This window comes from Castanea sativa, chromosome 11 (assembly GCF_040712315.1).
Source record: "Castanea sativa cultivar Marrone di Chiusa Pesio chromosome 11, ASM4071231v1".
Lineage (NCBI taxonomy): Eukaryota > Viridiplantae > Streptophyta > Magnoliopsida > Fagales > Fagaceae > Castanea > Castanea sativa.
Genome location: NC_134023.1, coordinates 59,982,965 through 60,052,421, shown reverse-complemented (window position 1 = coordinate 60,052,421; position 69,457 = coordinate 59,982,965). Strand labels below are relative to the sequence as shown.

Below are 69,457 nucleotides of genomic sequence, written 5' to 3'. Positions count from 1 at the left end.
TCATAAGGATAATAAAGTGTTTGTTAGCACAAATGTCAAATTCTTGGAAAATGACAATATGAATAATTTTACTCCTAGAAGTAGAGTTGTCTTGGCTGAAATGAAAGAACCTGTAATTGAACAACCAATGGAATGAAACTAGGGATGATGTGGTTGTGTTAGATACACCATAAGATACTACTCATGAGATGTCTAGTACTCAGGTGCCTCGTCATAGTGGGAGAATTGTTCGGCCTCCTATAAGATTTATAGGTTTGGAAGAAACTTGTGAAACTATCTCAGAAGAGGCTGAATCGGATCCTTACACTTATGAGGAGGCAATAAATGATATAGATGCACACCATTGGGTCCAAGCTATAAATCTAAATTAGATTCAATGTATTCCAATCAAGTTTAGGATCTTGTAAAGGCGCCTACCGACATTAAACCAGTTGATTGCAAATGGGTTTACAAGAGAAAGAGAGGGATAGATGAAAAGGTTGAAATCTTTAAAGTAAGACTAGTGGCAAAATGGTATACACAAAAAGAAGGCATTGATTATGATGAAACTTTTTTGCCAGTAGCCATGCTTAAATCTATTAGAATTCTCTTATCCATTGCTGCTCATTATGATTATGAGATTTGACAAATGGATGTCAAGACTGCATTTCTTAATGGCAATCTTGAAGAGGAAATCTATATGATGCAACCGGAAGGTTTCATAGCAAAGAACCAAGAGCATATGGTATGCAAGTTGAAAATGTCCATTTATGGATTTAAGCAGCATCTAGGTCATGGAACATCAGATTTGATCAAGCAATCAAGTTATTTGGTTTTGAACAAAATCATGATGAACCATGTGTGTACAAAAGACATAGAGACAAAGTAGTAATGTTCCTAGTGCTTTATGTTGATGATATTCTACTCATTGGAAATGAGATAGGAGTAATATCATCGGTTAAAGTTTGGTTGTCAAGCCAATTTGATATGAAGGACTTGGGTGAAGCTAACTATATTCTAGGGATCAAGCTTTAGCAAGATCGAAAGAATAAGATGTTAGGCCTGTCACAAGCTGGATATATAGATAAGGTTCTAGAACGGTTTAGGATGCAAAACTCCAAGAAATGATTACTTTCTTTTAGACATGGAGTTCCTCTGTCTGATGACCAAAGGCCTAAGACTCAAGAAAAAGAAAAATATGATGAGACAAGTTCCTTATACTTCTGCGGTAGGAAGTTTCATGTATGCCATGCTTTGTATTAGACTGGATATTTGTTATTCAGTTGGCATGGTTAGCTGATATCAATCAAATCCAGGACCTAAACATTGGCAAGCTGTAAAGCATATTCTCAAGTATCTAAGGAGAACGAGGGATTATATGCTTGTTTACCGGTGTGATGATTTGATTCCCATTGGTTATACAGATTCAGATTTTCAGTCGGATCTAGATTTCAGAAAATCCACGTCGGGTTGTGTATTCACCTTGAGAGGTGGAGTCATAAGTTAGAGGAATGTTAAGCAATCTTGTATTGCCTACTCTACCGTGGAAGTTGAATATGTTGCTGCTTGTGAAGCAGCAAAAGAGGCTGTTTGGCTCAAGAAATTCCTTTCTGATCTTGGTATTGTGAGAATTGAGCAAGTTCCTATTACATTGTTCTAAGAAAATAGTGGAGCAGTTGCACAATCTAAGGATCCAAGAAATCACAAGAAAGGAAAGCACATAGAAAGAAAGTACCACATCATTCGAGACATTGTTGCTCGAGGAGATGTGGTTGTAGCAATGATTGATGGTGCAAAGAATCTAGCGGATCCCTTTACCAAAGCCTTGCCTCAAAGGACTTTTGAGTCACATTTGGAGGAGATGAGAGTTAAATTAGTGCACAATAGTCTTTAGGGCAAGTAGGAGATTGTTAGAATGTGTGCCCTTAAATCCTATTGTATGATGCTATGTATGTTATTATGTATGCCATTATGCATGGCTTAATGTTGTGTTTAATAAAGTTGTTTTATTATTATCTAAAATAATGGTAACATGAATATTGAGACATTGTCATATAGTTCATGAGATGCATATTATGTGATTTAGTCGCAAAAGATATAAACCACAAGTTCTTTGTAAACTCAGAATTTAGTTCGTAGTCGGTGATGAAATTGGGCATTTCATCTGCGAAGACTATAACATATCAACTAAGATGATTTGTCTTGATCATGAAAATGGAGATTTCTAGTTGGTATGTTGATATGTTTTAAGATTTAAGACATATTAAACTGGACCACTGTGAAATTTATTATTTTTCTAACAACTGTCAAATGAATAATAAACTCACGACTTCTATTTGCATGAACTCTTAATCCTGAGAAAATAATGGACCTGATCATGAGGTGTAGGTTACTTTGATATATCAGGAGTGAGATCTAAAGTAACGGTCAAAACTTCAGTATTTTGGGCAATCACATTTAGTGTTGATGGAACATATATTCTCAAGATGGAATTTATAGTCTCTTAACGAAGATACAAGATATTCCCTTGAGATAAGTTTAATGGGTTTGGTTATTCAGAGAGTTAGGCCTAACTGCTTTAGTAAGGAGTTACTAAAGTATATATATTTATGGAATTAGATTTCATAAATAAATGATGAATAATTTTAAAGGATTAAACTAGGTACTCAAGAAATTAAGATGTAGTAATCTACAAAGTGGCAGTCTACATTCATGATTTTGTGTTACTACGAATATTTTATGAAGGGATTGCATGTACAATAAAGTCTTGGAATATAATTTATTAATGAGGCCTAGAGTGCAATTATATTTATATAGTGGTATTAAATATAATTAATGGTAACTTTGGACTTGTCAAGAGTTGACAGAAAAGCCCAAGGCCCATTGGAGCTAGTGTCTTATTGGTTCATTTTGGTTCCACTCCAAGCCACACACTTAAGTCCAATTAGAAAGGCCCAAAAGGCCAACCCAATTAGATAATCAGTTAAATACAGAGGGAGAAACATACAGAATTTTCTAGGTGTGAAAAATAACAACACTATTGTGAAGTAGTGTGTAAGAAGTGTTAGACACTTTGATATTCTCCCTTTGAAAACTGATTGAGAGACCACACAACTTGGGCGTTAGTGGAATTGGAGTGAAGATTGAAAGTGTTCCCAAGTGCTTCTGGTCTTCGGTTTTGAAATTCACCGCTCTAAGGTACACTCTTTTGTTCTTATATTCTGAAACTTACATAGTGCATGTTAACATTTATGAATGAAGTAGATCCGTTGTTTTTTCGCTGAGTATGTTTTGTATGCAATACAAACATGTTATTAATCCATCAGGGTGCAGTGGCCATGGCCCTCTCAAGAATTTTTAAAAATCTTTTATAATAGATAGTATTTAAAAATAGTAGTTGTCCTCAACAAAAATTCCTAATTTCGCCCTTATTTGCGGATAATAATCAATTTTAGCATTGGTATTTTTCCTGCTATGTTGGAAATTTCTTTCATGAATTGGAATATCGATGGATTGGAATATTGTAGGCAATGAAAATGTAGAACAATCAATGTGGGACTTGCGAGACCCTTCAATCCATTATGCACAGAACACGACCCCTTGTACAAAGGTCAGCTGTGGACCTTGCCTCATTCATTCTCATAGGTAGTAAGGTGATCTATGTAATCTGACAATGGCAGGTCAGATTACTCTTGCACATAAAAGCCAAATAAATATATATGTCCCTTACTATTTCTATAAATCTAAGACATGTCCATTTTATACACAATTTCACAATCTGGTGAAGTTGTACACTATGAGTGATGGATACTTTTATTTTTTTAATTTTTTATTTACGATTTACAATCAACTATTTCAACAAATTCTAAAAATTGGTGTTAACATGACATTTGGTATATTTAACTTTTAAAATTGACCAGGGTTACAAGCTTTAGAAAATATTGAATGAGGTAGATAGGAAGGTTCCTCCACTTTGTTCCATTATCAAATGCCCCTTTTCAAGCAGAGGAAAAAAAATGAAAAGAAAGAAATCTCTGTAATCCCTCTTGTCCTCCTAATCTTTTGGATTTAGGTATGATTTGTACCACATGGCTCAACCCTTTGTTATGAAAAAAAAAAAAAAAAAAAAAAACAGAACCCAATAGATTAGGGATGAAATTAAGTCTAAAATATTATGATTAGTTTCTTATTTTGTGAACATCACGTAGATTTGGGTCACCATGCCATGAAAATAAAATTCACCTCTTATTTGAATTATTTGTTATTTTTAATAAAGATATTCAGAATTCAAATCTCTCATTTCATGTTATAACTATAAAAAAAAATTATAAAAAAAAAATTAAAAACCTTAACGACAATGCAAGTAATTAAGGATTCAATGTGGGTTCTAATTAGCTCAATTAGTAAAGTCGTTGATGGTTGAATAAGATATTTGAGGTTAATCTCTGCTTACACCAAAAACTAATTAATGTTTTAATTTGAAGAAAAAGAACACAATTATCAGAAATGGACACCATAAGTTGAAACTCTATAAATAAAATAAATAAAAAATTAAGGATTCGATCAAATTCATTATACGAAGCATGCTAAAATGTCCTAAGCCATTAGTGTTTTTTAAGGGGGAAAAATAATAAATGTGTTTAGTTAGAGTTTGTTTTGGAAGAGGTGATGGTTTATGTTTTCAAAAAATTGGGCATCTCTTAGAAAAGTTAATGGGTGTTTTATTCGAAACCTAGCCTAAGTTCCTCTTCAACCAAACTCTACTGAAATAGATTAGCCAATGATAATTGCTCTATAATTTGAAAGTCCTGAAGGGCCCATCTAGTTCACGTTAAGTAAACCCAAATATGAAAATCTATTCTTATTAAAAAAATCAAAATGATAATTGCTTTATAATTGAAGCAATGTTTTTTTTTTTTTCCTGTTTTATATGTTAGAAATTTCTTCATTAGAATTAAGATAATGAATTGGAATATCGTTGGCTGTGAAAATTTAGAAAAATGAATGTGGCCATGTGGAGACTGGAGACTCATCAATCCGTCATGCACAACCCCCAGTACGTGGGTCTATGCATGTAATATCACCTCCAGCTATGGACCTTGACTTATTCATTCTCATAGATGACACACGAAATTTGACAAGGGCGGGTCAGAAGTCCATCAATCTTGCGATTGAACCGTAAATTCTTTACACGAGAACTGACATGTTTCCAAGATTTCACATATTTTTCATTAGACCCTAGGAAGAGAGAGTAGCGGTCAAGCTTCTCGTCTACTTCATCTTAATATTTGGGTTCTAGTCGTGCGGGACACATTAGTACCAGGGTTGACAGGGTTATCTTATTGCGAGTATTACTTTGATACTCTAGTTCTATCTATGTCTTTTGGTATTTTATTGTATGACTGTGTTTAGGTCATGTACTTTTACGATGATTTGGATTTTATTTTGTTATATCTATTTGGTATTTGGTGTTTGAAGCCTGTGAAGAGGTGCTTGGTCGACCAACATCCTTTGGTATCACAACCTGGGCTGGTTCTTTAAGGAATGAAGTAAAATAGTGGCCGAACACCTTTCAATGCAAGCATTTGTTGGGCTTCCATGGTTCTCAATAATAACCTTAAAAGCACATGAACCAGGCAGCTCAACTAATAAGGAATCACGAAAATCATCATCAAACCCCCAAATCCTCAAAATTCTAGCAAAAACCAAGCCTATGTAGGATCAACATACATTTGGCAAAGTAAGTAAATGACTTTATATAAAACGACTACACAGTAAATCCCCCTACCCCCAATATCTATGTATCCCAAAAAAATTCGAAAAAAATTATTATGCAGGTTAGTATCCAAATTTATTACATCAACTCAAAAAACTGGTGAATTTTAATTGTTTTTTTTTATTTTTATTTTTTATAATGAAAAGTGGGTTCCATGATTACTATCATGCTGTTTTTATTATTTTCTTATTTTGTGAACATCATGTAGTTTTGGATCACCATGTTATGAAAATAAAATTTATAATTTATTGACATTTTTTGTTGTTTCTAATGAAGATATTTAAAATTCAAATCACTTATCCATTGTAACTAAAAATACCAAACCCTACAGTGCAAATAATTAAGCGAGATCAAATTTATTATTCAAAGCCATTAATTTTTAGGAGGAAAAAATAGTAAATGTGTTTATAATAGTAAATATATATATATATATAATAAAATAAAATAAAAGTAACGGTGTTTTCTAGATATTGGGCCTCTCTTAGAAAATTAAGTTAATGGGTTTCTTTTTGGAAACCTATAGCCTAAGTCTTGAAGGGCCTCCACTTCTACTTAGGGTCTGTTTGGGATCCGCTTATTTTGCTAAAACTGAAAACTTTTTGTTGAAAGTACTGTAGATAAATGTAAAAGTTAGCTAAAATAATATAGTAAGACTCATGAATAGTACCAAAAAGTGCAGTTGTGCCCATGAATAGTAGCAAAAATAAGTTGAATAGTAAAATAAACTGGCTTTCTAATTTGGAGCAAAACACACACTTAATATATAGTTGATTGCCCATCTAGCCCAGGTTGAGGCATCTCAGATATCAAAATCTTTCTTGTTTCTTGATTTTTTGTTTTTTTTTTCACCAAAATACATCCAACAAACAGCATTCAGCAGTTCAAAGTTTCAAATCTTATCAAACCAATATTCTTAAACAACCTCGTGGTGGGTTTGGATAAAGCGGATGAGAACTATGAATTATTAGTCTAAAATAAGTTTGTCCGGCTATGTTAGAAATTTCTTGGAATAAGATGGATTGGAATATCGTAGGCAATGAAAATGTAGAACAATTAATATGGGACTTGCCAAGAGTTTTGTGTCTTAATTGGCACTTCTCTATGTACAAAGTATTTGGAGTTTAAGGAAGAAAAAGTTCGAGTTACGAGGTTAGTAGCATATTACAACTATCTAAAAAAAAGGGGGACTTGCGAGAACCTGTTAATCCATCATGCATGTCTAGTAGAAGTAGAACACTAAAAGGTAGGAAAGGATAAGAATGCTTTTGAAAAGGAAACAAATTTTTTGTAAATTTAGGATCGGGGTTCCTCTCCAATTTTTTGTTTTCTCTCTATTTACTTACTAGCTGTTAGATGTTTCTTTTGTTGGACTTTGTAGAGCCTATTTGTGTTTGATATGAATTATGACCCAAAAAGTGCTACGGTTTTTAACGGGATTTTTCATGAGCCTTAGTTTATGGACGTAGGCAAATTGCAGAATCATATAAATATTGTCTTGTGGAATTATTTTCTTTGATGCATATTTTTCTCTACTTTTTCATCTCATAGATTTGGGAATTTGATGTATATTCCTTCATCACAAGAGTTTTGAGATTCTTTCCAAAGATTTTCCATGCATTGCACAAATTCCAAGTCCTACTATTGGACGATTGAAGTTCAAAAACGCAACTTTAATAAGGGAAATAGTAAGCTCTATGGAAGCATGCCTATATTTGAGATTCTTGTATGCATATATTGCAATAAATCCACGAAGGGGCAATTGACTCTTTCCTTGAAGTTAATAACTTTAGTGATGCCACTTTTACAATTCTACTCAAAAAGTAAAAAAAAGTATCAAGGAAATTTAATTGTGTGGATTAATTTTGGATTTACGTATAGAGAAATTCTTGATCAAGAGAGACATAAAGTTGCCGTCAAGGTGCTCAACCTTTTGACCCATAAAGCTTCCTGTTAACGTACAGTATTGTGGGCTTGGCCCAACTAGGTTACTTACTTGTATAGCACACATTGTACTACTTGTACTGCACTCATATTTACTTGTACAGCACTCATATGCCTCCTATATAAAGGCACTCATGTATATTATTTCAGTGAGAAATACAATACAATCATTCAGTATTTCTAACATGGTATTAGAGCCACTGCTCTGACCTTTTCTTAGCAGTCTTGTCTTTATTGGTGTAACTACATTCTTAATATTGCTTCCACTGTCACAACAATTGCCACAGCCTTTCGCCATTGAATCTTCAAGTCTTCCAGACATCGTCCTCAGGTTCTAGACCTGTAGCAGTCGCCGTTGAGGAGTTCGAACACTGCAAAGACCACTGCCTTTTCTGGCACCGCCGTGAATATTGCTCCGATAAATTTTCCGAAGGTACCACGAAGATCGTCTTGCTCCGATCTACCTGTTCGTGAAAACCTCATAGTCATCGGAGCCTCCACGCGCCCTCACGCGCCGCCCAAAGCTTCTGCACTGAAGATCACGCGCCCATGCGCCGAAACACTTCCTCACGCGCCGCCACGCACCTCCACGCGCCTCCACGCGTTGCCACGCGCTAGACCTGCTCTTGTTGACGTCAGCCCTAGGTGACGTCATCATTGCCACATCATCGCTGACGTCATCCTCCAGCGCGCTGCTGACGTCACCAGCCACGTCACCGTTGACAGACCGTTGACCATTGACGTTTTCCCAGAGTTGACTTTTTGCGGTCCAGGTTCTCCTTACTCAGTTTTTCGCGTAGGTTTCATTTTTGCAATCTGTTTTTGCATATTGTGTCTCTAAATGGATAAAAAAATGTTTTTCTTCCTCGCCCCATCAATACTGTATTGGAGGGGACTAGGAATTACTTATCTTGGTCTCAAGCTACGCGCAGTTTTCTTAAGGGCCGCATGCTCTGGCATTATTGTACTGGTGCAATCACTATTCCTGTGAAGGGGGCAAGTGAAGAAGATGCTACCTTCCTCAGTTGCATGATTGAATGGGATAGTCACAATCACATGATCCTCACATGGATTCGAAACACTTCCATTCCTTCCATCTCCAATTTGCTGGGCAGCTTTGATGATGCGAAATCAACATGGGATATGTTGGCCAAAAGATACTCTACTACTCACGGATCCATGAAATATCAGTTAGTGGTTGAATTGCATCAACTCAGGTAAGAACCGGGGCAGTCCATCAATGACTACTATGATCAGCTTCGCTTCATTTGGGACCAAATTGACCTTTCTGATCCAACTTGGGCATGCTCAAAAGATGCTCAACAATATGCTGTTATTAGAGATGAATTTCGTCTCTATGAGTTCCTGATGTCACTCCACAAGGACTATGAGCCCATTCAAGGTCAGCTTCTTAGTCGTTGTCCTTCTCCCTCTCTTGATACTGCTGTGAACGAGTTTGTAAAAGAAGAAGCTCACCTTGCAACTCTTCGAGCCCAGGATAAGTTTAATGTTCTGGTCCTTACTCCTTCTGCTCCACCCATAGAGCAACCTCAGCACTCAGATGATCCTTCTGGCTCCAACAATCGTCGCAGACAGACCAATAAAAAGTTCTGCAACTATTGCAAGCGCCCTGGCCACACTATTGAGACTTGTTATCGTCGCAACAAATCTACTGCTGCAGTTGCTAACACTGAGTCTACTCTGCCAATGCCTCCCATTTTAGCTGAGTCCTAGTCTTCTGGATCCACTATCAACCTTTCACCCACTGAACTACAGGAGATCATAGCTCAAGCTGTTCGTATGGCTGGTAATGCATCTCTTTCCACTGTTCTCTCAGTTTTACCCGGTAAGTCTCACACTTGGCTTTTTGATTCTGCCTGTTGCAATCACATGACACCTCACTCGTCCTTATTCTCCAAACTTGACCCTGCTCCACATCCTCTAAATATTCACATAGCTGATGGTTCCACCATGCATGGGAATAGTCTAGGTTTTGTTTCAACCTCCAACCTCTTTGTTCTTGGGGTCTACCATGTTCCTGACCTATCCTATAATTTGTGTTCTGTGGGACAATTAGCTGAACTAGGTTATCGCCTTATTTTTTACTATTCTGGGTGTATTGTGCAGGATTCGAGGATGGGGTAAGAGCTTGGGACTGGCCCTAGAGTTGGGCGTATGTTTCCAGTGGACAATCTTCATCTTCCACTTGTTGCTCCGGTGTCTGTTGCTGCTGCTGCCGCTGCGGTGTCTTCCTTACCCTCTCTCTCACTTTGGCACTCTCGTCTTGGTCATGCACCCTCTTCTCGGGTACAACAGTTAGCTTCTAAGGGTCTGTTAGGTTCTGTGTCCAAAGACAATTTTGATTGAACTTCATGCCAGTTAGGAAAATAGCCAGCTTTACCTTTTAATTATAGTGACTCTATTTCTACTAGTATTTTTGAGTTAATTCATTCTGATGTTTGGGGATCCTCTCCTGTTGCTAGTATTGGTGGATCTCGATATTTTGTTGTTTTTATCGATGATTATTCTCGTTACAGTTGGATATTTCCTATGAAATCTCGTTCTGAAATTTTGCCAATATACAGTAACTTTGCAAAAATGGTTGAAACCCAATTCTCCAAAAGAATCAAAATTTTTCGTTCTGATAATGCTCTTGAATACACTCAATATGCTTTTCAAGCTCTGTTACACTCCTATGGCACTGTACATCATCTAACTTGTCCAGGTACCTCTCAGCAAATTGGTCGAGCTGAACGAAAACTTCGTCATATTCTTGACACTGTTCGTACTCTTCTTCTTTCTGCCAAGGTTCCTCCCCCATTCTGGGGTGAAGCTGCTCTTCATGCTGTTCACACCATCAACCGCATTCCAAGCACTGTCATCCATAATCAAACTCCATATGAGTGCCTTTTTGGGTCACCCCCTGACTATCATCACCTTTGCTCTTTTGGCTCTGTTTGTTTCGTTCTTCTTCAGCCTCATGAGGACAACAAACTTGAGCCTCGATCTAGACTTTGCTGTTTCCTTAGTTATGGCGAAACACAAAAGGGGTATTGGTGTTATGATCCTGTCTCTCATCGTCTTCGTGTTTCTCGTAATGTTATCTTCTGGGAACACCGCTTGTTTGTTGAACTCTCTCATTTTCGTTCTTCCCTCACTACTTCATCTGTACTTGAAGTCTTTCCAGAGAAGTCTCATGTTCCTTCTCCAAATCCTCTTGATCCTCCTTTGGACTTCTCTACTCAAACACCAGATCCTTTTAATGTCTATTATGTACAGGTCGAAGATGAACAGATTGATGACGAGCTACCCCAACTTGAGCCTAGGTCCCCCGCTCCTACTCCTCCTGAAGATCCTCCACAAGACCTTCCATCTCCACAAGACATTCCACCTCGTCACTCAACCCGGGTAAGATCCATTCCTACACATTTACTTGATTATCATTGTTACACTACACTTGCTACACTCCACGAGCCTCAAACCTATCGTAAGGCCTCCACTGACCCTTTATGGCAGATTGCAATGAAAGAGAAACTTGATGCATTAACCAAAAACCATACTTGGGACTTAGTTACTCTCCCTCCTAGACAATCTGTGGTTGGTTGCAAGTGGATCTACAAGATTAAGACTCGCTCAGATGGGTCTATTGAGCGTTATAAGGCTCGTTTTGTTGCAAAAGGTTTTACATAGGAGTATGAGATTGATTATGAAGAGACCTTTGCTCCAGTTGCTCGCATCTCATCTGTTCGTGCCCTCTTGGTCGTTGCTGCTGCTAGAAAATGGGATCTTTTTCAGATGGATGTTAAAAATGCATTCCTTAATGGGGACTTGAGTGAAGAAGTTTACATGCAACCTCCTCCAGGTCTCTCTATTGACTCCAACAAGGTTTGTCGGCTTCAACGAGCATTGTATGGTTTTAAACAAGCTCCTCGAGCCTGGTTTGCAAAATTTAGCTCTACCATCTTTCGCTTGGGTTACACTGCCAGTCCTTATGATGTTGCCTTATTTCTTCGTCATACTGATAAAGGCACCATTCTACTTCTCCTTTATGTGGATGATATGATCATAACTGGTGATGACCTTAGTGGCATACATGAACTCAAAGATTTTCTCAGTCAGCAGTTTGAGATGAAAGATCTTGGACACCTTAGCTATTTCTTGGGTCTTGAAATCACTCGTTTCTCAGATGGTCTTTATATTACTTAAGCCAAGTATGCCTCTGACCTTTTGTCTCGTGCTGGACTTACTGACAGCAAGATTGTTGATACCCCAGTTGAGCTTAATGCGCATTTGACTCCCTCGGGGGGGAAACCATTGTCTAATTCTTCTCTTTACAGACGATTGGTTGGCAGCCTAGTCTATCTCACAGTCACTCGTCCAGACATTTCCTATGCTGTTCATCAGGTCAGCTAGTATTTGTCTGCTCCACGGTCGACTCACTATGCTGCTGTTCTGCGCATTCTTTGATACTTGAAGGGCACTCTCTTCCATGGCCTTTTCTACTCAGCTCAGTCTCCTCTTGTACTCCGTGCATTCTCTGATGCTGATTGGGCAGGAGATCCCACTGATCATAGGTCCACCATTGGCTATTGTTTTCTCCTTGGCTCTTCCTTGATTTCTTGGCGAAGTAAGAAACAAACCTTTGTGGCCCGCTCCAGTACTGAAGCAGAATATCGTGCTCTTGCTGATACCACATCTGAGCTCCTTTGGTTACGATGGCTTCTTACAGACTTAGGTGTGTCTACATCCTCTGCTACTCCTCTTTATTATGATAATCAGAGTGCCATTCACATTGCTCATAATGATGTCTTCCATGAACGGACTAAATATATCAAGATTGATTGTCATTTTATCCGTTATCATCTTGTTCATGGTGCTCTCAAGCTCTTCTCCGTCTCCTCCAAAGATCAACTTGCAGAGATCTTCACCAAGTCCCATCCTAAGGGACGCCTTCGTGATTTAGTTGACAACCTCAAGCTGGTCTCACATCCACCTTAAGTTTGAGGGGGGCTGTTAACGTATAGTATTGTGGGCTTGACCCAACTAGGTTACTTACTTGTATAGCACACATTGTACTACTTGTACTGCACTCATATTTACTTGTACAACACTCATATGCCTCCTATATAAAGACACTCATGTATATTATTTCAGTGAGAAATACAATACAATCATTCAGTATTTCTAACACTTCCAAAAGTGTCATTGTTGAATATGAGACTATTAATACGGTCTCTCTTGTTTATTCTTGATCAATTGATACGATCTCTCTTATCTCTATACTCGGCAGTTGGCATCATAGACAGAATTCAATTACACTCTCATGACTTTCCTACCACTTGCTAAATTTATGTCAATTACGTTTGAGGGGGGCTGTTAACGTATAGTATTGTGGGCTTGGCCCAACCAGGTTACTTACTTGTATAGCACACATTGTACTACTTGTACTGCACTCATATTTACTTGTACAACACTCATATGTCTCCTATATAAAGGCACTCATGTATATTATTTCAGTGAGAAATACAATACAATCATTCAGTATTTCTAACACTTCCAAAAGTGTCATTGTTGAATATGAGACTATTAATACGGTCTCTCTTGTTTATTCTTGATCAATTGATACGATCTCTCTTATCTCTATACTCGGCAGTTGGCATCATAGACAGAATTCAATCACACTCTCATGACTTTCCTACCACTTGCTAAATTTATGTCAATTACGTTCTCTTCACGACACTTCCCTTGATTACGACAGGTTCGATGAAGAACACATAAATGACTCTTCATCAATTTCTATCCTGTCACGATCATCTCTACCATCTTTATAATGGTGCTTTTCCCTGAGCACCTAAGTAGCAGTGAAATCAATCCCTCTGTTTAAACCAAACAACACCCAGTTGTATTTCTTAGCCTAAAAAGAAGAAAAAAAGTGTACCAAATTGCATGGCGCTTTACGGCATGAATTCAGCTCCACCATCCTCATCTTTTTGTGTCAATGTTTTTATTCTTCTCTAGTGGGGTGGCTTGCTAGTAGCCTCTGTGATTGGTGGGAATAATGAGACAGACCGCTCGACGTTGCTTGAGTTCAAAGCCAAGATCATTCATGACCCTCTTGGCGCTTTGAGCTCTTGGAATGACAGCATCCACTTTTGCCAATGGCAAGGGGTAACTTGTGGTCGCCAGCATCAGAGAGTCACTGTGTTAGACTTGCAATCTCTGAAACTGGTAGGCTCCATTTCACCATATATTGGAAATTTAAGTTTTTTGAGAAATCTAACCCTCCAAAACAACAGCTTACATAATGAAATCCCACTTGAACTTGGTCATTTGCAAAGAATTCAATTCTTACAATTGCAAAATAACACACTTAGCGGTAAAATTCCTAGCAATTTATCCAACTGCACCAACATCATGTTTTGCGTGTTGGTTTTAATGATTTGTTTGGAGAAATCCCCACAAAGCTAGGGATCTTGTCAAAGCTCCAATAGTTTGCTATTCAGAAAAATAATATAATTGGAAGTATCCCACCTTCTTTGGGAAACTTATCCACTCTAGAAGTGTTTGCTACACTTTATAATAACTTGGTTGGGAGTACCCCTGATTCTTTTGGCCAACTGACCAAACTTACATTTATTGATATGAGTTCAAATATGTTGTCTGGTACAATTCCTCCCTCAATTTTCAATCTAACTTCATTAGTAAGCTTTGATGTAGGATTCAACCAAATCCAAGGACATCTTCCTTTAGACATAGGAATCACTCTACCGAATATCGAGGCATTTATTATTGGCAACAATCAATTTTCTGGATCTATCCCAATTTCAATATCTAATGCCTCAAATCTAGTAAAATTTCAATGAACGAAAATAAACTAGTTGGAAATGTTCCATCGTTGGAGAAGCTAAATGGAATTTTATCGTTCCTCATTTGCCTTAACCATCTTGGAAGTGGAGGGGCAAATGACTTGAGTTTTCTCTGTTCTTTGACAAATGCCACCTATCTCACAAAATTGCAAATACAAGTAAATAACTTTGGAGGAGAGTTGCCCAAATGCATTGTCAATTTCTCAACTACTCTCACTATATTGAATCTAGACAATAATTAAATATCTGGAAACTTTCCTACTGGGATAGGAAATCTAATCAACTTGGAGACACTAGAGATGTGGAACAATAGATTATCAAGTAATATTCCCTTTGAAATTGGAAAGCTTCATAAGTTACAATATTTGGCTTTATCTCAAAACATTTTCTTCGGGAACATGCCATCCTCCTTGGGAAATTTATTGATTTTGACAAATTTGTATTTAAATGAGAATAATCTTGAAGGAAGTATCCCTCTAGGAAAGTGTCAAAATGTGGTGTATTTGAATCTTCAAGTCATTGGTCTCTCATTCTCACCAATTGGACTAGACTTGTCAGACAACAAATTTACAGGTGTCTTACCCATGGAAGTAGGAAATTTCAAAAATCTGGAATACTTGGATATATCCAAAAACATGTTGTTTGGTGAAATTCCAACAAGTCTTGATAGCCGTGTAAAACTAAAATTTCTAGCCATGAGTAGAAACTTCTTCCAAGGGGTCATTCCTTCATCTTTGGAATCATTAAGAAGTCTCAAAGTGTTAGACCTTTCCAACAACAATTTATCTGGTAACATTCCAATATTTTTGGAGAACTTTGACTTCCTGCAGCTATTGAATTTGTCATATAATAATTTTGAGGGTGAGGTACCAATAGAGGGAGTTTTCAAGAACACAAGTGCAACTTCAATTAAGGGAAATATTGAGCTATGTGGAGGCATGCTTAAGTTCAAGCTTCCTATTTGCAAATACAACAAATCCGAGAAAAGGAAGTTGACTCATTCCTTGACGCTAATAATCTCTATACTTTCTGGGCCTTTTGGAGTAACCTTGGTGATTTCATTTCTATTTCTCTTCTCTTTTAAACAAAAGAGGAGAGAAAGTATTTTAAATAATTCACAAAATTTACTTTTGAATGTATCTTACCAATGTCTCCTAAAAGCTACAGATGCATTCTCCTTCACTAATTTAATTGGTGTGGGAAGTTTTGGATTTGTGTATAGAGGGATTCTTGATCAAGATAGACATATAGTTGCTGTCAAGGTGCTCAACCTTTTTCACCATGGAGCTTCCAAGAGTTTCATTGCTGAATGCGATGCTTTGCGAAATATCAGACATCGAAATCTTGTTAAGGTACTCACAACATGTTCAACTGTTGACTATCAAGGTCATGATTTCAAAGCATTGGTATATGAGTTCATGAGTAATGGCAATCTAGATGACCGGTTGCATCCAACTGCAAGTACAAATGAGGCTCCTTTGGAAGAAACAAATTTGAATATTCTTCAAAGACTAAATATTGCCATTGATGTTACGAATGCATTAGAATATCTTCATCATCATTTTCATACAAAAATTGTTCATTGCAACCTCAAGCCTAGCAATGTTCTTCTCGATGATGAAATGATCAAACATGTGGGGGACTTTGGCTTGACCAAGTTCCTTCTTGAGGCCAGCCAAGATTGTTCCACTAATCAATCAAACTCTATCGGATTAAGAGGGACAATTGGTTATGCTCCTCCAGGTAAATAACTTTACCATTTCTTTTGTTTAATTTATGTTTTTTCACAATATTTCATAATATATTTTCAAGGATGAAATATAACTCAAGTAAGAATGTCCTGTACAAAATTGAGCATGTCTTTAAAAAGCTTTTTTGCTTGTCATAATATTTTTCCAATTATATGTTGCATAACTTGTGAGATTATATCTTTCCCCTTGTTTTTTAATATGGAACTAGATCAATCAAATAATAAATGTTATTTGCAATTACAGAGTATGGTATGGGAAACGAGGTCTCAACCAATGGTAATATCTATAGTTATGGTATACTATTGTTGGAGATGTTCAAGGGGAAAAGACCCACAGATAACATGTTCAAAGATAGCTTGAACCTTCATGATTTTACTAATGGAGTTTCGCTCAAACGGATGATTGAAATTGTGGACCCTACTCTTCATTTGGAAAAAGAAGATATGGAAACACGGACAAATGTTACTCATAGTCAAAATCGAATTGGATGTCCCAAAATTTTAGAGTGCTTGATTTTTATATTTGAAATTGGAGTTTCTTGTTCTATGGAATTCCCAAGAGAGAGGATGAACATTAGTGATGTTGTAGCTCAACTAAATTTGATTAGAGAAAAGCTCCTCGGAACTAAAATATGCAAAGAAAGAGTTCAACTGAATGGTAAATTTTTTATGACACAGTACTTGTTCTAGCACACACTACAAACCTTTAGGGGGACCGGGGGACGAGGATTATATAATCAACACCATGTGATTTTCACATTAGTTCCTTTTATTCATTAATAATGAAAATATAGATTTCGTAAATTTGATAACAATCATATAAGTGAGAATGAATCTAAGGGTATGTTTAGTAACTATTTTTTCTCCATATTTTCTATTTCCAAAAACAATTTTCTATTTTCGAAACTAAAAAACTTGTTTGACAACTAAAAATGGACAGAAAACAAAAATCATTCTCAAAACTCAATTTGTGAAAGAAACTGAAAAATATAAAAGGTTGTTTTCAGTTTTTAATTTTTAAAAGTCAATGAAAATACGCATTTAATTTAATAAATTTGTCTCATTTAATGAATTAGTATTAGAGTTCAATTCTAGTAACAACATATATTAGTATTTTCTATTTTTTTCTTCAAAAAACTATGTTTTTAATTTCAATTAACCAAACATGTTTTGATTTCAAAAATACAAGAAAATTATTTTTTCTTTATATTCCCAAAAACAAGTTTTTGAAAGTGGAAAACAAAAAGGGTTACTAAACAAAAACAGTTTTTGAAAATTGTTTTCTATGATTCAGGAAAACTCTTTTTTTCTCCCAATCAAATTGTTTGTTGAAAACCAAATTTTTTTTCCAAGCCGGCATTTAAGCTATTTTTGATTTGGTGATTTCCACCATTGGAGTAGTTGAGATTTTTGGCACTGGACTTACACTACTTGGTACCTTTTTTTGGAGAAGCTTTGATGACTTTCATGTAGACATATAGGTAGGCTTAAATTACTCCTACAAAGTTTTGATTTTTGTACGTAACAAAATAATCAGACTACTAGCACATCCTTTTGTTTCTTTTAGCAATCACTTATTAGTTTTTCTTGTATTTGTCATAGTTTTCTTGTTCAATTATCTCCGTGTTTGTAATTTACTTTTGATTACCTTGTTATGGTCGAAGTTTCATGTAGAAAATGAACTCCAATATGAGAAGCTTCAGGAATATCGCACAAATATATGATGCATTCTTAAAAACCTAGTGACGTGAAGTGGTGGAGACATACAGGAGTATGAGGAAAAGAGAAGAAACAAATAAATAAAAAATTTAGGCTAATTCTTTTAAACAGTAAGTAGTGGCAAATCTAAATTTAGGCTAATTCTTTTAAACAGTAATTATATATATATATATATATAATTATTTTGGGATATAGTATGATGTATAAATTACTTTCTAAATTTTATTATTTTAGGTGTTTTTGCTTGATGATATTATTTTTTGAAGTGGTTAGTATTTTTCTTACTATTGTTATTATACATTATATTTTCCTAATTTCTTTTGGTACACCTAAAATTTATAAGTTTCAAATATCTTATTTTCTTAAGGAGATTATCTCGAATCATGATAATAAAAACTTATTACCTACTTACAATTAATATTTCTAAAATAAGTGTCAAGTACATTCAAATATATAGCCATCTAGATTGTGTTTTGATATGAGCTCAAATTCTCACTTCCAATCTAATGATTAAATTAAACGAAAATCAAATTAAAACTATAAGAGGAATGGAGAGGACTTGTGATGAGGAACTCTAAAAAAACAACACCAAAACAAATAAAAGTAGAGGTATTAAAAAACATAAAAATTCATTAACCTAAAGTTGAGAGATAGAGAGAGAGAGAGAGATGGACCGAAATGGACCTTATTAGACTAATGTGGACTGAAATGGACCGCATTAGACCAAGATGGATCGAAATGAACCAAGTTGGACTGAAATGGATGGAATTGAAAGGAAGTGGTCCGAATGGACTGAAGTAGACCGAATTAGGCAAAAATAGACTGAAGTGGTCCGAATGGACTGAAGTAGACCGAATTAGGCAGAAATAGACTGAAGTGGTCCGAATGGACTGAAGTAGACCGAATTAGGCAGAAATATACCGAAACTAGATCTAAGTGGACAAGATTGGACTGAAGACTATAATTGACTAAAATGCTATGTTGATATGACTTAACAAGAGCATAATAACAATAAATATTATACTTCAATTTGTAGATATTACATAGATATACATAAATTACATGTACTTGATATACATGTCATTATTTGGGAAATGCATTACTTTTGTGCATCTAGGCTTGATACACATGTACTTGATTCAATTTCTTATAAAACCTTTTCGTAGGCCCAATTGTTTTCATTCCAGTTTCAATCAAGCTTTTTTTGCATTTTATATGCAGTCTCAATATGTTTTCTCTCAATATATGTAAACCTCAGCAGTAATCCAAAGAAGTGGGTTTTTAATTATTAGAGTAATCCAAAGGAGTTTGGTTTGTTGAATAATTAATTCAAGTTTCTCTCTTTCCCTTTATCTGGATTTTTGTGTGTTTGAAAGTGGTTGCAAGATTAATTTGATAGAGTTAACTTTGATTTTGTTGAACTAAAGAAGCAAGCTTTAAACAGAATGACTAGTTTTTGTTGGATTATAAATTTTAAGGTTCTGTCTTACTGCTCTGCATTTCTAAGTGGCTGATTAATGGAACTGAGGAACCTTTTTTTTTTTTTTTTTTTTTTGTAAGTGAAATCACTGAATTGGGTTTAGTTAAATCACAAATGCAAGTTAAAAGTCCTTACCAGGCCTAGTTCGTGCACTGGCGGTTTTTAGGTGTCACAGAGTCACTACCATCAGTGATGGTGCAGCTGAGTTTGTCTACCAGGCTACTGTAAGCATAAGTGGCCATGTATTCAGAGGGTATCTCTATGATCAAGGGTTTGATGAGAAAAATGCATTCCTAAGTATTTCACAACTGCATTTGGTAAGTAGTGGCAGTGGAAGGAAGAGGGACGCCTCTTTATCTCCAATTGTGGCTCCATCAAATACCCATCCGGCCCCTGTGAACTCAAAATTGCTCAATGGTAAGGCCTAACACACTCAATAGCTTAATGTTTCTAGGGCCGTATGAAATGATTAACTTGTTTAAGAGTCAAACGTGAATCATAATGATAGCTTGGAAGATATCTACCTTTCAAAAAATATGAAGTTATTAGGAATTTCACATTAGTATGCAATGCTAAAAAAAGCCTAAAGCTCTGGCGTTTGTATGTCCTTCCTAAGTTCAATTTTCTTCGAACCTTGTGACAAGATGTATTTGGTTTGTACAAGGATTTGTCATTCACAAATTGCAAAGTTGTAACCTTTCATAACAAAGGTCAATTAGAATTATACGTTTCTCTCTAGCTTGTAGAAAAAACTGCAGCCGAAGACATAATAGATTCTTATTGAATTCAAATTATTACAACATATCATGGTTTTCTTATTGAATTCTTTCAATGAAGTTAGATTTGTGAGCATTAAGCCATTAACTAGTTTGAAGTTTCTTAATAAGGTTGGAAGCATCGCTGTTGCTATGTCATTACTTATCAGTGAAGAAATTGGAAAGGCATTGCATTTATCTTTTTCTACATCACTGTCGAAAGGGGAAATGCATTACTTTTGCGCATCTAGGCATGATATACATGTACTCAATTCAATTTCTTATAAAAACTTTTTGTAGGCCCAATTGTTTTTATTCCAGTTTCTATCAAGCTTTTTGTGCATTTTATATCCAGTCTCAATGCATGTTTTCCCTCAATATATGTAAATCTTAGCAAAGTTTTATACTCCTTTCTTCCCTTTACTTTCCCTTTGTATAAGGGGCACAACGTTTTTGATTTAGAGTCGAATTAATAGTGCTTTGGTCTTGTACTGATGTGTATTTTTTTTTTTTTTTTTGCAATTGGTTGAGTGATTAAGAATTCTGTAAATTGTAGTTTCTTGTGCATTCTCTAAAATTTCCTAGGGGTGCTGCAAGTGAAATATGTATAATTTGGTATCTTTATCCCACCCATTGACCTTAGTCAGGCTATCTATCTGAGCTTTAGATATAGGAGACAAGCACAGAAATAATTGATCTTTCTTCGCATGCTATAATTAACTTTCTTTATTCTTTTTTTACATCAGTGACAGCTTTAAATCTATAGTAGAAAAAAGATAATGACATGAGCAAGGGTAGCATGCATTTTTCCATTTTTATTCGCTTCATATTGTCAGTTTCGCAACTTCATGTCCATGTAAGAATTTTCAAGCAGAATTCATGTAGCTACTCCCTTACTTTATCATGTAATCATGTCCTTAAGCATAAACAATTCTTTCTTTTTTGCCAGACAAGTTTTTAAGTGGATCTTTTTGTCGTGCATTGCACAAACCAGTCATGATACTTGATGCAGGAAAATAAAAGAACATTCTCATTAGTAATGCACTTCAACTATAGTTCATGTTCATTTCAACTCTGGTTAGAAATATGCCAAAAATAGATATAAATAAAAAGTGAAGGTGGCCGTGGCTGTGAAACATAATGCCACTCCTTTTTTACAAATTCTATTACTTTCAACATTCTATTTATCAAGCTTTTCACTTTTATATCTGGTCATCATGCATTATTGTAAAAGATAATCACATGTTGTCTCCATCTGATAATTTCCTGAGCTGAGATTTTTCAGCACTCTTTTTTAATTTATGAAACTTTCATAATTGACTTGGAAACAATGTCTAAAACAAATGCATATTTAGAAAATGAGTGTAGACTAAAATGTTCAATTATTGATTTGTTTAACCAAACTTAAATAATTGTAAATAGTCAAAGAGCAACATTGAATTGGGAATTTTATTCTTAACAGCATGTTATTCCTCATCGTATTTATATTGCAGTAATATTCTATGTACTTATGGTGCACCCTGAAGTTGGTTGAGAGTGGATTTCCCAACTCTTGCAAGTGTCAGGGCTCTTTAGTTACTCATGCAGTCCTTGTCTTGGCCCATTATTTAACACAATAAATTTGAGACCATGGTATCTGCAAGTCATAAGTGACTTGTTGCTAAATGATAATCTATTACCTTTGCAATTATTTTCTCTGCTATTTCAGTTCTTGCCTTCTTAGTACTTAATACAGATTCACCTGACTCTTCAGAACATTAACTAAAATTTGTTTGTCATGTGTCAGGTGATGAAAGAGAGATCCACATTTATAGGTTTTTGTTTGCTGGACAAGTTGAGTATCAAAAAATGTTACTGTAAAGTGTCTTCTACAGAATATATATGAGAGAGAGAGAGAGAGAGAGAGAGAGAGAGAGAGCAGAAGGAGACTCCTTTGAAATTCTAATATTAGAAAAACGGCATGTAATTTTTGGGGCTTCTTGGTGACTAGCTGCATGGTTGTGGAATGAAATATGTGTCCTAATTCCTAAATGCTTGATTCATTTGAACTTTTCTTTCTTGGCAGCCAAACAAATCAAAAAAAGCCTTAGCTGTTTATTTATTTATTTTTGGTAGCATTTAGCAATCAATCTTTACAGGGCATGCAGCTAGCTAGTCTTCTTTTGAAGAGAAAGATGTAGAAGGATCTTCCAAAGGTATTCTTGTTATGTCACATTGTGTTGTACTACAGATGCGATTGCTAAGTAATTTTTGGTACTATTTGTCATGATTCAAGAAAATGCTAGTCACATTTAACCTATACTCAAATGTATTAATTAAGTTTGAATTAAGGCTTCTTCTAAGTACTTGTATAAAAATAGTTTGAACTTATAAACACTTAATGTGGGACTCCACTTAACATACAATTATCCAATCCAATCCACATTACTTGGGCTATAGAACAAGTGAAAAGGGTTTCAGTCCATCCTTGGCACACAATATTTGGAGCTCTCCAAAGCCTCAAAGGTAGAAAAAATTGTAAAATGTAAGAAGACTCAATAGGTCTAGGCTACAGCAAGAACAACAGTATTCTGTGGCATTTTAGAAGAATACTAGGAAGTTTGTGTGGATTTACTTAATTTGGTTAGCTTTATTTTTTATTTATTATAATTTAACTTATTAAAATTTCACATTTTTTTTTTGAGGAGATTAAAATTTCACATTAAGTAGGCACAATAGTACTTTTTTTCAACTTTTTAGCAAAAATGTTAATCCATACCCACGACTAAAATGCTCTACGAACAACAGAACATTGCTCAAAAATACCAAATTATTTAAGTGTGACGTTGAAAACATCAAACACTTCATCTTATCATTCATCTAAATTAATAATGGACCACCAAATTTACCCACCAATTCTATTAATGTAACTTATAACATTTTGGGCCCAAATCGCTCTGCGGCCTAGTTGTAATCAGCTTTGGACCTAAGTTCACACATGTCCTTGGTACTTGGAGTTGGAGCCTTGTTGACTTCTTTGTACTGGGGTCTAGTTGTATTGGGCCATGTAAATATTGTGTCCATATACATAATGCTGGGGTCTAGTTGTATGAGGCCATGTAAATATTGTGTCCAGCATTCTCTCTAGCTATGATCCCCAAGCTTGAATTTAGATGCGTCTCTTCGGACTGAACCAAAGGCAGGACGTCTAAAAGTTCCCAAAGCGAATGAAACGAGCTTGTCAAACACGATTCTTGAAGGAGAGATGTTGAATTTTATCAAACTTATTCTGTACTCACGCTTCTGTAATGGAAGACATTATTAGCTTCGATACTTGAATGTTGCCCAACTTATTATTCATTGCTGACAATTCTCTCCCCTCACTGGTTTATAGCTTTTATTAGTGGAAGATACACTTGGTTTCTACCCCCAAAACAACGGTGTTGTTTATATATATATATATATATATATATATATATATATATATAGTATTTATAAGACTAATACGTATTCCATGATAAACTAGTAATAAATTCTTTCAAAAACAATGAATATCCTTGTGGAATATTTCATGTGCTTAGACAGGTTGATTAACACTACGCCCTAATCCCAAGCTGAATGATTACACCTTAATTTTGTAGTGGATTAGGTACATATGCACTACATCGCGCTTGAAAGTTCCCAGAAAGTTTGTTTTTTCTCTACCTTCTTATAAATATGTGCTTTTCTCTAAGTACCTAAGTAGTCGTATTAAAGGCACAACCTGAATAGAGTCGGACCGATCGAGAATATAAAAAATGAAATGAAAGTTGAAGGAATTTATTGAAAAAATTTAGACAATAGGCCATAGGGGAAAAAAATTGCAAAATTTAGAGAGTATAATTAATAATTTAATTTCTTCAAAAAAATATATATATATATATATATATTACTTTTCAAATATCTTGTGATGATGGCCTGATGACTAAAGCCTTATATCCCTGGGAGTGGCAGAGCAAGGATTTGACGTTAGAGGGACAAAATTTATATACACTGATGATGCCAAAAAATAATTAGTTGAACTCCTCATCAATGTAGGTAGACGAAGGCGTTGACCTTGTCCAGAGATGAACCTTTTGTTGCTGTTCTTTTTTAGCTTTATAACTTTTGGTGCTGAAAATTGTCAGCTGAACTCTTTGTCAATATAGATGGACGAAAGCATTGGATTCGTCCAGAGACGAACCTACAATAAGATATGAAATAGAGAAATATGGATACACTGGTGTGGTGTTTGCCAAACACCCTCCAATGATTAAGTTAGAATGAAATTCAATTGTAGTATATGGCAAGAGAATTCAACTTGGAAATAGTTTTTTTGGGATGAGAGTTGTGTACCTCTTTGCCTTTGGTTTGTGTGGGATTTTATAGCCCTTGTCTTCATTATTTGAATAAATATCTTCATTTATGAGATATGAAGTCGTTGGTATTAATGGCTGGCTTTTATTTTCTACCAATGGCTATTCGTCCATTGGTGCATGTACGTTACTCCTTGGCTGCCTGGGGCATTGAATGTCTTTTATTGCTTTGTCCGTCATTGATGTCTGTACGTTACACCTTGCATTGAATAGCATTTAATTTGTCCGTTGAGAAATAGACAATCTTGATAAATTAACACTCATCAGTAATGAATGCGGAGGCGTTATAAACTTCAATGGTCTATTGTTGGTTCGTTAATTACGCTTTTGCCTGTCTTATGTCATTTATAGGGAATTCATTTAATGTATGTTGCAATCATTCATTATATGGATGTTGCTAGCTAGATGGACAATGCTAAATTTTTCCTCTTTTGCTATATGATGGATGAGAGCGATTTTTTTCCTCTTCAGTTGCCCCCTATTCCTGCCATCGTCTTTATGGATGCGGTTGGCATATGAAGGGTGATGAAGCCAAATTTGTCAGTTGATAGGTTTATCCAGGTAGAATCCAATGTGAATGAGTCTGAGACCTGCAAGAGAATAACAATGATGTTTCTCTCCTTCTAGTCATTGCCGTGGTGCTAGCCAATGTGCTTTTTCTTAGGTTTTGAAGTGATTTATGCAGATCTTTGACTTCTCTAACTGTTGGAGGCCATCAATGGTGGTTTTAATGGCTCTTGTAACGCCTCTAGTGGCATTATGAGGTGATTGATTATCTTGCCAACGGTCTTGTACACCTTTAGGTGACTTTATGTTTAGATCATCTACCCATAGGTGACTTTGTGTTTGGATTGTCTACTTGTAGGCAACTTTGGTCGTCCGTCCACTTGTAGGCGACTTTGTGCTTGGACCGTCCACTTGTAGGTGACTTTAGTTGTTCGTCTACCCGTAGGCGACTTTGGTCGTCCGTCCACACGTAGGTGACTTTGTGTTTGGAATGTCCACCCATAGGCGACTTTGTGTTAGACCATCCATCTGTAGGAAACTTTGGTTGTTCATCCACCCGTAGGCGACTTTGTGTTTAGATTGTCCACCAATAGGTGACTTTTGTTTAGACCATCCATCCATAGGTGACTTTCGTCGTTCGTCCACCTGTAGGCGGCTTTGGACGTTCATCCACACGTAGGCGACTTTTGCGTTTAGACTGTCCACCCATAGGCGACTTTGGTTGTTTGGTTCCTTCTACCCAAGCATCACAAGTGGAGAAAATGTTTTTATTCAAATGGTAAGATCACAAGAAAGTAAGTTAAGTCTCCAATAAGCAAATAACATCATACTATAAGTTGCGTCAAAACATGACACTTATAAGTAATGTATGCAAAGGAAATGCAAGTAGAATAAATGTAAACATGGTTGAAGGAGTGAAGTATTGGTAGTAAAGTGTTTGGCGTTCCAAGGGTAAGGTAGCTTCTACTCGTCAAGTTTCTCATGTCGGGTGGTTGTCGTCCAAAGCGACATATTCTAGTTCCTCCATCGGTTCTACCATCTATCTTTGGTCTTCAATGGATGCTCTAAGTCACTCTTCCGCTCTGCCATCAATCTTGCAATGCCTCCTGTGATCATTCTTATCTATCCAAGGGTTGCTCTAGGTTGCTCTTCTGCTCTACCTAGTTGCTTTGGTCCTTGTAAAGGTTGTATCCCAGTCCACCTTTGAAAAATTGCTACAACTTCCCCTTTCTAATAAGGGCTTTGATTTGACTTTTTAGCTCGTAGCATTCGGAGGTTTTGTGTCCATGTTTATGATGGAAGAGGCAATATTTTTCCTTGGATCACTTGTTTGGGTCTCCTTTAGCATTTCTGGCCAATTAAGTGCGGAGTCGTCCTTGATCTGCATCAATACTTGATTCAGTGGAGTATTTAGTGGGGTGAATTTAATGATTCACCCAAATGGAGGCCTCGCCTTCATGAATATAGATTGAATTAGTATAGGGATTCTATTCCCCAAAGTTGTATATATAAATAAAGCTCTATAACAGATTTTTTTCACTAAAAAAATGAAAGTAATAGAGACTTTGTGGATGTGGGCTTTTATGGCCAAACCACATTAAAATTGTTGTCTTCTTTCTTTTGTTTGCTCTCATTTTTACAAAGCAGTGTTACATCTTGGAGCCTCGAATAGCACCAGTAGCTAGCCAACAAGGCTTCCAGTTTGATAATGATTAGTTCCTTTATCATTGCAAATTATTAGCACTAAATTAGACGATTGTCACCCATAATTTGATGATTACGAACAAAAAAGAGCGATGCGTTCTGACAAGATCATACCATCAAGGTTATTAAGAAGCGTCCAATAGTTGCTGATAGATCTTGTAATGAGGGCCTTTTTATGTTTAACAAGTTCCCTTTTTTTTTTTTTTGGCTTTCTAGATAATATCTTTTGAAGAATACTTAAATAAAAAGAGACGGTCCATTTCACATTATATTTTATGAATTTAACACTATACTCATTAAACGTTATTTTAAAATTTGAATAATGCAACATTAGATGTATATTTAAATTTCAAATAATTAATTTTAGAGATTAACTTTTGTAAGGATATAGTGTAAAACTCATGTTTTACCCCTCCAATTTCAACATAGGAAAAAGTTTCTCTCCAAATTAGTTTGGAGGGAAACCCTTCAAACTTATCAAATACTTTTATATTGAGTGTGAAATTTGAAAATCTAACCTTTGGATTGCATATTCTTATTATATTATTCATGCTTGCAAAATTTCAAGAAAATCAAAAATCAATTGCTATGTCATCAAACATATGTTAAAATTTCAAGTTTTTGTAATCTAAAATTGTGTATTAAAAATAAGTTCATTGATCAAATAGTAAATAAAATCCGATTTGAACGAAATTTGATATGCATGTTAAGAACATAAGGAACATGAAATTCTACGGTTAGATTTTCAAAATTCACACATAAAAAAAAGATATATGATAAGTTTGAAGGGTTTCTCTCTAAACTAGTTTGGAGAGAAACTTTGTTCTTCAACATATCACATTATCTTATCATATATTTAAGAATAAGTACAATCACACCCAATCAATTCTAATACCCGTATATAAATCCAACTAAATTAGGATTTATTAAGATATTATTAGGTGTTGTAGAATGTATTGAATTTTAAGTAAAATGTTGATGTGGCAACCTTTTATTGGTGTAAAACATAGATTTTACACCCCATCGTTACCAAATTTGGGCTCTTGATTTTAATGAAGAAATTGATCATTTTCCAATTCAAGAAAAAAACCAATGAATGGTCAGCTGTGAATTAGATTGAAGTGGATGGAAGTGGACTAAAGTGAACCAAAATTGGAATAAATTGGACCAAAATGGACCAAAATTGACCGAAAATGAAAGAACTTGTCTATGAAACTTGAATGCCAAGTAGCATTGACTGAATTAGTTGCACTCTCCCAGCAACAACATTTAAGCTGACCAATTTAATTTATCCAGCAACAAACTTTGAAGAGATGAGGGGAAGGCCAAAGTATTTGAAATTAAGAGAACACACTTTAAGTATTAAAATATTCTGTTAAAACAAAATTACACTTAAAATACATTAAAATCAGTTGAAATCGGGTCACCAATATACGATTTTAAAAAAGAAGCCAAGTTTCCAAATAATTTCAGGGCAATGCCAATTTAAGTAAATAAATAATATTAAAAGTATTATTTTACAAATTTAACCAAAATCTTAGGGTGATTTTTATGCACATAGCTCTTGAATGTAGATCAATCGTGTCTATTTGGACTGAACCAAAGGCAACACTTCTAGCAGTTCCCAAAGCGAATGAAAAGGGCTTGTCAAACACGATTCTTGAAGGCGAAATGTTGAATTTTATCAAACTTATTCTATACTCACATATGAGTATGTGCCACATAGCTTCTATAATGGAAGACATTATTAGCTTCGATACTTGAATGTTGCCCAACTTATTCAGTGCTCACAATTCTGTCCCCTCACTGGTTTATAACTTTTATAGTGGAAGATACATTTAGTTTCTACCCCCAAAACAATAGTGTTGTTTACATTATTATGTACTAGCTTATAACACCATGCATATGCATGGATACATTTAAAAATATACAATAAGATGCATAATATAATTCCTATATATATAATTTAAATATTATTGATAGTCATTTTTATATTTTGTTAACTCTTTAAAAAATTTTGTAAGGATATTATTAGATATAAAATGTAAATTGTTCGTGTTTTTTTATAAAAAAAAATTATTGTGAAGCACTTTTTTTTTTTCTTTTACGATTTATTTATTCTAGACTTTTTGGTTTTTGTACTTAATAACTTACTTGGATGAATATTTATGATGTGATTCCACATTTGATTCTAAAATTAAGAAATAAAACTCTTTAAAAGTAAATAATTTAGGACACATGGCACAAAATTGAAACTCTAATTTGGAATTCTAATTTGATTTTCTCTCAGATTTATCTATTATTATATACTAGCTTGTAACTCCATACAAATGCATGGATATACTTAAAGATATACAATAAGATGTATAATATAATTCCTATATATATATATATATATATATATATATATATATATATAATTTAAATACTTTAATTAAGGGCCTGTTTGGTTGAGTGGTTTAAATCCATATTTTCAGTTTTTAAACAACCTTACACACATTTTCACACACTTTTTCATTCACATGTATTTCAAAAAACTACAAACAACATTACTCAAACTCTTCTACCAAACGAGCCCTAAAAGATCTAAAGCTATATAAAATAAGTAGTCTAATTCATTTCCAAATGCATTTATCGCTTATAGAAGTATTTTGATAGCACCAGTTACAATTTCTTACACAAAAAGAAATTATAGAAGTTTTTTGATAGAGCCTATTACATTTCTTACACAAAAAGAAAATTTTTAAAATTAAAAATGGAAAAATCTTACTTAAAAATAACTATGCTAAGTGTATGTTTAGATAGTGGCCACGTCCAATTATCAAAAAAAAAAAAAAAAAGCGGCCACGTCTAGCGTTTTTGCGTGTCCAACGTTTTATGTGGGTCCTATGCATTGTTTATAGGACCCGCAAGTACTTTTTTTCTAAAAAAATAAATTTAAAACTGAGTCTCACGGTACTATTTATACATTTAAAAATTACTTTGTTACAATTTTTTTAATTTTCAATAATAAATAATATCTAAATAGACTTTACGAGTCTTGTAATTTAACTCATATTTATGAGAGCTATGGTTCGAATAATCTCCCTTTTTTTTTTTTTTTGGTTGCAACTATCAAATTTTAACAATAAAAAAGATGTTGGGTGTGTGGCACACGTGGGTTCCAGCCCACACTTGATGGAATAGCTCAATTAATGAGCTTGTCTCTAAAGTCTTCAAGCCAACCATCTGCAACCATGTCTCTTAATCAGACTTAAGCGTGTGGGACACGCTAAAGGGTCTGGAAACGTGTATTTTGGGCTCAGCCGAGTACGGACGCTGCACTTCCAAATCCTTAAACTACACCAAATAAACACACCTTTGGTTTAACTATAGCATTCCACGTGGATCATGGGTACCCGGTCCGATTAATTAAAGATGATCGGACCGACTATAATCCCCAAAATTCTCGCACCAAATTTCTTCTCTCTCGCTCTCGTTATAAATTTGCCACTTCTTGAGATTCTATACATAGCCAAATTAGCCTTCCCTCACAATACACACTTGTACCAACTGCCTCTTCAACCATATTGCACATCCCAGTGGAGTTCATTTCCACCGTCCTCTTCTTTTTTCATGCATGCTTTTATCCTTCTCTGGTGGTGTGGCTTGTTAGTCACCTCTGTTGTTGGCGGGAATAATGAGACCGACCGGTTGGCGTTGCTTGAGTTCAAAGCCAAGATCACTCATGATCCTCTCCAGGTTTTGAGCTCTTGGAATGATAGCATCCACTTTTGTCAATGGCGAGGGGTTACTTGTGGTCGTCGACATCAGAGGGTCATTGCGTTGGACCTGCAATTTTCGAAACTGGTAGGCTCTATATCACCACATGTTGGTAATTTAAGTTTTTTGAAAAAACTATCACTCGCAGGCAACAACTTTCATAATGAAATTCCTTCAGAAATTGACCGTTTACGCAGATTGCAAATCCTACAAATGTACAATAACACACTTAGCCGCAAAATTCCAAGAAATTTATCCCATTGCACCAACCTCAAATTCATTAATTTCGGTTACAACCTTTTGGATGGGGAAATCCCTACAACTCTTGGCACTTTCTCAAAACTCCGATTCATTAGTTTTGAAAATAATAATTTGACAGGAAGTATCTCACCTTCTTTCGGCAACTTATCCTCTCTAGAAGTGTTTGCTACAGCTTTGAATAACTTGGGTGGGAGTATCCCTCATTCTTTTGGCCAATTGACAAAACTTACACTTTTTGGTGTCGGTGAAAATAGGTTGTCTGAAACAATTCCTCCCCCAATCTTCAATTTGTCTTCGTTACAGATGTTTGATGTAGGAGGCAACCAAATCCAAGGGCATCTTCCGTTGGATATAGGTATCACCCTACCAAATATCGAACAATTAAGCGTTGCCAGTAACCAATTTACTGGACCTATCCCTATTTCAATATCTAATGCCTCAAATCTAAACTTACTTCAATTTTCCGAAAATAAACTAAGAGGAGGAGTTCCTTCTTTGGAGAAGTTATATAGACTTTCAATTTTTACACTGTCTCTTAACGAGCTTGGAAACGGAGGGGCAAATGACTTGAGTTTTCTCTGTTCTTTGACAAATTCTACATATCTAACCGATTTAGAGATAAGCTACAATAACTTTGGTGGAGAGTTGCCCAAGTGCATTGCCAATTTCTCAACTACTCTCATCTATCTGCTTCTAGAAGATAATAAAATATCTGGAAACATTCGAATAGGAAATTTGACCAATTTGGAGGAACTAGATATGGGGAATAATAAATTATCAGGTCATATTCCTTTTGAAATTGGAAAGCTTCATAAGTTACAATATTTGGATATATCTGCAAACAATTTCTTCGGGAACATTCCATCTTCTCTTGGAAATTTAACTATTTTGACAACTTTGTATTTAGACCATAATAATCTTCAAGGAAGCATCCCCTTAAGTCTAGTCAAGTGTGAAAATGTGATTAAATTGGATCTTTCTAAAAACAATCTCAATGGTACCATATCATATCAAGTAATTGGTCTCTCATTCTCAGCAATTTCTCTAGACTTGTCAGCCAACAAATTTACTGGTGTCCTTCCTATAGAAGTAGAAAATTTAAAAAATTTAGAACGCTTGGATATTTCTGAAAACACGTTGTTTGGAAAAATTCCAACAAGTCTTGGTAGCTGTGTAAAACTAGAATATCTAGCCATGAGTAGCAACTTCTTTCAAGGGGTCATTCCTTCATCTTTGGAATCATTAAGGGGCCTTCAACTTTTAGATCTTTCTAAAAACAATTTCTCTGGCAATATTCCAAAATTTTTGGAGAGCTTTATCTTCTTGGAGTTATTGAATTTGTCTTATAACAATTTCCAAGGGGAGGTACCGACAAATGGAGTTTTCAAGAACATAAGTGCAACTGTGATTGAGGGAAACAGTAAGTTATGTGGAGGCATGCCAAAGTTTGATCTTCCTATATGTAAATACAATAAACCCAAGAAGAGGAAGTTGACTCTTTCCTTGAAGCTAATAATCTCTATACTTTCTGGCCTTTTTGGAATAACTTTGGTGATTTCATTTCTCCTTCTTTTCTCTTTTAAAATAAAGAGGAGGGAAAGTATTTTAAATAATTCACAAAATTTACTTTTGAATGTATCTTACCAAAGTCTCCTAAAAGCTACAGATGCATTTTCCTCCACTAATTTAATTGGTGTGGGAAGCTTTGGATCTGTGTATAGAGGAATTCTTGGTCATGATAGATGTATAGTTGCTGTCAAGGTGCTCAACCTTTTGCACCATGGAGCTTCCAAAAGTTTTATTGCTGAATGTGAGGCTTTGCGAAACATCAGACATCGGAATTTGGTAAAGGTACTCACAGTATGTTCAGGTGTTGACTATCAAGGTCATGATTTCAAAGCATTAGTATACGAGTTCATGACTAATGGCAGCCTAGACGAGTGGTTGCATCCAATTTCAAGAACAAATGAGGTTCTTGAGGAACAAAGGAATTTGAATCTTCTTCAAAGATTGAATATTGCTATTGATGTTGCAAATGCATTGGAATATCTTCATTATCATTGCCATGCACCAATTGTTCATTGTGACCTCAAGCCTAGCAATGTTCTTCTCGATGATGAAATGATTGGACATGTGGGGGACTTTGGCTTAGCAAGGTTCCTTCTTGAGGCCACCGAGTGTCATGCTAATCAATCAAGCTCTATTGGATTAAGAGGAACAATTGGTTATGCTCCTCCAGGTGAGTTCCTTTTCTATTTTTGAATATTAAATTCTTTTCTTTCTTAATATTTCTTGATGTACTTTCAAGCATGAAATAGCTTAAGGAAGCCTTTTAGAAGATGGAGCATGTCCTGAAAGAAATTTCCACCTGTCATAATTTTTTTCCTTTTATATGCCACTAAAGAGCTCTTTCAAAGTTTTTCTATTATAATTTTTTTTTATATGAAACGAGATCAATCATATTGTGAATGTTCTGCGCAATTGCAGAATATGGCTTGGGAAACGAGGTGTCAACTTGTGGTGATGTCTATAGTTATGGCATACTATTATTGGAGATGTTCACAGGAAAAAGGCCTACGGATAACATATTCAAAGACAACTTGAACCTTCATGATTTTGCTAAAGGAGCATTGCCTGAACGAGTCATTAACGTTGTGGATCCTATTATACTTTGGGAAAGAGAAGGTATGGAAACAAGGACAAATGATACTCACATTCAAAATCGAATAGGAAGTCCCAAAATTCTGGAGTGCTTGATTTTGATATTTGGAATTGGAGTGTCTTGTTCTATGGAATCTCCAAGAGAAAGGATGAACATGATTGATGCTGTAGCTCAGTTGCATTTGATTAGAGAGAAACTCCTCAGAACTAGAATACGTGGAGAAAGAGTAATTTAACTTACAGGTAAATTGTTTCTTATAGTACTTGTTGCTCTAACCTTTATGGAGGGAGGGGGATCATATAGTCACACAATGTCATGTGCTTGTCACGGTACTTTCCCTATATTATAGTGAAATTGATAATATTGATGCCATGTGAAATTTGATTACATGATGGTAATATTCATATGATTAAGATTAGTCCAATTTGTTTTCTATGATTTAGAATAAGCTCTTTTTTGTCCCCTCCCCCTTAAAATGTTTGTTCAAATATACATAAATCAAAATGACGTTTAAGCTATTTTTGATTTGGTGATTTCTACCATTGGTGTAGTTGAGATTATTGGCACTGTACTAACACTCTATACTTTATATAGAGACATCTTTGATGACTTTGATGTAGACATGGGCTTAAATTACTTCAAGTACGATTTTTTTTTTTTTTTTTTGTGGAGAATGTCCAAGTATGAAACTTTAATGGGTAAGAAATTTAACTAATTTATTGGGAACGATATAGTTGTTTATAATCTTAACTATCTCACAAGTACCCAAAAAACCATTTCTATAATTTGTTTTGAAAACCAAAGCATGTTCTTCTTATACATAAAAATGACTTCCCAATTCTCACGCAAATCAAGGGTATGGGGTCTCGCCTGAGAACAGGTAATGTGTTATTATGATTATGCCCAAATAAAGAAGCCACACCGGTCAACCTTGCTACCTTTTAAAAAAAATAAAAATAAAATATGACTTCCCTCAATTCAATGGTTTAAAGAGATGATTGTCTTCCTTGAATGCAGGTACGGAGGACCAATGACCCCATTGGAAGGTGCGATCAAGTTAGTACAGAGGGCCAATGACTCCATTGGAAGGTGCGATCATGACTTGATGAGGTTTTGATTTTGCATAATATTGGAAAAAAATAATCAGATTTGTAGAACGTCCTTTTGTTTCTTTTAGCAATAACTTATTAGATTATTTTGTATTTGTCATAGATTGTTTTTTTTTTGGTAATCATATCTATGGAATAATTTGTGGCTATAACATTACTTTAAAAAATAATAGAGACTCCGTTGATGTAGGCTTTTATGGCATAACCACATTAAAATTGTTGTCTTCCTTCTTTTGTTTGCCTTCATTTTTCGCAAAAGAATGCTACAACTTCAATCCTTGGATAATTTGTTATCAAATTATTAGCACTATACAGATGTTTGTCATCCATAATTTGATGATTACGTACAAGAAAAAGTGATACGTACTTGCAAGATCATACTGTTAAGGTTATTGCATAACACCCAATAGTTACCCGTAGATCTTTTTATGAGAGTCCTTTCATGCTTAACAGGATCATTTTATTTTTTTTCCAGATAATATCTTTAGAAGTTAACTTGAAATAAATAGAGAGAGGCAATTTCATAATTAATTATATTTTTATAAATTTAACAGTATACACAAAATAACGTTATATTAAATTTTAAATAATGCAACACTAGATGCATATTTAAATTTCTAATATTTAATCTCAATGAAAAAATTGATAATTCAAGAAAAGAACCAATGAATGGTCAGCAATGTCCCCAAGTCATGATTTTTAAAGAACACTTGGGTCCAGTTTATAGCCCAAAAGAAATACCATTATTACTTTATCAAAGCCAAAACCAGAAGGCAGTTGCAGTGAAAGCATAAGGAAGTTGCAGTGAAGCAACTTGGAGATTCAACTAAGGCAGCTAAGGAATCAATAGCAGAACAAGTAGAGTTGAAGTAATCCAAGCAATTTGAACAAGAACAGCCTTCAGGGACTCAAGCTTCGAGTTGCCAAGTGAAGAAAATGAAATTACTGCATAAATGGCAGTGCAGCATTTGTTCTGTAAATGAAACTTGTACTTAACGACCTGTAGTTTCGCTTTTAGAGTTAGCTTTTTTTTTTTTTTTTTTTTTTTTTTTTTTTTTTTTTTTTTTTTTTTCACGCGTGTAGCAGTTTGTTATTACTGTGCCAGCTAGGATTAGTTGTTAAGTCAGTTACAGAGTATGTATTTTAGCTTTGTATATATAGTTTTCATCATCAATCAATGAAATAAAGAAATCAATTTTTACCAAATTGATATTTCTCACATACTAGGCTATTAGAAACTCAAGCCTGACCCATCAATTTCATAATATTTCATTCATTTTAAATTATGAAATTTTGAACCCAAACAACACTTGGGTCTACTTTTGAGCCCAAATAAAATGCTCTGGGTTGTGGTTATATAACTTTGGGCCTATTATTTCCAGAATCCTTCGACCTATTTATGACATTTTGGAATTTTGATCTGGTAAACACCGGGTTCTTGTCGTATAAAGCATGCTGTTTTTGCTACTTCCTGGACTAAATGGCTCCTATAGTATCTAATCACTTGCATCCAGCACGGTAATCTATAAGAGTCTGTTTGGATTGAGGGGAGAGGGAGGGGGAGTAGAGGAAAGTAGAGTAGAGTTAGTTGAAAACAGTCTCATTTTAGATAAATTTTTATTTACTCTACTCTTCTCTACTCTCCCTCAATCTAAATAGACCATAAAGAATGAAGATTAATCATATTGAGTAAGGAGGTTACAAAACCTTGATTGCTAATTTGAACGAATTAGACTGAAATTGAAGGAACTTGTCTAAGAAACTTGAATGCCAAATAGCATTGACTGAATTAGTTGCATTGTCAATGACAACATTTAAGCTGACAAAAGTCTGGTTGGAAACAGCTTATTTAGTTGAAATTAATTTTTTTTTCTTAAAATAATGTAGATGTTTGAGTTGATGAGAACACTCTAGAGATGAGAGGAAGGCCAAAATATTTGAGATTTTCTGTTTGAAATTTAGACTCTGAGAGAATATAACCTCACTTTTTGATGGATTCATAGTCAGGCCAGACAGCTCATTGAATTGTTAAAGCACCTGCTGCTTAAATTGTGTAGAGTTCTCAAACATAGATAGGAAAAAGCCACTTTGCCACACCTAGGGTGAAACATGAACCAATCAAATACCTACACGTGGCTAATTAAGTAACTGACTTCATGCATAACCACAGCACATTAACTAAAAACTAGAACCAACAACTTGTAGTATAATTCGAACACTTATAACATAGTTGTTAACTGAAATGTCGTATGAACTCATTCTACTGTATGACTTAGTCGTTTATCTTCTTTTTTAATCTGTATATCTTTGTACAGGATGCTAGCTTTCCTATGCTAATATGAATTAAAAAAAAAAAAACCCATGAACAGAGAAGGGAAAAAAAAAAACGCTGAACAGAGAAGGTGAAAAAAAAAAAAAAAAACAGGGGCAAGATGAAGCAGACGATTTTACTTGTGAAAGGAAGATGAAGAAGAAGGGAAGTAGATAGACCCACGGTAAAGATGTTAGAGAGAAAGGCTGGAAGAAACTAGAAAGTAAAGAAAGACAAAATGAGTGGGTGGGGATGTCAGGATGTGGGTGCTTTTCACGTGGGTGCATCTAGGAATTTGGAAAAAGTAATTAGTTGGATTGTTTAGAATTACCTAATTAATGGTACCATATCATATCGAGTTATTGGACTCTCACTCTCACCAATTGCCCTAGATTTTTCAGTCAACAAATTTACTGGTGTTCTTCCTATAGAAGTAGGAAATTTAAAAAATTTAGAATACTTTGATACTTCTGAAAATATGCTGTTTGGAAAAATTCCAACAAATCTTGGTAGCTGTGAAAACTAGAATTTCTAGCCATGAGAAGCAATTTTTTTCAAAGAGTCATTCCTTCGTCTTTCAAATCATTAAGAGATCTTCAAGTTTTAGATTTTTCTAAAATCAATTTTTCTGGAAATATTTCAAAAGTTTTGGAGAGCTTTATCTTCTTGCAATTATTGAATTTGTCTTATAACGATTTTGATGGTGAGGTACCAACTAATGGAGTTTTCAAGAATACAAGTGCAACTGTGATTAAGGGAAGCAATAAACTCTATGGAGGCATGCTTAAGTTTGATCTTTCTATATGTAAATACAATAAATCCAAGAAGAAGAAGTTGACTCTTTCCTTAAAGCTAATAATCTCTATAATTTCTAGCCTTCTTAGAGTAACTTTGGTAATGTTATTTTTACTTCTCCAAACTTTAAAAAGAAAAAGGAGAGAGTATTTTAAATAATTCAGGAAATTTACTTTTGAATGTATCTTACCAAAGTCTCCTAAAGCTACAGATGCATTCTCCACCAGTAATTTAATTGGTGTGGATACCTTTGGATCTGTGTATAAAGGAATTCTTGATCGTGATAGACGTAAAGTTGCTGTCAAGGTGCTCAACCTTTTGCACCATGGAGCTTTCAAAAGTTTTATTGCTGAATGTGAGGTTTTGTGAAATATTAGACATCGAAATCTAGTAAAGGTACTCATAACATGTTCTGGTGTTGACTATCAAGGTCATGATTTTCAAAGCATTGGTATATGAGTTCATGACTAATGGCAACCTAGATGAGTGGTTGCATCCAATTTCAAGAACAAATGGGGTTCTTGAGGAGCAAATGAATTTGAATCTTCTTCAAAGATTAAATATGCTATTGATGTTGCAAAGCATCGGAATATCTTCATCATCATTGTCATACACCAATTGCTCATTGTGACCTCAAGCCTAGCAATGTTCTTCTCAATGATGAAAAGATTGGACATGTTGGTGAGTTGGCTTGGCAAGGTTCCTTCATGAGGCCACCTAAGAGTGTCTTGCCCATCAATCATTCTCTATCGAATTAAGAGGAACAATTGGTTATACTCCTCCAGGTGAGTATCTTTTCTATTTTTGAACATTAAATTCTTTTCTTTCTTAATGTTTCTTGATGTACTTTCAAGCATGAAATAGCTTAAGGAAACCTTTTAGAAGATGGAGCATGTCTTGAAAGAAATTTCCACTTGTCATAATATTTTTCCTTTTATATGTCCCTAAAGAGCACTTTCGAAGTTGTGCTATTTTGTTCTCAAAAAAAAAAGTTGTGCTATTTTTATTTTTTATTTTTTAATATGAAACAAGATCAATCATATTGTAAATGTTCTGTACAATTGCAGAATATGATTTGGGAAATGAAGTGTCAACTTATGGTGATGTCTACAGTTATGGCATACTATTATTAGAAATGTTCACAGGAAGAAGACCTACTGATAACATATTCAAAGACAACTTTAACCTTCATGATTTTGTTAAAGGAGCATTGCCTGAGCAAGTCATTAACATTGTGGATCCTATTATCCTTTGGGAAAGAGAAGATATGGAAACAAGGACAAATGATACTCTCATTCAAAATCAAATTGGAAGTCCCAAAATTCTAGAGTGCTTGATTTTGATATTTGGAATTGGAGTTTCTTGTTCTATGGAATCTCTGAGAGAAAGGATGAACATTAGTGATGTTGTAGCTCAGTTGCATTTGATTAGAGTAAAGCTCCTCAAAACTAGAATACGCTGAGAGCTTGTATTAACGGGATGCCTACCAAGGAAAAAATGTGCTCCCGTGGCATTAATACCAGCAAAGACTGCCCTATCTGCAATGGGGAGACTGTAACTATACAGCATATTTTGTTACAATGCGATTTTGCTACCCGGGTCTGGAGTTCCTGGTCTGATGGGCTGCAACCGAACCAAAGAAACTCCTGTACCCTCCCTGACTTGGCATTGTTCATCCTTGCTCACAGCCTTCCCAAGATTTAGAATTGTTCTTCACAGTGGCTTGGGCAATCTGGTATAATAGGAACAGAACCATTCATGGAGGCAAATGTGCTTCCCCATTCAGGTTTGGCAAATGGCTAGAAGTTCTATCGAAGACTTCTCTGTTGCAGCTACCAATGACCTCTATACTCCTAGGCCGACCCCCTCTAGCTGCTGGTCCCCTCCACCTCCTGGTGTTTTCAAGATTAATGTGGATGGGGCTTCATCAGACCTTGAAGAATCCTCTAGCATTGGAGTTATCATCATAGATTGCAATGGAGAAACAGTTGCTGCCTTGTGTAAACCCCTTCAGTCTCACTACCCGGCGGAATTAGTGGAAGTCTTCGCAATGGAGCAAGGTATCTTGCTTGCCCAAGAATTGCAACTCCCTCGTGTAATGTTTGAAAGCGATGCATCCAATGTGATTAACGCAATAAATGACTTTGCCTTGGGGACTTCGTTTGGGCATATTATTCAGGATATTATCCAAGCCCAAGCATCCTTTGTTTTCTGCACTTTCAGGCACCTGAACCGGGCTTACAACTATGCAGCTCATGAACTTGCTCTCTTTGCTCGTAGGAATGATTCTCATCAGAGATGGATTGGAGTTACTCCCTCTTTCTTAGTTTCAATTGTACAAGCAGATATGCTGAACTAAAATCCTGCACAGCAGGTTTTATCTCTTTGTATTTTCCCCTGTTGCAATGCAATTTATTTCCCCCTTCAAAAAAAAAAAAAAAAAAAAAAAACGTTGAGAAAGGCTTCAACTTACAGGTAATTGTTTATGACACTCTCCAAATAGCCTATACACAATACCACGTTCTTTCATGATACCTTTTTTTTTTTTTTTTTCTCTAGTGAAATTGATAATATTGATGCCATGTAAAATTTGATTACTTGATGGTACCATTCATATGATTAAGATTCATTCAATTTGTTTTCTAGGATTTAGAATAAGCTCTTTTTTGTCCCCTCCCTCCTTAATAAGTTCATTGAAAAACACATATCAAAATGAAATTTAAGCTATTTTCGATTTGGTGATTTCTACCATTGCTGAGGTTGAGATTATTGGCACTGTACTTACACACTGTACTTTTTTTTATAGAGACACCTTTGATCTTTGATGTAGACATAGGCATAAATTACTCCAACTATGGAATTTTAATGGGTAAGAAGTTTAACTAATTTACTTGTAAATATTTAGTTATTTATAATCTTAACTATCTCACAAGGAAGGGTAAGAAGTTTAACTAATTTACTAGGAAATATTTAGTTATTTATAATCTTAACTATCTCACAAGTTCCTGCATAACCATATCCATAAAAACATTGAATGAGCTTGGGATTCAAAAGCTGAACCTTCTTGCATTATTATGAATCCTTTTACTAGCAAGACTAAAACTAAAATGGTTGCTTGATTTTTAAGCTATGGGAGATGGATAGTTGTTTCAATTCCTTACTCTTGAAGGGAAAACCTCATTCACGGCATAGCATTAATCTACTTTGGAAACCAAATCATGTTCTTCCGATACATAGAAATTATTTCCCTTAATTCAATGATTTAGAGAGATAATTGTCTCCCTTGAATGCAGGTACAGAGGGCCAATGACCCTATTGGAAGGTGCTATCATGACTTGAGGAGGTTTTGATTTTGTATAATGTTGGAACAAAATAAGATTTGTAGCACCTCCTTTTGTTTCTATTAGCAATCACTTATTAGTTTATCTTGCATTTGTCCTAGTTTGTATTTTTTTTTTTTTTTTTTGGTAATCATGTCTTTGGAATAATTTGTAACTTTAACATTACTTTAAAAAATAATAGAGACTCCGTGGATGTAGGCTTTTATGGCCGAACCACGTTAAAATTGTTGTCTTCTTTCTTTTGTTTGCTTTCATTTTCGCAAAGGAATGTCATAGCATGGAGCCTTGGATAGCTCCAACAACCAAGAATTGCTTCTAGTTTGGTAATGAATCAAATGATTAGTTCCTTTGTCACTGCAAATTATTAGCACTAAATCAGATGTGTGTCACCCATAATTTGATGATTATGTACAAGAAAAACCGATACGTACTTGCAGGATCATACCATTAAGGTTATTGTGAAGCATCCAATAGTTTCTTGTAGATCTTGTAATGAGAGATTTTTTATTCTTAACAAGATTTTTTTTTTCCAGATAATATCTTCTGAGGTTTACTTGAAATAAATAGAGTATATTTCATAATTTATTTAGATTTTCTTTTATGAATCTAACATAATACAACATATAACATTATTTTAAAATTTAAATAATGTGACACTAGTTAGACATTTAAATTTGTAACATTTAATTTCAATGGAGAAACCAATCAATTTCCAATTTGAGAAAAGAACCAAGGAATGGTGAAAAGTGAGAAGAATGTATGTAAAACATACTTCGCGTGACTTAAATTTAAAAGTTAACTAGTTGCAATGCAATGCATATAATTATTTTGAAATGTAGTATAATGTATAATTTATTCTTTAAATCTTATTGTAGATAATTTGTTCTCTTTAAAATTAAACAATTTCTAAAAGTAATTTCTCTCTCTCTATTTTACAAATATATAATTGTATCTAATTTTTGGGTTTTATTATTTATATTGTTCTTTTTTGAAGTGGTCCATTTTCTTCTAATTTTTGTTATTATGCATTATACTTTCTTAATTTCTTTTGATACAACTAAAATTTTTAAGTTTCAAATTTCTCATTCCCTTAAAGATGATTATCTTGATAATCAAAACTTATCATATAATTACAATTAATATTACTCAAATAATTTATAATACTTTCAACCCAAACTAGTTTTTGCTCATTCTTACCAAAGTGGACCGAGATGGATGAATTAGATTAAAAAGACTGAAGTAGACTGAAATGGACCGAAATAGATTGAATTTGATCAAAATGGTCTGAAGTAGATAGAAATGAATCGAATTATACTGGAATGGACTGAACTAGACTGTCATGGATCAAATGGACTAAATTGGATTGAACTGAGCCAAAATTAGAAAGAATTGGACGGAATGGATTGAACTGGACCAAAGTGAACCAAAATTGACCGAATGACCAAATGGATCAAATTAGACTGAAATGGACTAAATGGACCTAAGTAGAGACAATTTAATACAGTCTATTAATTAAAGCAGCTCCAAATTCCCATCACAATAAACGTTATGCGTATTTTCTCAATATGAATAGCTCTATGATAAAACTCTCTTATGCTTCTACTCATTAATTCAATATCTGTGTGGTATTGAATATCTGTGATAGAATTTAAGACTTCTATGCTTGAACTTTGAAGTATAACCTTTACATGACTAGATAAGAGATGGAAAAAGAACTACTGCGCACTCTTGGCGTGATAGTCATTTCACAAGTATAAGAGCTTGTGAAGTGTGAGGGAGGCAAGGGCTATTCTAGGAGGGAGTTTCACATACACATACACATACACTTAAATTAGACTAGACTAGACTAGACTATTAGAGCAAAATTCTCTCTCATATAAAATAAAATAAAAGGAAAAAGAAAGTATTTTTTTCTCATAATTAAAATTTCAAATTTCTATTGTTTCATAACATTGAGAGTTTTTCTATAAAATAGCCTTAAGGCTTGTAGCGTAAATGGTCACACATTTTGAAACGATAAAAGTATTAAGGGAGGAGTAATGGTATATACAAACTATTTTACAATATTTTTATAAAATGTTGATATGACCAACTTTTTATTAGTTTTCATCTATGCCTACCATTAATATAACTTTTTCATTTACTAATAATCATTTATCATATCAGCAGTTTGTAAAAATTTTTGTAAAATAGTTTGTATCTCTAGCATTTTTCTTAAGGGAAGAGTAAGATAAAATTTGAGCTTTTGCTTTAAAGCTCTTTAATGTACTGTTCCAGATTTTTTTTATATAAATTATTAATTGACATAAATGTTTTTTTTTTTTTAAATGAGACATAATGATCCCTAATTTTAAAAGATAATGGTTACATTAATAATAATAATAAAACAACATTGATCATTGATTGAGTTGATTGTGTTCAAGTATGAATATATATATATATATATATATATATATTTGTTTCTCACATCAATTGACTCTTTAACCATTGGTTACCAAACAGTATTAATAACATTGTCTTGTAGTACAATGAAGTTAGAGTTGACTTCACAAGTGTTAAGGAGTTGCTGCTATGGATGATTGAGGAAGGTAAGTCCCTGGAGCTGTTAGCGTTCACGGCCTGGAGTGTTTGGAATCAAAGGAATAAAGCACGTTTGAACTTGCAAGCCAGTCCGCTTCATCAGGTTGCTGCTCAATCACGGGCAAAGTTGGAGCAATACCGTGCTGATATACAAGTTTCAGAGGTGCAAGTGGGGAGTAACGGCAGTGGGGGAAATAGTTGGAGAGTTCCGCTAGCAGGTTTCGTGAAAGTGAACTTTGATGGAGCAACTTTCGGTGACTCAAGGCTGTCAGGTGTAGGAGTAGTGATAAGGGATTCCAACGGTGCTGTTTTAGCCTCTTCTGCAGAAAAAATTGGTCAGGTATATAAGGCAGAAGAGATAGAAGCCTTGGCTGCATTGAAGGCTTTGACATTCGCACATGAATCGGGATTCCAAAATGTAGTGCTTGAAGGTGACGCTTTGGGCTTGATTCAGGCGTTGAAGTCACAAGAACAGAATCTATCTCCATGGGGTCTGCTTATTGAAGATGTGAAAGTGTATGGAACTAAGTTCAGAAGATGATTGTATTCTCACGGCAATGACAATAGTGTAGCACATAATCTGGTGAAACATGCTATACGCATACTGGATTTTCAAGTATGGATGGAGGATGTTCCATCTCATATTGTTCCCTTTTTACTTTTGGATGTAAGTCACTTACATTAATAAAATTAATGAAGTTCATTCTCAAAAAAAAAAAAAAAAAAAGTTAAGAGTTAAGAGTTAACGGTTCAAAAGATGTTCTTTCACGAAAGAAAAACGAGACTAGGCCACAATACGAAGTTAAGAACAACAACAGAATTCAAAACAAATTCTCTACAAGAAAAGACATTTTTCCCATACCAAAATATTTAGATAGAATGACGGGAACATCAAATAATTTTGACCATCTTATTTTCTACCTCAATAATTGATCCACCATGTTTTATTTATGTTTTTAGATAGATAGATGGTCATGAAGAATGGATGTGATTTAAAGCCTAGATACATGATACTATAAAAGATATCATTATTAGTGAATTATCACTTATTCAAACCCAAACCTCACCCACCAATTCTATTCATTTTAAATTATGTCATTTGGACCCAAACAACACTCGGGTCTAGTTTCAAGACCCAAAAAAAAGGCACCGGGGTGCGGTTCTATATAGCTTTGGGCCTATTATTTCCAGCATCCTTGGACCCATTTATGACATTTTTTGAATTTGGATCCCAGAAACACCAGGTTTTACCAAAATTTTGGAATTTTCAGATCTTGTAATGAGAGCCTTTTTTACGCTTAACAAGATCTCCTTTCCTCTCTCTTTTTTTTTTTTTTTTGTTTTTATTTTTAATTTTTATTTTTAGATAATATCCCTTGAAGAGTACTTTTTTTTTTTTTTTTGATGAACAAAAAGGGGGGCGGGGGCGACCATATGTGGCTTACCCCTTAGGGCGTGACCTAATAGGGGTACCCCGCTAGGGAATGTTGGATTGAGTCATAGCTACTGTGACCGGAGTGCCACAAACCTCACCCTAGCACCCCAAGAGAGCCAGCAGAGGAGGCGCAAAGCAAGTTAGGAGCCCACCCCCGACATGGTACCCGCCACGACTCGAACGAGGGACCTTGTGCTTACTTGCGGGATCTCCACCAACTGAGCCACCCCTCCTGGGGCCCCTTGAAGAGTACTTGAAATAAATAGAGAGAGTCAATTTCATATTTTGAATTTTATTTTATGAATCTAACATTATACAAAGTATAACGTTGTTTTAACTTTTAAATAATGTGACCCTATATGCATCTTACATAGGTAATATTCAATCTTAATGAAAAAATCGATCAGTTTCCAATTCAAGAAAAGAACCAATGAATGGTCAGAATTGAAAACAAAAAATGTGTAAAATATATGCTTTGCATGTCTTGAATTTAAAATAGTTCCTGCCTCTACACTTGATGGGCCTTGTACGACGTGAAAACCCATCACATCACATGCATCTCTCTTTGAGCTTTGGTTGACCGACCTTGAGTTCCATATCTCTATAGAAATTAGAAAAATATAATGTGTAATTACAATTTTTGCGAAAAACCTATTTTCATTCTTATATTTTCATGTGATTTTCACTTTTGTTCCTATATTTTATTTTCACCGCTTTTACTCCCTAAAATAAAAAAGTGATCTCGTTTTTGTTTCTACCGTTAGTGCCCTAAAGGCAAAGTCCTAGGTGACAGACAGAGTAACTTACTAGCTGATGTGACGCTGATGTGGCAATAATGTGACAATTAAAATATTATTAAAAAAAATATTATATGGCATTTTTATATGCCATGTCAGCATTAAATTTTTTTTTTTAAACCATGTCTGAAATTTTAAACCAAAAAAGAAAATAAATTAAAAAACAAAACTTAAATCTAATTAAAAAACAGTTTTAAAAAAAAAAATCTAATTAAAAAACAAACATTTAATTTCTTAATTTTAATTTTAATCTCTCTCTCACTCACTCACATTTTTCCTCAGACCCGACAAATCAAACAGTCTTAACAACAACAATGGCGTCTGAGATTGACAATTCTAGATTCGGATCTACAACTAATGGCAAATCTCCTCCATGCGCGCCACACAAAGTTGCCTTGATCACCGGAATCACTGGCCGAGACGGTTCCTACCTGACCGAGTTTTTACTCGACAAAGGCTACTAGGTACACGGCTTGATCCGACGGTCCTCCAACTTCAACACTTTGTGAATCAACCACATCTACATCGACCCCCACAACGCCTACAAGGATTGAATGAAGCTCCACTATGCTGACCTTACCGATGCCTCCTCTCTTTGTCCCAGGCTCGACATGATTCTCCCAGACGAGGTTTACAACCTCGCTGCCCAATCCTACGTGGCTATCTCATTCGAGATCCCAAATTACATCGCCGATGATGTCGCCACTGGGTTTGTTTTTTTATGTGGGTTTGATGGTTTTTCTAGGTTTATGGGTTTGATTTTTTGGAGGTTTCAGTGAAGGATGGTGTTTGGATGGAAAATGGGAACATCGCCGGTGGTTATCTGGGTTTGTTTGAAACTTGCATGAGTGGGTATCTGGGTTTGTTTGAGACTTGTGTCACTAAGTTTGTTCAGATTTGGGTATCCTTGCTCTTGTTCTGGGTTTGTTTGTGTTTTTGATTTATTTCTTATTTGTTTGTGGTTTGGAGGCTTGGATTTATTTCTTGTTTTTTTGGATTTGATGGAGTAGATTTGGTTGTTTGATGGTTTTTCTGGGTTTATGGGTTTTATTTTTTGGAGGTTTCGGTGAAGGATGGTGTTTGGATGGAAAATGGGAACATCGCCGGTGGGTATCTGGGTTTGTTTGAAACTTGCATGAGTGGGTATCTGGGTTTGTTTGAGACTTGTGTCACTAAGTTTGTTCAGATTTGGGTATCCTTGCTCTTGTTCTGGGTTTGTTTGTGTTTTTGATTTATTTCTTATTTGTTTGGTGGCTTGGATTTATTTCTTGTTTTTTTGGATTTGATGGAGTAGATTTGGTTGTTGGATTTGGATTTGGGGTTTGCTGGAGATTGATTTATTTCATGGATTTAGGAAGAACATGAAGAACAACTTTAGTTCTTACCAAAAAATAATGAAAGCAAAAAAAAAAAAAAGTTTTGTTTTTCAATTTATTTTATTTTTTGGTTTAAATTTTCTGACATGGCTTAAAAAAAAATTTAAAATGCTGACGTGGCATATAAAAATGCCAAATAATATTTTAATTGCCACATCAGCGCCACGTCAGCTAGTAAGTTGTTCCGTCTACCACCTAGGACTTTGCTATTAGGGCACTGACGGTAGGGACAAAAACGAGATCACTTTTTTGAATTTAGGGACTAAAAGTGGTGAAAATAAAAGATAGGGACCAAAGTGAGAATCGCGTGAAAATGTAGGGACGAAAATGAGTTTTTTGCCTACAAGTTTTACACTCCCCCGTGTATCCATCCTAATAAATTATTTTCCTCAAAAAACAAAATGAAGCTAATATATGTTTGCTTTGTCTTCTGTGATGATTAGGAGCAAAACTTGTAAGCCATTTTTATTCTAATTAATCCCGGTCACGTGGTGTATGAAAATATATCATTATTTGGAAATGAGATATAAAATGTATACTTTATTTTCAAAATTTTATTGTAAATGATTTATTCTTCCTAAAAATTAAAATTTTTATAAAAATAATTTCTATATATCTATGTTCTAAATATATAATATTATTATTTTAGTGTTTTTAATTGATATTATTCTTTTTTGAAGTGATCCATATTCTTCTAACTATTGTTGTTACACATTGTATTTTTCTAATTTCTTTTAATACAACTAAAATTTTTAAGTTTCAAAATTTCTTATTTTAAGTTTCAAATATCTAAATAGAAGGATGGAAACATCAAATAATTTTGACTATCTTATTCTCTACCTCAATAATTGACCCACCATGTTTTTTTTTTTTTTTTTTAATTATTATTTTTCAAATAGGTAGATAGTCAAAGGGCACTATATAGAATTATGGCATTTGAGTGGGATTTAAAACTCAGATATAGCGCATTATAAAGAATATCACTACTATTGGGTTATCATTTATCACTTGAAACCCGAGCTTGGCCCACCAATTCTATTAATTTTAAATTATAGCATTTGGACCCAAACAACACTTGGGTCTAGTTTCGAGCCCAAAAAAGAAAAAAGCACTGGGGTGTGGTTGCATATAGCTTTGGGCCATGGCAAAGTTAGGGCAGTCCTGTGTTCCAATTAGAAATCCAACTTCGTTTAGTTGGCACCTGCCTTTTTATTTATTTTTTTTCTCATTCTGTTTCTCAACAGAAAGTGAAAGGGACTTAGGTTTAATAACATCGAAAGAGAGGAGAAAGTGTATATTTTTTGTACTCTCGAAATATTTTATAATTTTCTTGTGTTTATATGTCATTAAATTGCTCACTTTTGGTGGTGGTAGCTCTGCCATTTTATCTTCATGGTTATTCATTATACATATGTAGGAAAAGTTGAAAAAGTAAAAAAAAAAATAATAATAATAATTAAAAATTAAAATTAAAAAAAAAAACCCTGGAATAAGGATGAAGTAACTCAAATAACTTTACCATTTCTTAACTTTAAATTATGGTTTTTCACAATACTTCTTAATATACTTTCTAGGAAGAAATATAACTCAAATAAGAATATCTTGTAGAAGATAGAGCATGCCTTGAAAAAACTTTTCTACTTGTAATAATATTGTTCCTATAATATGTCACTAAAGAGCTCCTTCAAAACTAGTGAGATTATTTTTTTTCCCCTTTTTTTAATGTGGAATTAGATTAATCAAATAATAAATTTTATTTGCAATTGCAGAGTATGGTATGAGAAATAAGGTCCCAATGATATCTATAGTTATTCTATACTATTGTTAGAGCTGTTCACAAGCAAAAGGCCCATAAATAATTAATTTGTTCGAAGATAGCTTGAACCTTCCTGATTTTGTTAAAGAAGTTTTACCCAATCAAATGATTGACATTCTAGATCCTGCTCTAAATTTGGGAAAAGAAGATTTTATTAAAGGGTTAGCAACTAGTTTACGGAAAATTATTAGGTACTCCTAGAGTACCATAAATGTGTTCTTCTCCCTCTCATATAAATGGTGGGTCCTACCATGAATTTAATTAGTGGGATCCACCATTCATGTGAGAGGAGGGAGTACGCATTTATGGTACTCTGGGAGTACACAATAATTTCCCCTAGTTTACAGTATCAGCATACACTTAGCAAACTAAGTATCTAAGGGCATGTTTGATAGACTGTAATAGTCGCTGTAATGTAATAGTTATTCCTATGGTTTGGTTATTCTTTAGTTTGGTTATGTTTTTATTACAAGGAATAGTCATTCCTTACGAATAACTATTCTTCAAAATGAGGAATAACTATTCCTCTTTAAAATGTTGTATTAGTTATTTCTTAATAAGTGCAATAATTTCAAAACTTAATATATTTCCAAATAAACGAACTTTCCATATACATTTAACAATTATAAAAATAAAAAATCATAAAAAATAACATATATCTCTCTTAAATTTAAAAATAACAATTTTTAAGGAGATATAAGAGTAAGATATTTCCTAAAATAAATGTTAAGTTTCATTTTAATGTTATAACTCACAATAGGTTTAGTTATTATATTACAATACACTTTATTACTAGTAATAAATATTACAATTCATGTCGTAATCTTCATTCAGTGTACCAAACGTTCCCTGACTTCTTACAAAATGACAACACAGTAATTAAAGGCTACAACCAATGACTTGTAGTATAATTTCAACACTAGGTAGGTTGTTGTATGAATTCAATCTACTGCACGACTTGTCGCTTGACTGTCCTTCAGTCTTCACAATTTCGCAGATTTGCCATTTAACAGTGCCTCCAAAAATCAATGACTTCAATCTTGTCAACATGACGAGAGAAATTTCAAATATTGGGCCTTTCTCAGAAAAGTTAATGGGTTTCTTATTGGAAACCCAGCCTAGGTCCTTATGGACCTCCACTTCTGCTTAATAGTTTACCGCCCATCTAGCCCACATTAAGTCAACTCAAGTACCACAATCTAATTTATTTTCTTTCACCAACATCCATCCAACAGTAGACAATGTGGTGGTGGTAGGAATAATCTATCATATTTCGGCTACATGTAATATCACCTCATTTGGATACACTAGATAAGAACTATAAATTTGTTATCCTTGAAATAAAGTTTTACCCTTATTGATAAGGGCGGAACTACAGCCAAGGATGCAGTGGCTGTGGCCCTCACAAAATTTTTTTAAAAATCCTTTATAACAGATAGTATTTAAAAATAGGAGTTGTCCCCAGCAAAAATTCCTAATTTCACCCCTATTTGCGGATAATAATCAATTTGAGCATAGATATCTTTCCTGTGTTAGAAATTTCTTTCATGAATTGGAATATCGCTAGGAATGAAAATGTAGAACAATCAATGTGGGACTTACGAGACCCTTCAATCCATCATGCACAGAACATGACCCCTTGTACAAGGGTTAGCTGTAGACCTTGCCTCATTCTTTCTCATAGGTAGTAAGGTGATCTATGTAATCTGACAATGGCAGGTCAGATTACTCTTACACATAAAAGCCAAATAAATATATATGTCCCATAACTATATCTATAAATCTAAAACGTGTCCATTTTATACACAATTTCACAATCTAATGAAGTTGCATACTATGAGTGATGGATACTTTTTATCCATTTTTTTAAATTTATTTTTTAATTTTTACTGTTTACAATCAACCATTTCAACAAATTATAAAAATTGGTGTTAATGTGGCATTTGGTATATTTGACTTTTAAAATTGACCAGGGTTACAAGCTTTGGAAAATATTGAATGAGGTAGATAGGAAGGTTCCTCCACTTTATTTCATTATCAAATGTCCCTTTTCAAGCGGAGGAAAAAAAAAATGAAAAGAACGACATCTCTATAATCTCTCTTGTCCTCCTAATCTTTTGGATTTAGGTATGATCTGTACCACATGACTCAACCCTCTTTTATGAAAAAAACAGAACCCAATAGATTAGGGATGAAATTAAGTCTAAAATATTATGATTAGTATCATGTTGTCTATATTATTTTCTTATTTTGTGAACATCATGTAGATTTGGGTCACCATGCCATGAAAATAAAATTCATCTCTTATTTGAATTTTTTGTTATTTTCAATAAAGATATTCAGAATTCAAATATCTCATTTCTTGTTATACTATCAAAAAATTAAAAAAAAAAAAAATTAAAAACCTTAACGACAGTGCAATTAATTAAGGAGTCAATTTCAATGTGGGTTTCAGTTAGCTCAACTAGTAAAATCGCTGATAGTTGAATAAGATATTTATGGTTCAATCTCTACCTACACAAAAAATCAATTGGTGTCTTAATCAAAAGATAAATGACACAATTATCAGAAACGAACACCATAGATTAACACTTTATAAAATAAAATAAAATTAAGGATTTGATCAAATTCATTATACGAAGCATGCTAAAATATCCTAAGCCATTAGCATTTTAAGGGGGAAATATAATAAATGTTTTTAGTTAGGGTTTTGTTTTGGAAGAGCTGATGGGTTATGTTTTCAAAAAATTGGGCCTCTCTTAGAAAAGTTAATGGGTGTTTTATTCGAAACCTAGCCTAAGTTTTTCTTCAACCAAACTCTACTGAAATAGATTAGCCAATGATAATTATTCTATAATTGGAAAGTCTTGAAGGGCCCATCTAGTTCACGTTAAGTAAACTCAAATATGAAAATCTATTCTTATTAAAAAAAAAAAAATCAAAATGATAATTTCTTTATAATTGAAGCAATGGGTTTTTTTTCCTACTATGTTAGAAATTTCTTCATTGGAATACGATGGATTGAAATATCGTTTGGCTGTGAAAATTTAGAAAAATGAATGTGGCCATGTGGAGACTAGAGACCCATCAATCTGTCATGCACGACCCCTTGCAATGGCGGCGTCACCTTATGGCTAGGGTGGTCCCATGACCACTTGACCTAAAAAAAAAATATATATATATAATAATTTAAAATTATATATATTTTTACCTTAATAAAATTTTCTAGGACTACCCTGAATTTTTTTTATGCCAATAAAATTAAATTTTGGTCCGTAATTTGAGTCACTTAACAATATATTGGGGTCTTTCAAGCAAAAAGGAAAAACTAAAAAAAAAATTGAACTAAAATCAGAGAAAAAAAAAATTATAATAAAACTACTATATGCTGGACAGTGGCTTGATTTCTTCGACTATGCACACTGCCAACACAATACAATTTTCAACTTTTTATTATTTTTTATTACAGTATTATTTTTTCTCACCAGACATATATTACTTACTTCTCATTTTTAATTTTTTTTCTTATTTATTCTTAACCACACACGTCTTTTGTCTCCTCGATTTTTACACTTCATACTTTTAAATTTTATCACATCTTCATCTACACTTTTACATCTATGTTTTGCCTTCCTCCTTGTTCGTAACTTCTGTGTCTTCTACCAGTACCAGTGCAGCAGTGCCTCTTCTCAAGTTTTGAGTTTCAAATTCCTCAATACAATTTTTTTTAGTTGTACAGGTACCTTTGTTTATTTTTTTTTCCTTTTGAGGTTTTTTGGTTTACAGAATGCAAATTTGTTTTGGTTTTAAGAAATTTTTTTTTTTAAGCACAAACTTCATGCCGGCCGAATCTTGAATTTCGGCCGGTATTTACTAAAACACCCCGAAACACCTGAAATAGACCGGAATGACCTGAAATTTTTTCTAAAGTGGAATAGGGTGGGTTACTGTTCCGGTTTGTTTACTAGCATGGTGTTTTCCGGCCGTTACAACCGAAACGGAATGAAATTAATAACATTGAATCAAACCTAATTACCTAATGGCTAAAAAGAAATAAGATTGCGTAATTTATGCTTCCTAAGGACCTAAGGAACACCCTGAACAAAATTCCTAGAGCCACTACTAACCCCTTGTACGTGAGTCTATGCATGTAATATCACCTCCGGCTATGGACCTTGACTTATTCCTTTACTTGAGAACTGACTTTTTTCCAAGATTTCACATATTTTTCATTAGACCCTAGGAAGAGAGAGTAGCAGTCAAGCATCTCGTTCACCTCATCTTAATGTTTGGGTTCTAGTCATCAGGATGCATTAGTACCATTGTTTTGTGCTTGGACATGCATTAATCTTGTCATTGTTGTGCTTACTTACATGTTTGGAGGATAATAACTTTACGTTATTGATTGTTGCAGCCATAGTCTCAATGGTTGTTTGGTGTTTGATCAAGTTGCATTCATTCATACCATTCATATCATACTTGATCGTAGTGTACTTGTTACTTATTCCTACCTTTATAGTTACTATTTTAACCTATAGGGTCAAACCTATCTTGTGCAAGTGTTTCAAGTATTGGTTCTAAGCTCAAGTTCTTGGTTTTAGCCTTTAGAGTTTTAGTGTGAGTCCTTTGTTGGTCTCAGGTTTCCAACTCACATTAAGGTTGTGTTTGGCATTGGCTTCAAAAGCTAGTTTTTATTTTTATTTTTTATTTTACTATTTAGCTTATTTTTGCTACTATTCAACTTATTTTGCTACTATTAATGGGTCCCATTCTACCTTTTGCTTCTAGTCATGGGTCCTACTGTACTATTTCAATTACATTTTAGCTTTATTTATCGTACATTCAGTAAAAAGTTTTCGGGTTCAGCTAAATAAGTTGTTCCCAAACAGACTCTAAGTCTAAAGTTTGAATAGGTTTTTTTGTCATAGAGTAGCCAAAGAGGGAGATTGAGAAGTAATGTTTTATTGTTGGCTTTATTCAGTGGAAAAAATTTGTTTGTAATACATTTAATGTTGATGTACTGTTTCTAGTTTTCATGTATTTTGGGGTAGAATACTTGAGCCTCTCCTTGAAGAATTGAAGCAACATCAGCCAATGATCTCGTGACCAAGAAGGCAACCTGCTAGTGATCTAGCTTGCCTGCGAGATCCACGTGGCAAGTACTTTTGATGAAAGTGCAGACGTGGACCATGCGACCTTAGGGGGTGAGCAGGTCATGAGCTGCACCATCTCTGTACTCTGTTATGTACCTATCCACTGCACATCTACAAGCACACACACATACACAACTGTGAGGTGTGCCAAGAAATTGTATGAAAAGAGGGAGCTTTTCCTTGAGAAAAATTAATTTCCCCATCTTTCTTTTCCATTTCTTTCATTGTATTGATAGAGATTTTGTAAACCCCTTCCTTATTTACAAACACAAACCTTGTGAATTAGAGAATATTGGGGTCTTATATGACCAATCAAATTGCAATGGTGGCAAGTAAAAGCAAATTTAGATCCATTCAAATCCCCAGGATGAGGCCAAAACAAAAGTTTTGACTTGAGAGACTTTCTCTCTACTTTATGATTTCTTTTATGTGGAGGTATGTACACAGATTTGTCTTTAGACATAAAACTCATAATTGGCACAAAATTGGGTTTCACAACAACATTGCAACAAAGATTTTCTTCCTTTTTATCATGAGGTTCGACAATCAAATACTTGACATGCATCTTAAGAGATTCATTTTCATATTTAAGATCATCAAAAAGTTTGTTAAACAAAATAAGTTTAGCATCTAAGTCCAAACATTCGAACTCTTTTAATTTTTCGAGAGAATGTTCAACAAGTCTCTTATACATTTCAACCAATTTGTTGGATTCATTGAGTTTAGCAATCAAATCATCATTTTCACAAACAACTTGCTGAATTTCTCTTCAAATTTCAAAGCTTTTTTCTTCAAGAGTTTGACATTAACAATTTTAACACCACCTAAGGAGTCATGCAACATATCATCACAAGCACAAGGATAAACACTCATAGAGGCATTTTCACAAACACATGGCACATTAAATTCAACATCATGAACAACACGCAAAGAAGAATTATCCATGGCAATTAACATAAAGGGTCAAGGATCATACTTAGGTAATTAAACAAAAACAAGTGTACCCGCTTTGATACCTATTAAAAGCTTACTAGTATAAATGCTTCAACTAGTTTAGACCCCAAAATTATAATTTTGGCTTGATTATTTTTAATCTAAACACACTTAATGCAAAATATACATGATTAGAAAATTAATTAATCAAAGCACTCAAAATTGCATGGATGAACATATATGTGCAAGGAAAATATGTAAAGGGCAGTAGGGAAAAGAATAGCAAACCTAGGATAATGCATGATATGTTATCAAAGAGGAAAACTAAAGAACTCGACATAAGGAGCTCTTTGTGGCCTTTCAAGCCAAAATGATCCACTAGTGAATAAGTAGTACAAGTATACCAAAAAGACTATCCAAGCCTAATCTACCCAAAGTACTTGAACTCTCCAAGTTCTAGCTACCAATGGACTTTTTAGAGTTTTTGTCTTCACTAGTTTCCCATATCCCGCAATATAGCACGATATCACCGACAAGCCTCACTTGCTTATTCTGACAAAGACCAAATCTTTCCCAAGCTCTAAAACACTCTCTACACTTTGAATGGGTGTAGGTTATGTTTGGGTAAAATCTCTTCTCAAGTTATAAAAATGGGAGAGTGGAGGAGAAGAAATTGAAAGCTCGGATTTGTGCTAAAACACAAGAGCTTGTTTAGACCCCAATTTTAAAATTACGATTAGATTGCTTTTACTCTAACTTATCTAAGTGCGGAACAAGAGTAAATGAAGCGCAATCACCGGATCTACTCTAATGCATACAAATGAACAATAAAACAATAAAATTAAGCACAAGAGTAAGGGAAGAGAGATGCAAATACAAGATAACACCAAGACGTGTTATCGAAGAGGAAACCGAAGAACTCGACGAAAAACCTCTCTACGACCTTCCAAGTCGAAATTGATCCACTAAAGAATTAAGTTGGAGTACACGAATAACAAAAGACCCTTTAAGCTCTTGCTACCAATGGACTTCTCGGAAGTCATGTCTTCTCTAGCTTTACGGATCCCGCAATACACCCGATTTCATCCACCACGCCTCACCAGCTTCTTTTGGCAAATTCCCAAAGCTTCCTAAGCTCCAAACCACTCTCTACACTTTGAATAGGTGTGGGTTGTGTTTAGGTACAAATCGCTTCCCAAGGTATGACAATGGGAGGGGAAAGGAGAAGAGGCTACAATGATTTCTCATTAAGTGTTAGGACATATGTGATTGGATGTTAGGAAAATATGTCAACATGTTATGTATTGGCTAATCCTTTGACAAAACGCACTTTACTTGTAATTGGATAGATCTAGGATGTGTTTAATGCTTCAAGAAACAAGGTTTTAAGTTTAAGTGTTAAAGCCATGCAAGTCTGTCCAAGAAACAAGTGAAGAAGTGCTATTGATTAAAGCTCGACAGCTAGCATCTATCGAGGTTTAAAAGAGCTGTTTAAGCTCGAGGCTCGATAGCTAGGGTATATGTCGAGATTTATGAAATTCAGATTTTTCAGTTTTGATTTTCATCCAATTCGTGATTATGTGTTTGGGCTTTCTTTTCTCACAACCCTAAACATATATAAGGATTATTTTAAGGGCCGTATCAAGTTGCACAACCAAGAACACAATTGCACAAGAGCATAATTCCTCAAGTGTGACCGGAAACCTAGTTTGCCATAGTTCTTGAAGAAGCTGCTGTGTTTGTACATCGTAGGGTTTTGTGACCAAGAAACTTCGTGATCTTCATTTCTTGAAGAACAGAAGAACTTCGCAGCTAACATCCTTCTCAAGTTGGTGATCAAGTCGCGTACTAGAATCCACGCATCTATTCGTTAGTCATGTACTAGGAGCCGTGCAATACAAGGAGAGATTGTCACTACAGAGCAAGGCCAATTGGGTATTGGGGTAATGGTTCAACTGTAGGTTTATATAAGGTACTGGAATTCTTTTACTTATAACTGCTTTTTTTGATAATAGTGGATTCTCGGGAGTGGTGACCTTAAAATCACCCGGTGGGATTTTTGCCTTGTAAGTTTTTCCCATTCGTAAACAAATCACCGTGTCATTTAATTTCCACTGTATATTTAGTTATTTGGTGATTTGTTTGTGCTTCCACGCTTGTTGCATGTAATTGAACCAAATTAATTCACTTGGCTAATTAATTGGTTAATTTATCACAAGGAGTCAATACATTTTTGGCCTATCAAGTGGTATCAGAGCAGGCACACTCTTATTAGGGTTTGATCTTTGCTGTGAGATCCATTGACCCCTGTTTGTCATGGATAGAGGACAATCACTTATTATACCTCCTTTATTTGATGGAACTAAATATACATACTGGAAAATACGTATGAGACTTTCTTACCGTCCTTAGATGAGAAGGTGTGGCAAGCTTTGGAGATAGGTTGGACCAAGCCGAAGAAAGTGCTGGTCGATTGGGATGATTCAAAGATCAAGGCGGCTAACTTCAATAGTAGAGCATTGAATGCCTTGTTCAGTGCAGTCACAAATGAGGAGTTCAAGAAGATCTCCTCCACTGAAACTACAAAGGAGGCGTGGACCATTCTCTAGACAACCCATGAAAGAACCAAGGTTGTCAAGGATTCGAAGCTTCAGAGGCTCACTACTAGCTTCGAAGAAATCAAGATGGAGGAGGATAAGTAATTTGATGAGTTCTATGCCAGGCTCAAGGACATAGTGAACTCAACATTTAATCTTGGGAAAACCATTGTACAACCCAAGATTGTGAGAAAAGTGCTCAGATCTCTGCCCGAGAGATTTCATGCCAAGATCACTGCTATTAAGGAATCAAAGGATATTGATAAAATTCCTTTGATAGAGCTTGTTGGAAATTTGCAGACCTATGAGTTGGGTTTGTCTAGGCTCGGGAAGTCAAGCAAGAGCAAGAGCATGGCACTAAAGGCCAAGAGCAGTGACACTGATAAGTCTTCTGATGATGAAGATTCTAAACTGAAGTCCTACATCACTAGGCAGTTCAAGAAGTTCATGAAGATTGCCAATGCAAAGGGCTTCGACAAGGACTTGTAGGCAATCAAGTTCTTCATAATCTATGAGCCAAGACAAAAGGAAGAAGGATGCTAGGGATGGCAGTCAGTACACTGTTCCTTCAGGGCCTAAGTGTTTCGATTGTCAAGGATTCAGTCATATGAAACAAGAGTGTCTCACTTATCTCAAGTCCATTGGGAAAAGTAAGGCACTTGCTGCTACCTTGAGTGACATCGAACCTGGAAATGATTCCAAAAATGAGGATGATGGAATCCTGACTGCCTTCACCTCCACTGTCAATCCTACTGAAGGGATTCTAGAAGATGTGGATGAAGAAGAGAACTTGGTGGAGTCAAAATTTGAGAAGATGGATGAGCAAGATGACATTCACACAGCTTATGCAAAGTTATACAAGGTCTCGGAGAAACATGAGAAGTTTTATAGGTTGGCCACCAAGAAGCTCAGTGATGTGGAGCTTGAACGAGAACAACTCTTCGCAAAGTTTGATGAAGCAAATTAGACTATTGGAACACTGAGGTTTGGGAACAATTTCTTGGCTGAGAAGATCAAGAAGCTTGAGGCGAAATTGTTCCAAGTGAGAGCTCAGTTGGAGAGGACCTCAAGTGCAAAGCTTGATGAGATGCTCAGCATGCAAAAATTTGCTTCTGATCGAACCGGTTTAGGGTATGATTTTTCTTGTCCTAATATTGCTTCTTCTAGTACTACTGTATTTGTTTCTCTTGCTAACAATATTGATTTTAAAAATAATGATGCTAAAATTGTGATAGCTAGTGAGAACATAGACAATGGTATATCTATCTTAGGAGCACCCCCTAAGCTTGCTAAGAAAGAAACCAAAAACCTTAGGGCTAAGAAGAGTAATTCTAAAAAGTCCAAAGAGAAGAAGCAGCATCTCTGTCAAAACTATGGTGCAGCTAGACCAAATTTCTATAAGTGGTTAGCCACTTAACAGAGTAACAACATGATGTCGTCGGGAAGTCAGAATCAACTTTCGTCCTCTCTTGCACCTCTAGGAGATCTCCTCAAAGCTCTCATGTTTCTTTCGAACTTGAATAGTTTCAATTCTTTCCCCTCACCGCCGATTCAAGGATTTGCTCAACGGAAAGCTTCTTCCAAGGTGTGGAAGGAAAATGGCTCTAAGTGATTTAGTCACTTTTTCTCTCTCCCCCTCCTTTTTGTTATGTTTGCATTACTTGTGTGTGTGTGTGTTTTTTTTAGACAGTCTAGTTTTTATGCATTGCATTATTTGACATGTTTTTGTTTGGTTGTTTTTCAGTTTTTTTTTTAAATTTTTGTTTTTCATTCATAAAAAAAAAATTGACAAATAAGAAAAATACAAAAATAGTGTGTGTTTGTGTACGTTGTTACTTGTGTATCTTGAATGGCCAATGAAACAAAGTTTTCTAAACTTTGTATCTTTGTAGCTTAGATGAGCATCTCTATACACAACTAAGCAAGTGAGCTTTGTGGCTCGTGTTTGTGATGAGTAAGGTTAAGTGATCTCTTGTACTTAACATTCGTATCACTCTTTTTTACGGGAAGGACTAGAAAATCTTAAGAGAAAGGCATAAATAACCATCTCACCACTATTTCTCGCTAATCATGAAATGAAATCGGTATGCTCTGGCATAGAAAATGTGCAATGTCAAAAAGCTTAGCATAATTGGGTATCTCTTTTCTCTCTTATATATGCCCATGCATAATATGCTTAGTAAAAGAAAAATATGCAAAGAAAAATAAAAGCAAAAAGATCAAAATGCTTCAAAACATTATTGTATGTGTGTATTCTAGGAGATTTAGGAGTTATAGGATGTACCTCAAAGGTGATAGTCCCCATCAAGCAGTTATGATTGTGTGTGAGTTAAATTGATTTATTCATATCTCAAATTGTCATAACATAGAGACACTTATGCAATCTTGCGATATTTTCACACACAACACGTAATATTCTTTGCTACTTTCGATACATGTGCAAGTACAATGTGATTTAGCCATAATAAGGTTTACATGCGCTAATGTATGCTTACTAAACTGTCTAAACTTGTTTTTGAAATATAAAATTGGTTAGACTGGTTTAGTGTGTGTGTATGTTTTGGATCTGAATGCATGACATTTTTCTTGTTAAGAGATGTTTTTGAGAGGTTAAAATGTTGTTTGGATCTTTGGTTGAGTTGCATGTTTTATACCCGTGTTGGTTGTATTGCACGATGACAGGCTGTTATGGGTGGCTTTGTTGCTTCTCCTCCTCCTACTCTAGAGGCTTCTGAGGATGAGGACGATGATGGTGATGCTAAGGATGGTGATGCTAGCTCTTCCGGTGATGACGAGATGTCTACTTAATACTCTTACCCTTTGTCACTCGTGACAAAAAGGGGGAGTAGTTTTGGGATGAGAGTAGTCATACTCATAAAGGAAGGGTTAGGATAGGAGGTTTTTGTTAGGGGGAGTGTTCATGTTTTTGAGGGATGTCGTGAGGATTTTGATGTATCTTTTTTCTTTTCTTTCTTTTTAGATACATTCTTTATGTACATGGGTCTTGTGACCATTTGACATACATTGTAATTATATTTGGTTTATATATATATATATATATATATATATATATATATATATATATTGATGTATGTTATTTCACCTATCTCTTCATGTGTTGTTTCTTTTCTCTCTTTATACACATGTTTTTTATTATTTGTATGCAATCTTTTATTTTTGTTTCACACAAAGATGCCTTGATGAGTTTTGTTTAAGTTTTCAGAAATATAGGTTGTCAAAGTCTTCCTTGCCATAAACTCTCTTCTTGCAAAGGTTTTCAAGAGTTTGTGTTAGGATAGATTTTATTGTACTTAACAAGTGAGTATGAGTTGAGTGATTTATGACTCCTCTCATATGCTTATTTTTTTGTTGTGGTTTTGTCAAGGATTGCCAAAGGGGGAGATTGGTAGGACATATGTGATTGGATGTTAGGAACATATGTCAACATGTTATGTATTGGCTAATCCTTTGACAAAATGTATTTTACTTGTAATTGGATAGATCTAGGATGTTTTTAATGCTTCAAGAAATAAGGTTTCAAGTTCAAGTATTAAAGCCATGCAAGTATATCCAAGAAACAAGTGAAGAAGTGCTGTTTATTAAAGCTCGACAGCTAGCTCGACAGCTAGCGTCTATCGAGGTTTAAAAGAGCTGTTTAAGGCCGAGGCTTGACAGCTGCTCGACAGCTAGGGTATCTATCGAGGTTTATGAAATTCAGATTTTTAGTTCTGATTTTCATCCAATCCATGATTATGTGTTTGAGCTTTCTTTTCTCACAACCCTAAAAATATATAAGGATTATTTTAATGGCCGTATCAGGTTGCACAACCAAAAGCACAATTGCACAAGAGTATAATTCCTCAAGTGTGACCGGAAACCTAGTTTGTCCTAGTTCTTAAAGAAGTTGCTGTGTTTGTACACCGTAGGGTTTTGTGACCAAGCAACTTCATGATCTTCATGTGTTGAAGATTAGAAGAACTTTGTAGCCAACATCCTTCTCAAGTTGGTGATCAAGTCGCGTACTGGGATCCATGCATCTATTGGTTAGTCACGTACTGGGAGCCGTGCAATACAAGGAGAGATTGTCTTTTCAGAACAAGTCTAATTGAGTATTGAGTTAAGGGTTCAACTGTAGGTTGGTATAAGGTACTGGGATTCCTTTACTTATAACAGCTTGTTTTGATAATAGTGGATTCTCGGGAGTGGTGACCTTAAAATCACCCGGTGAAGTTTTTGTTGTGTAGGTTTTCCCCATTTGTAAACAAATTACCGTGTTATTTGATTTCCGCTGCATATTTAGTTATTTGGTGATTTGCTTGTGCTGCCACGCTTGTTGCATGTAATTGAACCTAATTAATTCACTTGGCTAATTAATTGGTTACTTTATCACAAGAGGTCAATACATTTTTGGCCTATCACTAAGGATGAGTAGCTCTCTCTATAAAAGATAGGTGTGTTGTGTTGTAGAAAACCTATCTAGGGTTTTTCTCTCTGAATGGCCTCTCATACATTTGTGGGTAATAAGGGTATATATAATATGGGTGAAGGGTAAGACAATCACACTTAAAATCCTCCAAGCAGAGGGTTTCGCGGGTATCTCGTGGGTTGGCCTTCTCATGAGACACTTGCGAAACTGACAGCCTGGCACGACTCTTCAGCTTTCAGCATGTGCTTCTCACGTGGCTCTTTCGCGGATAGGCTTCTTGCGAGATACTCATGAAATCCACGTGTTCATTCAATACATGCTCGATTCTTCACCAACTTAATACTAAACCCAATATAATAAAATCCCACAAAATACAAGGAACAAAATTAAAGCAAATACAACACTTTTTGTCATGGAATAAAGCCAACATAAAACATAGTTGTAAATCAAAACTTTACAATCTCTCTCTTTGGCTATTCCATGACAAAACATCCTATAACAGACTCTAGATTTAAACGTGAGTTTGGGAACAATGATAAAATTCACTCACACTTAAATCTAAAACCTGTGATGAACTTGGAACATGTATACCTGTAACCTGAAACACTTGCACAAAACACATTAGATCCTCAAGGTAAATTAAGTGATAAAAGGACAAGTATAATGTAACAAGTAAAGAACGATCATGTAAACAAGACGTGAAACATATGAGCAACTTGATCAAACAAAAATAGTCATATGAAAATGACCACAATGATCACATAGCAAAGCAAATGATCATCCGAACATGCAACCAATAAAGCATAATAGCATAAGGATGTATGCATATCCAACAGACAAACACGATGCAATAAGAACAACAAAACATTAATACTAAACATAACTCAAAGCACCATAAAGTAATGAGAAAACAAGCATAAAGTAAAACAAAGCAAAAACAAAGTTTTCTCATGAAAAAAATTGTTTTCTCCCCCTTGGTTTATGCATCTCCCCTATGGAATTTCTCCTCCTACGAATGTGCATGAGATAGAATTTCCCCCCATAAGAATGTGCACATGAAATGACGATACATTCTAGTATACACTCTAGTATACTCTCCCACTTTTTGTCACGAATAGACAAATGAATCAAGAGGAAGGAGGGAAAGAAAAGAAGATATGAACAAGGATAAAAGATGATGCATGAGGGGTGCAAGATGAATGAGAAAATGAAGCTAAAACGAAAGACAAAAATATAAAAAAAATGCTACAAAGCATAAAGCAAACATGACATGCTTAGGATGTGGAAACAAGATATAGACCAAGGCATGAAAAAGACATAAGAATATGTTATATGTGCTAAAAGGTCTAAAAAGACTTAACTAGCATGAGTGAATGCAAAACATGTCAAGTGTTAGTGTGTGCGCATCAAAGGTGCATCTAGTGTGCATGTGAGATGCATGACCAATGCATGAGCGAGGCACTCATGGGGCCAAGTGTGTAAATCTCACAACCAATGATCAAAACATGATAAATATGAATAATTATGGTGATCCTAAAAAATTGGTACTCATCGGAGTCCAAAAGAGAGAAAAAAAATACCATAGAGGTATTTTATCAAACACTTAGAGTGCACACACTATACATGTATGCTAAACAATGCATGAACATATGGAAATCTTGTCTAAATACATGTTATTTTCACCACAAGGGGCCAACATCCAAAGCAAATCATCATTTAATACAAAACCCAATTAAAAAGATTGACAAAAATTAAGTTGTCTAACCCCCATTTGAAAAATTCCCAACTATGAACATAAAACCCCCAAAAACATAATCTAAGGATAAAAATTAATGAAAAGAGTTAAAGATTACCTTAGAAATGTTAATGAAATGAAAAACAGTTGAATTTAGTTGGGTTGATGTAGAAACATAAAAATAGGGGTTGGGAGAAGATGGGAGAAGTTTAAAACAAATGTCCCACGAAATGCTCTTTAAAAAACTGATCTGGAAATTTTCGCGGGAAGTTGGGAATTTTCGTGGGTAACTCGCAGGTAAGCCCTTCTTGCAAAAGACTTGCGAATCTCTCTGTCTAAAACTCATGACTGAGCTTACTCATGAAATGACTCGCAAAAAAACACAGAAATCATGTTTTTCACACAAAATCAACTTGAAAAACTTTGAAAAACATGGGTGATACAAATCACTTTCAAAAGCAAACAAAAAGAACAAAATCTTTTTGATTTGATCCACATATGGTTGAGCACACACACATCACATTTAAACATGTACAATCACACAAATGGAATAGGCTTGTGTGTTGTGTGTGTCGATCAAGCATGAACTAGTCCATAGTCTAGTATGAAGCTTCAATGATCAATTCAAACAAGACATACACAACTAGTACGAAGTCAAGTGACCTATCTCACTTGTAGAAATGAACATATATAACCCCTCACTAATGTGATTACAATTGATTGAAAGCTTTTCATTTGGCTTCCATTTTTCATACTTTTGATAAAAAACAACTCAAATTTTTGAGAAGCGATGCCATAAACTTTTTGATATAACTTTGACAAACATGAGCCTTTGGCTTTGGCACCATACAATTCAAATGCATGTTGTTTTCCCTTTTTCCTAGTCAAATACTAGTTTGTGCGATGACTTTTTCAGTTCATTATCTCTTTTTGAGATTTAACATTGGTTGAGATCTTAAGCAAAAAGAAAAAAAATGTGAGGAGATATATAGGCACAAGTCTACGCATGTATCAAGATAAAAAAAGACTATTGACTAATCATTCATGACAAGCTTGAAGATCTATTTACAACAATCAAAATGTAGATTTCTAGATGTCGCTCACACTTAGAAAAATGTGCATACATAACAAACTAAGCTCGTAAATGCATTATGCCATTAGTACAGAGGTACTAGGCCAAACTCACATGAGATATGTGTATAAATATATATATGAAAGCTCACTTAGTGTGTAAAACACTAGTGAATGTTTAGACCCCCAATTACAAAAATACCAATACAAGCTTATATTCAAAAAATTGATGTGCGGAATAATAAATATAAGCAATACCCAAATTGGAAAAACACTTTAAACCATAATTAATCACAAAAACAACCGCAATTAAAAGGAATAGAGTAGGGAAGAGAGAAGTAAACACAAAATAACATCGGCACGTGTTATCGAAGTGGAAACCAAAGAACTCGGCGAAAAACCTCTCCACCGCCCTCCACGCGGTAAAATGATCCACTAGAAAATTAGTTAGGATACAAGAATAACAGTAGATCCTCCAAGCCTAATCTACCCGATGCACCTAAGCCCTCCAAACTTCTTGCTCTAATAGGGTTGCGCCGAACTGTGTCTTCTCTAGCTTTCCGGATCCCGCAATAAGCTCCATATTGCATCTGCCATCCTTGGCATCTTCCAATGCTTCCCAAGCTCTAAAAACACTCTCAACACTCTAAATGGGTGTAGGTTGTGTTTGGATACAATCTCTCTTAATAGGTATAATAATGGGAGAGGAAAGGAGAAGAGACTACAAAGATTTCTCTCTAAGAATGAGTAGCTCTCTCTAATAAGGTGGGCGTGTTGTAGAAACCTCTCTTAGGTTTTTTCTCTCAATAGGTTCCTCACCATTTCTATGGGTAATGAGGGTAGATATAGTATGAGTGATGGGAATATGAAAAGTCACAATTTTCAATAAAACAGGGGAACTTCTGGGGTCACTCGCAACTAGTACAAGTTGCAAATCCAAGTCGCAAGTTAACCTCATGGACAAGCTATACTGAGCTAGACATTTGGCCTGACTGTTCACCTTCCTGCATGTGCTTCTCATGTAACCTTCAACTATCTTGATCAAATCTTTACCACTTAATACTAAACCCATTACAAATAAATCCCACAAAGATACATGACAAGATGGGTGTGTTGTGTTGTAGAAAACCTATCTAGGGTTTTTCTCTCTGAATAGCCTTTCATACATTTGTGGGTAATGAGGGTTTTTATAGTATGAGTGAAGGGTAAGATAGTCACACTTAAAATCCTCCAGGCAGAGAGTTTTGTAGGTAACTCGCGGGTCGGCCCTTCTTGTGAGACACTCGCAAAATTGATAGCCTGACACGACTTTTTAGCTTCTAGCATGTGCTTCTCACGTGACTCTTTTGCGGGTAGGCTTCTCGTGAGACACTCGCGAAATTCATTTGTTCATCTAATACATGCTCAATTCTTCACCAACTTAATACTAAACCCAATACAATAAAATCCCACAAAATACAAGGAACAAAATTAAAGCAAATACAACACTTTTTGTCATAGAATAAAGCCAACATAAAACATAGTTGTAAAATCCCAACTGTTAGAGTTTCTTTCGGGTTACTCACAAGTTGGGAAAATTGCGAGTTACTCGTGAGACATCCTAACTCTTGAACTTTCAAATGTGCTCTTAACATGGCCTTTCGCAGGTTCTACAATCCCAAATCAATCACGAATTCAACTATTTTTATCAAATTTTCTCCACTTAAGACTAAACCCATTATAATTATATCCCACTAAACACTCAAATAGTGTAAACCACTATAGCTTGTTTAGACCCCCAATTCTTAATTGCAGCTTGATTAATTTTAAGCTTAACACACTAGATGCTGTTAAGTTCTAGACCCCTTAACACAATATGTTTAACCTAATATTAAGCCAAGTTAATTAACAAGTTTGTTAATTAAGTCTAGTTTAAAAAAATATGTGTAAAATAGATATAATGTGGAAAGTAAAGAACACAAAAATCTGATGACTCAAGAAAACCTAACCGATAAAAAACCTGGGGAGGATTTAACTTAGCTATCCTCAAGGTAAAAACAGATCTACTATGAAAGAATTGAAGTTTGTACAATAAGACTTAGACCACTAACATCCTATTGCTACCTCGTGTAGAAAACTTACTACCACGACCACGTGACAACTTCTAGTCCATAGACTACTTCTTTCCTTGATCTGCTGCAACCACAAGTTCTCCTACCTATGACTTTGAGATACCTCTCAAAGGTTTCAGATCTTTTTGAAAGTTGTTTATGCAGCAACTAAAGCTAGTATCAAGTTCTTGGTGCAAATCTTGATCTTGATAGCTCTATGTGTGTGTATGAAGGTAAACACCTCTTAGAACTCACAAAAGATTCAACACACAACTTAACAAAGACTTCTAAAACATAGCTAGAGTTTTTCCTTTTATATTTGGAGTGAAACACTTAACCCTACACATCATATGGGCTTGGGATGGTTTGAAAATACTGCAGAAAGTTCTTGTTCAGCGAGTTTCAATCGATCAAGTCTAATTTTCGATCGATCGAGCCTTGCAGAATATGACCAATAATTTTCTGCAATTACTCGATTCCAAACTTACATTTGACCAAACTTTGAGCAAGTCTAAATCTAGATTCATTGTTTTGATCATGGTTTGCTAACATATACAAAGTGAAGTTCTAATACATTAGTTCTTAAAGTCTTAGAATCTAACAATCTCCCCCTTTGGCAATCCGTGACAAAGCACATTACATGAAACAAAATGCTCAAAGTAAAAACAGCTCAATCACACTTTATTGCCCAAATTACAATTCTACCTAACTCTTATCTATCATTTGCAAAAGTAGACAGCAGTTTCGAATGAATTAACCTGTTGATAGGCTAAGAGCGTATTAACCCATTGTGATGAATTAATTGATTAATTACCCAAGTTTATTAATTAATCATATTAACATGCCATACGCATGGTGGCACAAACAAATCACCAAATAACTAAATACAACAAAAATTAAATTTGACATGAGTGATTTGTTTACGAATGAGGAAAACTACCGAGGCAAAACTCCACCGGGTGAATTTAACATCACCACTCTCGAGAATCCACTATTATCACAACAAGCGGTTACAAGTAAAGGAATCCCAGTACCTTATACCAACCTATAGTTGAACCCTTAAGCCAATACCCAGTTGGACTTACTTTGTAGTGACAATCTCTCCTTTTAATGCACGGCTCCCAGTATGTGACTAACCAATTGCGCGGATCCTAGTACGTGACTTCAATCACCAACTAGAGAAGGTTGTTGGCTGCAAAGTTCTTCAATTCATTACACAATGAAGATCGAGAACCTCCTTGGTCACAAAACCCTACGGTGCACAAACACAGCAGCTTCTTCACAAGAAAGATGAACTAGGGCAAATTCTGTCTCTGGTCACAATTTGCATGAACAAACTTTGCTCAACACTTGTGCAACTTGTGTCACTTTTGACTGCCCTTAAAATAATCCTTTTATATGTCTAAGGTTGTGAGAAAAGAAAGCCCAAACATACAATCACGAATTGGATGAAAAACAGACCAGAAATTCTGAGTTTCATAAACCTTGACAAATACCCTATTTGTTGAGTTGCTGTCGAGCCACGGGTTGAAACAGTTCTTCAAGGCTCGATAGATGCTAGTTGTCGATCTTTAATGAATAGCACTTTTCACACTTGAATCTTGGATAGACTTGTATGGCTTTAACACTTAAACTTGAAACAAGGTTTCTTGAAGTATCAAACACATCCTAAATCTACCCAATTATAAGTAAAGTGTGTTTTGTCAAAGGATTAGCCAATTACATAAAATAGTGACATATGTTCCTAACATTGAATCACGTATGTCATAACACCTGTAAATTCCTGAAACACTAAAACAAACCATAAACACATGTGTGGAAAATACAAGTAAATCAAAATAAATTTCTTATCACAAAACATAAAATAGAAGACAAATACCATGAATAACCTCATAATATAAATCATAACCAATGTATCATAGTTTCTGAAACAAGAACATAAACATAAATAAACCAAGAACATAAAAAACAATGTCTCCCCCTAACATATACAATCACATCATATGCCCTTAAATACAATCTACATCAAAAATATATCATCTCATTAAAAAAAAAAAAATCACATCTCCCCCTATCTATGTACTCCCACTTTTTGTGATGTATTGCCAAAGGGCAATCAAAATTGTTCTGAGGGTGGAGCCGGTGGAGAGTCACCTCTAGTATCAGCCAAATCTACTCGTAAAGTCGTAACCTCGTTGAGCAAATCCAACAAAAGTTGACCATTCGCCGCCTGAACAGTGAGACACTTCTCTAGCATAGTATGCGTAGAAGAAGATGATGATGTAGACAGTGGAGTATCCACGACAATAGTGGGATCAACAAACTCCTCAGCTGGAGGATCACTAGTATGAGGGTCT

The 69,457-nt window shown here is 34.9% G+C and overlaps 4 protein-coding genes and 1 pseudogene across 5 annotated transcripts; all 5 read left to right on the top strand.

The window, feature by feature from the left end:
* Nucleotides 1-13,642: 13,642 nt before the first annotated feature.
* LOC142616840 (putative LRR receptor-like serine/threonine-protein kinase At3g47570) lies at nucleotides 13,643-19,939 on the top strand (annotated as a pseudogene).
* A 10,488-nt stretch (nucleotides 19,940-30,427) lies between these two features.
* Nucleotides 30,428-34,706, top strand: LOC142614807 (putative LRR receptor-like serine/threonine-protein kinase At3g47570). Of its 2 annotated transcripts, XM_075787443.1 has the most exons (3): nucleotides 30,428-33,112; nucleotides 33,361-33,777; nucleotides 34,553-34,706. In XM_075787443.1, the coding sequence occupies exons 1-2, from the start codon at nucleotides 30,466-30,468 to the stop codon at nucleotides 33,768-33,770; spliced, it is 3,057 nt and encodes a 1,018-aa protein (XP_075643558.1). In that variant the 5' UTR covers nucleotides 30,428-30,465; the 3' UTR covers nucleotides 33,771-33,777; nucleotides 34,553-34,706. The 2 variants fall into 2 exon arrangements, with proteins under 2 accessions (XP_075643558.1, XP_075643557.1); XM_075787442.1 differs by lacking the exon at nucleotides 34,553-34,706 and having other exon boundaries at nucleotides 33,361-34,509.
* A 2,786-nt stretch (nucleotides 34,707-37,492) lies between these two features.
* LOC142616839 (putative LRR receptor-like serine/threonine-protein kinase At3g47570) lies at nucleotides 37,493-39,212 on the top strand. The gene is made up of 4 exons (XM_075789605.1): nucleotides 37,493-37,849; nucleotides 37,946-38,105; nucleotides 38,333-38,431; nucleotides 38,818-39,212. Exons 1-4 carry the CDS (start codon nucleotides 37,493-37,495, stop codon nucleotides 39,210-39,212), a joined length of 1,011 nt encoding a protein of 336 aa, XP_075645720.1.
* Nucleotides 39,213-39,545: 333 nt separating this feature from the next.
* On the top strand, nucleotides 39,546-40,109 carry LOC142616838 (uncharacterized). The gene has a single exon (XM_075789604.1). The coding sequence runs from the start codon at nucleotides 39,546-39,548 to the stop codon at nucleotides 40,107-40,109; it is 564 nt and encodes a 187-aa protein (XP_075645719.1).
* Nucleotides 40,110-43,666: 3,557 nt separating this feature from the next.
* LOC142616837 (uncharacterized) lies at nucleotides 43,667-44,212 on the top strand. The gene has a single exon (XM_075789603.1). It carries the CDS (start codon nucleotides 43,667-43,669, stop codon nucleotides 44,210-44,212), a length of 546 nt encoding a protein of 181 aa, XP_075645718.1.
* Nucleotides 44,213-69,457: the final 25,245 nt, after the last annotated feature.

What these genes read in the sequence shown, in the direction of transcription:
- LOC142614807 (XM_075787443.1), top strand. Translation starts at nt 30,466, where the DNA reads ATGCATGCTTTTATCCTTCTCTGGTGGTGTGGCTTGTTAGTCACCTCT. An exon ending in AATTGGTTATGCTCCTCCAG is followed by an intron (nt 33,113 to 33,360) that starts GTGAGTTCCTTT and finishes GCGCAATTGCAG; the next exon opens with AATATGGCTTGGGAAACGAG.
- LOC142616839 (XM_075789605.1), top strand. Translation starts at nt 37,493, where the DNA reads ATGAGAAGCAATTTTTTTCAAAGAGTCATTCCTTCGTCTTTCAAATCA. An exon ending in GCCTTCTTAGAGTAACTTTG is followed by an intron (nt 37,850 to 37,945) that starts GTAATGTTATTT and finishes ATCTTACCAAAG; the next exon opens with TCTCCTAAAGCTACAGATGC. An exon ending in TGAAAAGATTGGACATGTTG is followed by an intron (nt 38,432 to 38,817) that starts GTGAGTTGGCTT and finishes GTACAATTGCAG; the next exon opens with AATATGATTTGGGAAATGAA.
- LOC142616838 (XM_075789604.1), top strand. Translation starts at nt 39,546, where the DNA reads ATGGCTAGAAGTTCTATCGAAGACTTCTCTGTTGCAGCTACCAATGAC.
- LOC142616837 (XM_075789603.1), top strand. Translation starts at nt 43,667, where the DNA reads ATGATTGAGGAAGGTAAGTCCCTGGAGCTGTTAGCGTTCACGGCCTGG.